The sequence below is a fragment of the Lissotriton vulgaris genome, chromosome 11 (assembly GCF_964263255.1).
Source record: "Lissotriton vulgaris chromosome 11, aLisVul1.2, whole genome shotgun sequence".
NCBI classification, from domain to species: domain Eukaryota; kingdom Metazoa; phylum Chordata; class Amphibia; order Caudata; family Salamandridae; genus Lissotriton; species Lissotriton vulgaris.
The window spans coordinates 450,553,942-450,626,030 of record NC_141699.1 but is presented as its reverse complement, the minus strand read 5'-3'; positions in this window follow the sequence as shown (position 1 = coordinate 450,626,030).

Genomic DNA, 72,089 nt, shown 5'->3' with positions numbered 1-72,089 from the left:
CCCCCGTTCTAGGTAGTTTGGCTAACTATAACTTGCGCACCCACATGCACTGCTGATGACGTCACATATTACATCACTCATAACACGGCCAGTGACATCACTCATGACATCACTGATGACATCTTAAATGACATCACTGATGACATTACTGATGAAATCATCCAGTAAATGTGTGTCTTTCTGAAAAATAAATATTTTTTATATATGTATATCTAAAGGTTGATGGAAGAATAAATGGATAAATAAGTGTCTAAATGTTTTGTTTGTAAAATTGATTGTATAACTGACTTATTAGCCCTGCTCCGTTCCGCTCTTTCCCTGAAAGTTTGGAGGTAATTCGTCAAGTGGGAGCCAAGAAAAAAGGGGTGTCCCAAAACGTGTTTTCCCCATGCAATTTTCCATAGGGCCCTGTAGCCAGGGCTACAGCCCAAACGGCTGAACGGAATTACACCAAATTTGGCAGAGAGGTAGAGTTCGGATGTAAATCCGTTCAGTAGTTCCTGAGAAAATCAAAAGTAAAACCCTAGTGATATCTAGAGACGAAGTACTGTACGTGTACAGAAATCCGTACAATTATGAGCAGGAGCCACATGCTGATTGGATGTCAACTGTCTGTCAACACTCCAAACCAGGAAGTGTTGGCAGCCATCTTGTGCCTGGGTAGAACCGAGTCACAAGAAAACAGTAAAATAAAGTTGAAAAATAAGGAAAGGGGGCAGGGTAGAAACATCCTGACCCTCTAGGCCTGCTCAGGGGGTCCTACATGGATCTTTAGGCCCAAATATTTATTTTTAAAAAAAAATTGTGGGGTACACGTATTGTATGCGTACGGGATGTAAAAGGAAAAAAAAACTAGAATTCCGTTTTATTCTTAATAAGCCCCCAGGGGAGCCAAATCCCGTGGGGCAATTTTTTTTCCATAATGAGGAGCATGTAAGGCCCTCCGAGACCCGGGGAACGCCACCACCCGGGGTTTTATTTTGAAGTATGCGGGGGGCTCACGGCCCCCCTGGAAACCCGGGGACCGACACCCGCTCGGGGGTTTAAAACAATGTAATTTTTTTAAAGTATGTTTTCAGCCCCCCCACACACCCCGGGGACCGCCACCTTCCTGGGGCAGTAATATTTAAAATAGGGGGGTCTGTGATGGCACGGACCCTCCCAGCCCTTGGGACCACCACCTCTCGGGGCTTTTTAATGTTGGAAGGGGGTCGCCCGGCCTCCCTCCTGGATGGCACCACCATCTCCCAGGGCCGGCTCCTGCAGTGTCCCGGGGTGCCTACCCCCAGGACACTACTGTTTGCTATGGTAGGGCGGGAGCGTCGCGGCGCCCACTTTAGCACAGCAAACCGCTTTCCTATTTGAAAGAGAGAGCAAGTTAATCTGCTCTCTCTTTCAAGTAGGAAAGCAGATTGCTTTTCTTTAGAGAGAGCAGCTTATATGCTGATCTCTCTGACAAAGCAATGCTGGCTCTCGAACGACACGGGGATCTGGCTGGGACCATGGTGGGAATTGGGATTCCCCCCACGGTCCCCAATGGTATTTTTTGAGACCCGTGGGATGGGATCCCTTTGCCGCTCCTTAAACATTTGTACATATAATTTCTGCAAAATATTTTTTTGAGTATTACCCCAGCGACTTTGTCATCCATGTATCTTTTTTATTTTTTTTATTTGAATTCTGTTTTATTTACAGTATCATTCTACCTCTCATCACAATGAGTTCCACAGCGTATTGTCCGTTGCAGTGTTCTTACCCTTTTTTTTCTTTTGCTGACTTACCAGTTTGTGTTCAAGATTCACCGTCTTATATGTGTAGCTTTCCTTTGTGTATCTTTTGTGCAGCCTTCTTTTGTGTATCTTCTTTTGTATCTGACTTTATTTATTCAGTGCTTGATCCAGTGTTCTGAACATAGCAGTACATCTGTAGACATGTAGTTTACTGCTTTCCTTTCCCTCCCTCCACCCTAATTGACAATGTAACGGGGGAGTCAAAGTAAGGCACTCCTGTCATCACTGTTTTAAGTTTGCAACACAGTAGGTAGGATACGGGTTAGGAAACCCAGCCTCTACCACCCTTGTACCCTCCTGGCCCTTGTTGCCACCTCGTTTGCTATGTCTTAAGTATTTAATCTTTGTACTTGACCATGGTCCTCCTACAGTGTATTCTCATCATAGTCCAAGCACATACAATCCATCATTTTATCTGTTCTTGCCCATTCTCTGTGATAGTATAGTCAGCACTTATTGCACAATATAGAATACCTTGAGTGTACCCGCCCTCAAAACGTCTCCACTGGCCATTGTACATGCAGACCTTTGACCACCCTTTTAATCCATTCTTGCATCCTGAGATGTAACCGCTTACCTCTGTTCTTCACCTCCTACTTTACCCTTTTAGATATTCAAATCTTCTTGGAAAGACATTACTAATCCTTATCATTGAAAAAGTAGCAAGTTTCTGAAATCATTTTATATGTGAGTTGTGTATGTTATTCTAATACCCAACATCGCAATGACATGCTTTGTACTATTTTGTAATGTGCTTTAGTTGCAGTGTTCTTTCTTGTTTTGGTTTGTTTGCCATTACAATCAAAGGTAACATATTCCTGTATATCCTAAATAAAGCACTTGACACAATGCATAGTGACACTGTATTTATTGTATTTATTTTTCAAATGTTTTCAAAATGATATACACTCAAGTACAAAATATTGTTGCTTCATTTCCAAGTTAAATATTTAATTTATTTTATGAGAATCATCACATATGCTGATATTACAGTAAGGATAAAATGAAGTTTTATGTTTTTATACAAGGACCTACAACATAAGAAATTCAGTATCAAAAAACAAAACAATTTGGAAGATGGTTTCGAAATTAGTAACAGTGTCATAGAAGAGCTGAACATACTTTTTTGTAAGTAGCGATAATGAAGAGGAAGAAATGAATGCTGCAGATATCAGTTGTGATTTCCTAGACAAAATCTTGGATGCTGATTTTGTGGAAGCATTAGATGACATCGAGTATGATCATATGACTTTTGAAATTGATAATCAGGAAAATGAAATACATGATGAAATTATTTTAGAAGCTCTATTAAATTATGAGATGTTACAAGAAAACATGTATTATTATATAATAATAATGGTTTGAGACACTCTTCTTGCAGAATTGTAATCATTCAGCTAGTACCGAAGTACTCATTATTGAAAGTGGGCCTTAGGGCATGGACTGCTTCAAACCCCTATAGACTATGTATGCACTCTTCCATGCACTGGCAAACTTGTGTTTTATACCTTCAATACCCCAGTCTGTATCGTTACACTTCCAGCAAACACTATCACACTTCTGTTTTAATATTGTAGTGAGTCACACAGCACATTTTCTGTTACCACCTCAAACACTCATATTACAGTAAAGAATGCTTTAGAATAGTTGCAATGTATCCAAAAATGTTTTATGAAAGCAGTTGAAACACTGATAATATAGTAAACAAGTTTTAAAAATTGTTTCAAGGTATCACAAAATATTTTATGTGAGCACCACAAACCTCGATATTACAGTAATGAAGTTGTGAAAATAGTTGCAGTGTAACTTAAAATATTGAACGGGAGGAGCAAAAAAACACTGTTACAACAAACAACAGTAAAGAAACTGTGAAAATAATTTCATTATATCACAAAAACTAATTTCACTTCACTGAGAACATGTTTCTTTTCTATTGACAGATCTTACATCTTACAGATGGAAAATGTCACTTACACAGTAAGCATTTCTTTTTGGCATGTAGTGCTGTAGATTTAGAAGCTTTTCATAGTCCTGCCATGTCGTGTTGTGTTTGGCCGAGGTAGTAGCTATAACAAAAAAGCTTGACAAAGGGCCTTGACTTTGAATCAGAATATGAAATTCAAGAATAATTGATAACCCCAGTCAAAAAAGGCAGCAAGTAGGTGTGTATTTGTGTGGATGATGTGTTGATTGAATAGAAGATGAAAAAGGTGAAAATTAAGAAAGGCAGCAAATGCTCAAACTACCCACTGCCTTGTAAAGGAAGTGTGTGTTTGGTTTTTCAGGCCATTATAGACTGTGAGTCATATTCCGTAGTGGGAGCCTGAGAAACTGGCACTACATCTAAGGAGGCAAGCAACTGTACAAAGTACATACACTGTGTAGTAGAAAGGACGCAAGAAAATGACACAAGTGTGCAAATTACCCACTGCCATTCACGGGTAGTAGTTACCAAGAAGGCTCATTAAAGGGTCTGCACTTTGAATTTGAATTACTTTTAGAATAATTGATAACCCCAGCCAAGAAAGGCAGCAAGTACGCAAATTTCCCACTGCCTTTGGCCAGGGTAGTAGCTACAACAAAAAGGCTCTATAAAGGGCCATGACTTTGAATCAGAATATAAAATTGAACAATAATTGATAACCCCTGCGAAGAAAGTCAGCAAGTGCGCAAATTTTCGACAGCCTTCTGCCGGGGTAGTATCTACATGAAAAAGGCTCGATAAATAGCCTTGACTTTGAATCAGAATATGAAATTGAAGAGTAATTGATAACCCCAGCCAAGAAAGGCAGCAAGTGAGTGTGTGTATGTGTGGATAATGTGTTCATTGAATGGAAGATGAATAAGGTAAAAAACAAGAAATGCTGCAGATGCGCAAAGTAACCACTGCCTTATCAGGGAAGTAGATCTTTGGATACCCAGCTCATTACACAGACTGTGCGTCGCAAGAAATTATGCAAGTGTGGAAAATACCCACTGCTATTCACGGGAAGTAGTTATCAAGAAGGCTGCATAAAGGGCTTGCACTTTGAATTTGTATTACAAGTAGAATAATTGATAACCCCAGCCAGGAACGGCAGCAAGAATGCAAATTTCCCTCTGCCTTCGGCCGGAGTAGTTGTTACAATAAAAAAGCTCGATATATGTCTAATGACAAATGTGGAGGATAGCGATGCTCCTGTTTCCTGTTTTTTATCAGGTCGATAGACTGTTCCACGTAACACTTTTGTGTTACGCAATAAATGCATAGAAATTTAAGTTTACCAAAATCAAGATCAATATGCGAGTATGGACTGCTTGCCGAAGATACTGTTGCAACAGTTGATGTGCTTGGTGCAGCACCAAGTGGGTTGTCCTGCAATCTCTGTGTTGCAGCTCAAGCAAAGTTGTTGGGGTGCAAGTTGTTTACGTGTTGTGCCATATTCGCTGTGCCAAATGAGTATTTTTTAAATTGATCATCTCTTGAAAGAGTTGTTTGGCAAATTTTACAGGTTACTAATGGTTGGTGTGTTTCAGTGAGTATGTGTCTGGACTTCCCTGGAATCTTCAAGGGACGCATTAGGGCTTGCATAATACAGAAATACTTTGTACTTAGTGACATCCAATTCTATTTTATGTAGAACGGTTGAATTCTACATCCGTCTCTAGGACTAGTGGGATGGTAGCATTTCAAAGTGTTTGACAGGTTACACTACATGTTTCATGCAGCCAAAAAAAACTTAGCATGCTTATGCATGGGCGCCCTCTCACACAAAACCCAGCACTGAGCATTCAGGATTGTAAAAGCTTGCCATAGGAGTGACTGATGAGTTTATATATTTCAGTGACAAAAGAAAAGAAAAACAAGTACGCCTGTTGTACATTACAGATGTACAGACCTGAAAGACTATTTTTTGAAGGTATGGAAGAAAGCAGGGAAAGACTGTTTAGAAGCAATACTGTCCAGCATAAAATGTGCATAATTGCTCTTTTTGGTGACTCTAAACACACCTTTTGGATTATGACCATGGAATAGTGGTGTAACTATATCATAGATTCTATTGTCAGACGTCTACCTTAGTGATAGTGGAATTACCAATACTTTTTAGACTACCATTGAACAATAATGTGTGGAGGAGCGGTATTGCTTGTTGACCTTCAACGAGGAGGAAGATTTCAATTTATATTTCAACACCTTAGCGAAATAGTTGCTCAATTTGAAAAAGAAAATTAAGTAGGAATGTTAGAGGAAGTCTGGCCCAACTCTAAAAGAATTGTGCAAATCGTGACAGTTGAAGTAAGTGTGTCTCAGTATTACTTCTTATGATAATCCGGACACAACACTAGATCGCAGGAGTATGCAAAACATCTAATTAGACATCTTGCATGCGATCACATCTTTACTTCAAGACATACATTTTGTACATTTGTAACCAGTAAAAGGTAACCAGGATGTTACATTTGGTTTGTACATTCAAGGTGGACCCATCTGCTGCATTCGAAACATTGAGCCTGTTGGGAAGATAGTGTAAAGTAACTTGTTATAAACATTGCATTGTTTAAAGGTCAATAGCTTTTTTAAATGAAAACTTTATTTGTATTTCCATAGCAAACATAGTGACCTCTCAACAGTGGTAATGAGTCCATAACTTGGAAGGGTGCATAGCCAGCTAAGCAAAATGGTGGACGGAACTCTGAAAAGACCCTTGCAAATGCCTCAGTTATCTGAGTCATACTAACATACAACCTGCATCAGACGAATGTGAACTGGACACGTAATGCCACCAATACAGCCCAAGGACTTATATCACTTAATTTTGATCTTCAGCATCTACAGTCAATGAGGGTACTTACCATTAAGTTTTGCATATAAATTGATGAAGTATCTTGGTTGCAGACACCACAATACTTTTCAACAGACTCTAAATGTAAAAAAATATGTACATTAGCACATCATAACAGCAATTCTAACAATTCAAAACTTATTTTGCATTATATCATGCATGATTCTAGGTTTTTTCAGATCCAGGAATAGAGACAGTCACAACTGTTGCAAACATATTCAAATGGCTTCACTACGAACATTATTGAAAATTCACAACTATAATGACAATATCTTACTATACTATGTTAACAATTATGATATGCCTTTATCTATCAAAGACCTTCTATGAAAAAAGAAAATACAGAATAATCCAATGTTCAGGACAACACTACAGTGTGACACCTTATAGATCATTGAAATGTTAAAGTCAAACCTGATGAAACCATTAGGTCCATTCAATTTTCAGTAGATAATTCCCTAGAAATATTACATTAGTAAAAATCTCGGCAACTTGCTGCTGAGTTAGGTAGCATTCTTCAAACTGAAAACATAATAGCCAATGTATATGTTGAGCAAAAGTCCAGCCTGAATGTTAATGTATATAAAAATATTTAATCACAAAAGTTTTGAGGTTGAAAAGCAATCATAGGTTTCAGTGCTCTAGATACATTACAAAATCATTTAGAAAAATTAACATTTAAAATATTTGAAAAATATTTCTTTGACAATTTGAACTATTGCAACCAGTCATTTTCCAACAAGAACTTTTAAAAATAGATTGATAAATGCACTTACCAAAAGTATCCAATGACGATCAGTATTTGCACCAGTAACACTGAAAAGGAGACGAGCGGCAGCGGGAGCAGCAGCACGATGGCTCCAAAACCTCCTACGCGCACGACCCGCACAACAGCTGCTAGCGGGAGAGCGATGACCCCCCTGCTGGTCTCAAATGCGGCCACAAATGAATTTACAACAAGTAAGAAACTCTCATGTGTTAAGAACGCGATGGACGCGATGGATGTAGCCTTAGATGCAGAACAATTGCACTTAGGTAAACTTGGGGAGAAAAACCCGACTCAAAAGAAAAGTTATGCAGTAGATAGCGCCGCTGATAAGACAGCAAAGAACTCATTAGTAATTGAGGGCACTCAAGTGAGAACAGAGGAGTCTGAGAATCCTATTCAGAGCAGTAGTGCCGCAGCACAGAACGAGGATACCTTAAATGATGTAACTATGCTATCTACAACAGACACTACTGAGCTGGCTGGCGCAGAGGAAGAGTTAACTAATCTGTCTAATACTCTAGCCAAAGAAGATACTGAACCGTCAGAACTGGTGAATAAAGTGACTAATTCTGATATTGATGCTGATACTAGTATGAGCACCCCTCACATTGAAATAACTAATACGACCAGCATGCCTGCAGACAAAGGGAGCGCTGAGGGCGTGGGAGAAAGTGAGGGTGCTGAAAATACTGACAATACCGATATCGCAGAGACAGATGAAGAATATGTGGATCTTAACGATATAGGAAGCAGCACGATGTTAAAAGCGACTAAAGACAAAAATAAAACACTCACCACAAAGAAATTAAAGGGCAAAAATAAGAATAAAGCTACTAAAATTACAAGCAAATCCAAAACAAATGTTATGAAAATGATTGCTGAGAACAGCCCAATTAGACAATGGGTACAGGCTAAGGGTGGTGTTAAATCTATGGCAATGAGATTATCTGGAAACAGCCCCAACGATCAAAACATTTTCCCCAAAGATCTAAACCAGATCACTGTACCACTCAGCCCTACTCAGACCATTATTTCTAATGTAGCAAGGGTGACAAAAGCAAAGACCGATAGTTTTGACAAATCTGGCTTGAATAAGGAATCAGCAGAGTCTTTGGGGGAAAGTTTATTGGATCAGCCACACCCTTCAGTACCTTCAGTACCCTCGGTACCTAATACGATACTTACGGAAGACAACTCCGCCTCTTTGTCAGAGAGCTGCAACAGTAACAATAGCAGGAATAACAGTAGTGGCAGTAGTGGCAGTATAACCCAAGACCTAACTCATGACTTGCCTAACACTCTAATTGGGCCTACAGGTGAGGCATTAATTACTCCGACAGAAGAGAATATACAAGAATTACATACGGAAAATATCGTTTCTTCTTTATCTAGCGGGCCAACAGAATGGGATCCACAAGGGGAGGTGTCTGCTTCTTTTCAGACAATCTTACAACTTCTTCATGAACAGAAACAAGAAGCTAAAGATCATTATCAGCAAATGAGGGAGGATAATAACAGAACTCAAACCTCTTTGCAAGAGATGGCGTGCAAATTGGGGTCAGTATCTCAAGATATAGAGGAACTACAGCAAAGAGTGGTGGTGACAGAGGAGAAGTCACAGCGCTCTGAAATAGCAGTGAATAAACATGCCTCTCAATTACTTCAGATGCAAAATAAACTGGAAGATTTAGAAAATAGACAGAGAAGACAGAATCTCTGTGTTTTTGGTATTGCTGAAGGAGCGGAGGGGGCGGACCCAAGAGCATATATTACCCAACTATTTCAAAAGGCATTTCCCGATCTTTCAGATTGGGATTGGGACTCTCAGATCCAGCGGGCTCATCGTTTACCCCTATTTCAAAAAGATAAGAGTGGTAAATTCCCACGACCGATTTTGATTTATATAGGCAACTATCTGCTCCGACAAGCTATTTCTCTAAAAGCACGGCCTAACACTCCAGTCACCATTGATTCTATTATCTTTTTTGTGAGATCTGATCTAAGCAAACTCACGCTAGAAAGACGATGGAAACTGAAGCAATTCATTGATCCGATTAAAGAACTTGGATATCAAGCTTATTTGCAGGAACCTGCAAAGCTGAAAGTGATCAAAAATGGCCGATCTTATTTCTTTGTGGAAGTAAATGAGGTTGAAAGTGCTATTGCTTCCTGGCGACAGGGGAAATGATTAAGCTAACAACTAAGTTAGTGTCTAATGCTCAGTGCATACGGTTTTTGTTGATTCTTCAGTTACATCTTGGTTAGTTATAAAAGTTTATATGGTAACTAAGCGATTGCTCCTACGAACATTGGGTAGCACAGGGTTTTTCCTTTTTCTTTTTGTGTTGCTGTTGTTTTGCTACGATTAGTGTTGAATGCCTGGACCCTAACAGTGTTTTATCCGCTCACCGACTGCCAAGGGAACGGCAGTCAACCGAATGGGGGGACCAGAAGGTAGCCACTGGGTGGGAAATGGGGGAGGGGAAAAAATAAAAAAAATGCATCATGAGTACAAATATATCTATGTTTTTTTGGCTAAGAGAAACTTATATGGTTTGCAAAAATGCTATGGTTTTTTTTTGGGTAGAAGTTTTGTCAGAATCTTTAATAACAATACCAATTAAATGTATCAATTAAAACTTCTAGTTTGGAATGTGGCTGGCCTAAACAATCGGACTAAGAGGAGACTAGTATATGAAGAACTCAGGATACATAACCCACAGATAGTAGTTATAACTGAGACTCATATTGCATATAAGGATAGACGGTTATTGAACCAGCTAGGCTATGATCTTTTGGTCTGCACAGACTTCAATGCCTTAATTCGAGGTGTGGCCATACTGAAGCATAAACAGCTTAAAATAGAAGTTAACAAAAAAATGACGGATAAAGCGGGCAGGTGGGCCATGGTACAAGTGACTTTGGAAGGTCTCCAATATACAATTTGTGGGGTTTATGCTTCAAATCAGGACGAACCAAGAATAATTGATCAGGTCAATATGGAGTTACTTACTTGGGAAGGGGAACGTATAGTGCTGGGTGATTTTAATTGTGTTATGGATTATAATATGGACACAACCAGAAAGGGTGCGATGCAAAGGATGCGTAAGACGAGGGCTGCCATCTTAGATTTGGCTAATATACATGCAATCAAAGATGCCTGGAGGTATCTTCACCCACACTTAGCAGGGTATACTTACTACTCAACCGCCCATAAGCTCTGTTCACGTATCGATATGGTTTTTGCCTCTAACTCTATATTGTCAACTAGTAAAATGTCAATATGCCCTAGGGTGACATCGGACCATAACCCGATTTCATTCATAATAGAAATTGAAACGGACAGGCATCCACCTAGGCCCTTCTCCTTTCCCCGTTATCTTTTCTCTGATGCTAAGTTTGTGAGTTTGCTGAAAGGACATATAAAAGATTTTATCGATATCAATGGGTCCTCTACATCTCCTCTGATGGTATGGGATGCATGTAAGGCTAGTATCCGTGGGTTTACACAACAGTTTGTTTGGCAGCAAAATAAAATCAACAGGGTTCACAATAAAAAATTACTAGATGATATATCTAATATCGAAGAGAGGCTATCTAAGATGCTAGTTAATTTCACCACTACAAGGGCAAAAGAAATCGAAGATTTAAATTTAAAACTGATGGAATCAAGATTAGTTTTGAAAAATATTTTTAGGGAGAAAAGCATTTCTAAATTAGCTAAATATAGGCTGAATCAATATGAAAGTGGGGAGAGGATAGGAAAAATTTTGGCATATAAAGTGGCGGAAGATCGAGCCCAAACGCTGATCAAGGAAATAAAAGGTGACGATGGACAATTATATCAAGATTCTAAATCAATTTTATATCAGTTTGCCACATACTATCAAGAGTTATATACGCCTGAAACAATTCCAACAGGAGATAATATAAAAGTCTATCTGACAGAAAATGTTGTACAGAATATAAAGGATGAGCAAGCCGATCACTTAGAGGCAGATATAACAGTAGGAGAAATACAGGCAGCTATCAATTCCTTAGCACTGGGAAAAGCTGCAGGCGAAGATTCAATCCCCATAGAACTTTATAAAAAATGCATGGAAGAATTAATTCCTCTTCTGATTATGGTTATCAAAGCTATTGGTAAAGGTGAACAAGCTCCAAAATCTTGGAATCGCACTCAAATTATATTTTTTCTTAAGAAGGGGAAACCCCCACAAGAGAGAGGGTCTTATAGACCTATATCATTAATCAATGCTGATGCAAAGATATTTGCAAAAATACTAGCAACAAGGCTTGCGTCACTAATGCCACAGATGGTTTCACCATTTCAACATGGGTTTATCCCCAAACGGGATACTACCGCTCACATTAATACTGCTATATCGGCATTTGATGTTGCTAGGATGTATCCCACCCCACTCGGAATGATCCTTTTAGATGCGGAGAAGGCTTTCGATCGCGTGGGGTGGGACTTCCTCTGGGCTGCTTTGGTTGCATTCGGCATAAAAGGTCAGTACCTAAAATGGGTTAAATCCCTATATGATCAACCAAGGGGTAAAGTATGCTATTCAGGACTATGCTCACCTATCTTTCCAATTGAACGCGGCACTCGACAAGGGTGCCCTCTGTCTCCTCTGTTATTTGCTTTAGCAATAGAACCCTTTTTGATTGCATTGCACAAACAAGAGATGATTGTACCGTTTAAAAATGGCCTTAATGCACTAAAAATAACTGCTTATGCAGATGATGTAGCGGTTTTCTCCACAAATGTCCCTGAAGCTATATCAGGTATAGGTATTGAAGCAGATAAATATGGTATGGCATCAGGGTATAGGTTAAATATCAGCAAAACACAAATAATTACAAATTTTACGTCACTAACACCAATAGATGGAATATGTAATGTGGCAACATATCTCGGGGTAAAAATATCTTCTAGTCTTGATTCAATAATTGCACTCAACTATGAACCTTTATTAAAAGAAACTTCTCTTCTTCTTAAGAAATGGCATAAACTTCCAATGGGGATCTTGGGGCGAATTAATTTAATTAAAATGAAGATCTTACCCAGATTTCTTTATCTTTTCCGGTCTATACCCTTAAGAGTATGTAACACTTACTTTAGCAGACTGGAGGGCATCATCAGCAGCTTCATATGGGGGTATAAGAAAGCACGGCGGGCAATATCTCTGCTTAAACTCCCCTATGACCAAGGGGGACTCGGGCTACCAGACTTTAAATTATATTATTGGGCTGCTTTTTTAACTCGCTTTCGTAGCCTACTTATTTCTGACAAATGTCTTTATTTTCACAAATTCACATTAGGGGATGATGCTACTATGTTTCTGTACAGACTCAATGATCCCAATTACTTTAAACGAGTACGGTTCAAGACGATTCGAGACACAGTGAATATCTGGCGATCTATCCTTGTTAGGAATAACATCTCCCTATTTCACGCCAAAACACCACTCTGGTATAATCCAGGGTTGCCAGGTGTTTTTCACGATCCAGCTACTTTTATGCTCTCGGATAATGGCATAAATAATTTGGGAGATTTGTATGACCATACGGGATTTTCTAATTTTGAAAAGTTAAAGATGATGTATAAAGTACCAGAAAGGGCTTGGTTTAAATATAATCAGATCAAGGATTATATTACTCGTAGAATAGGCCTTGATAGTATATCTGATTCCGAAATCTGGAGCTGTATGTATAGGGATTCTGACAAGGCACTGATCAGTTGTGGTTATAAGACTTTCTCTATCTTACATAAGGATGATATTAGTAAGGTGGCAGAAAAGTGGAGCACAAAGTTGGATGTGAATGTAACACCAAACTTAATAACCTCCTCACTAAATAGCCTAAATAATGCAGTTCAATCATCTAGTCTGAAATTACAGCTGTTTAAAACTTTGTTTCAACTGTATTACTCACCAGACAGGATACTAAAATGGGCTTCTAATAATGAATTGAACGATTCGAATGACCGTACAAAATGTCCTAAATGTGCACTCAAGGGGGCAAACATTGTTCATATGTTTTTTTCATGCCCCGAGCTATCCATTTTCTGGAAGGATGTAGTTGGTGTTATCTCGACTAAATTGGCTAGGCCCATTATACTCACGCCATTGGATATTTTGATCGGAGTTGTTGGGGTAAACAATAGATCTCGTGATCTGATGAATATACTTTTTACATGTGCCAGATTAACTATTGCCAGGGCCTGGATACAAAGTCATCCCCCCACGGTCATGGAATGGTGGCTACTGGTTAAAGACATTTATAATATGGAAAACTCTTTAGCGATGACTAAGGGACTGAGGCAAAAACGGAAGATACAGGAAATTTGGGGAGTAATTATGTCTTAACGATCTAACAGAAATATTGCTTTTTAGTATTGTTTTTGATTGATGCTTTATCTTATATGAGCTATCTGACCTTGTTTATATATGTAGTTGATGTTACTCATGATGCTAATAAAAAATAAAAAAATAAAAATAAATAAAAAAAAGAAAAGCAATCATAGGTTTCAGTGCTCTAGATACATTACAAAATCATTTAGAAAAATTAACATTTAAAATATTTGAAAAATATTTCTTTGACAATTTGAACTATTGCAACCAGTCATTTTCCAACAAGAACTTTTAAAAATAGATTGATAAATGCACTTACCAAAAGTATCCAATGACGATCAGTATTTGCACCAGTAACACTGAAAAGTCACATAACAGATATGAATATTTACCTGAAAAGTAGAAGAGTGATATTTGCCGAGGAAGATACAAGATGACACTGTTGCTGGTATTGCTAAATATTAAGGTTAAAATTAAAGGATTTCAGTACACAAATTGATTTGAAATTATTACTTAAAGATAGGTAACTGTATTAGGAATGGAAATATACATACAATTGGTCTTGACCAACATATTTGAGAGGAAGATATCGATTACCTGCAAAAATATATGAAAGCACATGAGCTTCTAAAGAGGAACCAACATGTACTTCATACGTTATTAGCCATAGTATACACAATTTACATGTAGCAGAAACTAACCTCATCAACTATCCAAAACAAGTAACATTTCTTAAAGAGGAAAACAGTTTAACAACCTACCACAAACCTTTCTCAAACACAAAAAGTTCATCAGAAATACCTTTCTTACATTAATGTAGTTTGTAAAATATGTTGTGTGCAGAAAGACATAATCACGTACTGTTCTTCAACCTATTAACTTTTCACCTGTATAGGAAAGAATCACACCAGTCAATAGAACATCATTAATCTAGACATTCAAATTATGTGCCAATACTGAAAAAAATATACTACCGTCAACAGAGAATTTTTTAGATAGTCTATGCAATCCATGCTTCTGGAATTTACTGAAACCATCAGGATACACATTACGGCTTATATAATCCAGAAGCTCTTGGTACTTAGTGGCATTCATTTCTATGGAAAATGAAGGTAAACTGGAGAATACGTTAGAAGAAAAGCATTATAGATGTAAAGAAAAAATTTTATATGCTCACATTCAAGTATAAAGACATAAATGACTATAAAGATGTCTGAAAATATAATTAGTAAAACAACTGTCACCCCGTCTTCACAGCTCAATATGACCACAAAGTTTAAGTGAAGGATACAGAGTACAGTCCATACAAAGGGACGGGCAAGGCCTGCCAAATGGATGCAGTTTGAAAACATGGCAGTTTTAGAAAGGGCGCTCAGGCACTGCAGTGCCAAGCCTGACTTTTTTTATTTAGGGTTATTTGTGTAGATGGCACAATTAATGTTGCAGGCCCACTAGTAGCATTTACATGAGCAGCCCTGGTATATATAGTATACTTTACTATCAAGAGTAACATAAATATGACACAGAAATTCATGCACGCACAATTTATTAAAAAAAGGTCCAGGAGGGCCCGTGACGCAGAACAAAATATTACTATCAACCATACATGATCAATAAGAATAGAGTCCTGGGAAGGCCACATGAGGTAGCAATAAACAATAAAAGTCATGGGAGGATTAGGAGGGAGCAAATACGATGAAGCACAATGCACGTGGTGCACAACAATAAAGCAAAACAGAGCTGGGAGGGCCATGTGACGGAGTAAAGAAATAATACTAATATGAACGCACAAATTGCAACAATAAAGGCTAAAGCACGTGACACGGTTCAAAAATAAAACACAGAAATTCATGCATGCACAATTTATTTAAAAAAGGCCTAGGAGGGCCCCGTGACGCAGAAGGAAATATTACGATCAACCATATACAATCAATAGGAATAGAGGCCTGGGAGGGCCACGTGAGGTAGCAATAAATATTAAAAGTCACGGGAGGATAGAAGGGAGCAAATACGATGAAGCATAAAGCATGTGGGGCACAAAAACTAAAGTAAAACAGAGCTTGGAGGGCCATGTGACGCAGTAGAAAAATACTATTATGAACATACAATTTATAACAATACAGGTTAAAGCACATGACACAGTTCAAAAATACTATTAAGCAAAAGAATACTAAGTTCCCCGGGGATGGATAAGGAAGTATGTGTAAAGATATGGAGATAGAACGAAAGCAGGGAACCAGGTGTTCCCTTATTGGAACTAGAAGACCTCACACACCCAGGAACCTAGGTGTCATGCTTCATCATTGGTCTCCTGCTCCTTGTCAGACTGGCGCTGCAATGTCTGACGGGCGCCGTAGGCGCTCTTTGTTGGAGATCTTTTGTTCCAGCCAATGGTTTGAGTGTGTGTAAGGGGTCTGGTGAAGGTGTAGTCGTGAGGGAATAGTGAAATTAAAAGAAGGTGAGTCAGTCCACAGGGGACTTTATTCACGTGGCTGACTCCCTTGGTTAAAATGGTGGGAGGGGAGACAGGAACTGCTTAATCTACAGTGGGCTAACTCAACCCTCTAAAAAGGTCGACATGTTTCTTGCCTGTCTGGCAATTCTTCAGGACCTCGGGTGTTAGGTACTACACAGTGAGAATTAGGTAAACATTAAAAATTAAGAAGAAAGATACAACCTCACTGGGTCAATCAGGGAGCAGGCCAATTGGTCCTGCTCTAGAGGAGATACCCTAAGAGTAACCCTACAGGGCCCCGCAGTCTGCTCCCGTGGGGCTGTTCGGAAAGGTAAGGTACCTAATACACGAGCAGCCAAGGTGAAGAACCTATCCCCAACGCGAGGCGCCCCAGTCGGTGGCGCGGAACAGCTGGTCTGGGAGGGCCACGTGAGGTAGCAATAAATATTAAAAGTCACGAGAGGATAGAAGGGAGCAAATACGATGAAGCATAAAGCATGTGGCGCACAAAAACTAAAGTAAAACAGAGCTTGGAGGGCCACGTGACGCAGTAGAAAAATACTATTATGAACATACAATTTATAACAATACAGATTAAAGCACATGACACAGTTCAAAAATACAACACAGAAATTCATGCACGCACACTTCATTTAAAAAAGACCTAGGAGTAGGAGGGCCCCGTGACGCAGAAGAAAATATTACGATCAACCATATACGATCAATAAGAATAGAGGCCTTGGAAGGCCACGTGAGGTAGCAATAAATATTAAAAGTCATGGGAGGATAAGGAGGGAGCAAATACGATGAAGCACAAAGCAAGTGGCGCACAACAATAAAGCAAAACAGAGTTTGGAGGGCCACGTGACGCAGTAAAAAAATACTATTGTGAACGCTCAATTTATAACAATACAGGCTAAAGCACGTGACACAGTTCTAAAGTACGACACAGAAATTCATGCACGCACAATTTATTTAAAAAAGGCCTAAGAGGGCCCCATGACGCAGTAGGAAATATTACGATCAACCATATACAATTAATAAGAATAGAGGCCTGGGAGGGCCACATGAGGTAGCAATAAATATTTAAAGTCACGGGAGGATAGAAGGGAGCAAATACGATGAAGCATAAAGTATGTGGCGCACAAAAATAAAGTAAAACAGAGCTTGGAGGGCCACGTGATGCAGTAAAAAAATACTATTATGAACATATAATTTATAACACTACAGGTTAAAGCACGTGACACAGTTGAAAAATACGACACAGAAATTCATACACGCACAATTTATTTAAAAAAGGCCTAGGAGGGCCCCGTGATACAGAAGGAAATATTACGATCAACCATATACGATCAATAAGAAAAGAGGCCTGGGAAGGCCACGTGAGGTAGCAATAAATATTAAAAGTCACGGAGGATTAGGAGGGAGCAAATACGATGAAGCACAAAGCACGTGGCGCACAACTTTAAAACAAAACAGAGCTTGGAGGGCCACGTGACACAGTAGAAAAATAATACTATTATGAACGCACAATTTATAACAATACAGGCTAAAGCACGTGACACTGTTCAAAAATAAGACACAAAAATTCATGCAAGCACAATTTATTTAAAAAAGGCCTGAGAGGGCCCCGTGACGCAGAAGGAAATATTACGGTCAGTCATATACGATCAATAAGAATAGAGGCCTGGGAAGGCCACCTAAGGTAGCAATAAATATTAAAAGTCACAGGAGGATTGGGAGGGAGCAAATACGATGAAGCACAAAGCATGTGGCGCACAAAAATAAAGCAAAACAGAGATGGGAGGGCCACGTGACACAGTAAAAAAAAATATTCTGATGCAGGTACAATTTACAGCGGCTTCTCCTACCTTTGCTTCTGTTGTCTCTTGTCTTGTCTTCAAAGGCTGGGGCTTGGGCTGGGCCTAGGGTGGGCTGGGCGCGGGCGTCGCCACCACTGCGCCTATGGTGGCCTGGCTGGGCAGCAGCAGCAGTGACACCACATCTAGTGTCACGAGCCCTCCTCCGCTCGAGCAAACAGTTCGTAGTAAAATCGACGACGACGACAGTCTGCCTGTTACCATAGCAAAGGCAGGAAAAAGAGAGTGTGCTCACGTCAGTGCCCGCATTATATGGAAACTGTGGGGGCTGACCAAACCAAGCCCAGGGCCGTCATTGGGAGCGTTTTCACGCTCTACAAGAATGATGCCCGTGGGGCACCTCCCATTGGCTAATGTATTGGCTTCCAGGCTTAGTAATAGCAAGAAAACTAGGTGGTGACATCTGGGGAATGTGGGCGGGCGTGCACCGCGCATGTGCAAGTGTGAGTGTGTGCACCAACAATTAACAACAGAGAGAGACGGGCGGGGTTATCATGTGTGCAGAGGCAGGCCCAGAATCTGATCTCCAATGAGTGACCACTTGTAACCATTCTCGTAGCACGCCCTGTGCTCTGATTTGACACTGAGAGGGTGATTGCACCATACTTTGTACTGCTAATCATACTCAGCGCGTACACGCACATACGCTATGAATATGCTTTGACCTTATGCATCCCATCAAATGTTTTTAAATGTTTAAAAACATACATTTATGTATTTAATGCACACACTAACAGAACACATTATCTAGGGTAACTTTTAAAAGCAATTACACAAATCACAGTGGAACGTCATGCGTACTCGCATCGTAAAAGCACCGTAAGCACACCGTAGAAGTACGCAAAGCCATGTGACTTTAAAAGAAGAGATTTGATTGGTTCATAACACTTCCTATTCCAACTGTTGAAAGGTCCGTCCCATTTTAATGATTCTACTTTGACTTTCTAAGAAGAAACATCTCTTCTGAGAATCCTGTCAAATGGAAGGAAGATCACTATAATAAGAGCAATGGACTCATCTTCCAGCCATTCTTCAGAGGGAGATTTCATTCCTGAAGAACGTCCAAAGAAGAGGAAAGAAGCTCTAATTTGGAAGTGTTTTACTTTTCCTGAAGGGCAAAAAAAGGTGAATGCTCCAAAAGTAACCTGTAAAATTTGCCAAACAACTCTTTCAAGGGGTGATCCATCTAAAAAGTACTCCTTTGGCACAGCAAACATGGTGCGACACGTGAAGAACTTGCACCCCAACAACTTTGCGCAAGTTGCAAAACGGAGGTTGCAGGACAACCCACCTGCTACTGCACCAAGCACATCAACTGCTGCAGCAGCATTTTCAGCAAGCAGTCCACATCCACAAATTGATCCTGATTTTGGTGAAGTTAAAATTCTATGCATTTATTGCGATAAACTTGTGTAATGGGGAACAGACTATTGACCTGATAAAATGCAGGAAGCAGGAGCATTGCTGTCCTCGACATTAATTATTATTTTTTCATTCTTTTGTTCCTGTTGGACACTTTTTGGGTTCCAGTTCCATTTTTTTGACACAAAAAAAATAGAAAACTAAAGAAACAAAAATAACCTATTCTTTTTAGAACTACCTTCACTGGTCAAAGAAATAACTATATTTCTATGTTAGTGTATAAAAGTTTCTCAGAATGAATGTGTAATTCATAAATGACCTAATTAATACATTACTAGTGTATGGTGCATGTGAAACTGCAGAACTATAAGGAACTGCTACAGCATAAATCTATAAGCAGTTTACCTATAGTGTACTGTATAACCTCTGAAGGACTTAAATGTAACATATGCACATAAATATGTTACAAGTCTATGCTTCAATTTGCACTGCTGGTGAAACTGCCTGAATGAATTTCTATGTGTCACGGGTGGATTTACAACCCCCTTGTGCCTCTTTTAACACCGCTGTTGCATCACTTTTGTGATGCACTGGTAGTGCAAAAGATGTGCCATGGTGTGTGGAAGGAGGTGATATCACAGTACACAATAACTGTCATATCTCCGAGGATGTACCACTTATTGTACATCTGTTGATTAGTGTTTTAATGTAGTGAATTAATTATTTTAAAATAGTGTATAGATAAGCACATAGTGCTGTATCGTCACTACAATACTAAACAGAAGTGTGATAGTGTTTACTGGAAGTGTAAGGATACAGATTGGGGAATTGAAGGTATAAAAGACAAGTTTGCCGGTGCATAGAAGACTACATGCATTATCTATAGGGGTTTTTGTCATGAACTATTGAACGGATTTACACCATTAAACAAAAAGCACAATATGTGCACTGAACTCTACCTCTCTGCCAAATTTGGTGTAATTCTGTTAGCATACGTGTACGGTACGGTTACCAAAAAAAACAATGATAAAGGAATTATATAGAATTCAATTTTAACATATTGGAGAAAAATATTAATAAAGAAAATGTTTTTCAATTTAGTTTTGTTATTATTTTACATTAAGAATATGAAATATAATTAAAAAAATAAAATAAATATAAATATTTATATTAAAAATTTAAGAAATTAGTATAAAAAGAAAAAATATAATAATTAATACATTCAATAACTATCATTTACAAAACCTTTGAAATTCACTGAAAAAAACATAGGTTTTACACACAAAGGTTTTACATACGTTATAGTTAGGAATTAGCATTTAAAAAACCTTGCAAATTCAGTGAAAAAAACATCGGTTTCAGCCACATTATAGTTTGGAATTAGCATTTAAAAAATCTTAGAAATTCCTTGAAAAAACCATAGGTTTCACACATGTTATAGTTAGGTGGACATTTCACTCATACAAAACCATTGAAATTCCCCCGTTATAATTTGTTCAGCTAACTATAACTCACGCGCCCACAATGCACTGCAGATGACGTCACATATTACATCACTCATGACATGGTCAGTGACATCACTCATGACATCACTGATGACATCTCATATGACATCACTGATGACATCATCCAGTGAATGTGTGTCTTTCTGAAAAATAATTTTTTTTATATATGTATATCAAAAGGTCGACGGAAGAATAAATGGGTAAATAAGTGTCTAAATGGTTGGTTTTTTGGTAAAATTGATCTTATAACTGACTTATTAAGTGTATCTTAGTGAATACATGTATTAACGAGTAATGTTTAAATATTTAAATATCTTTATCAGTGTCTCACTTTATGTATAAGTAGCTGCATGGGTTGGTGAGTAGCTACATGAGTGTGTATATGGGTTATTACTTTGTTTTTTGAGTATCAGTATGAGTGTCTCTGCCTGTAATGTAACTATGGCACTAGATGCCAGCCTATTCTTGTAATTCACACACTCAGCTTTACGTGCCACTTTAGACCATTTGAGGCCACGTGTATTATTGGTCATGTGGGCCTCTGCATAGTCGGAGCTAACTGCCAATCCCTCTGCATAAGTAGAATTAGAATAACAAAAAGAAAGTAGCAAAGGGTTGTGGTCACTTTCGGGACGGACATGTACCTCCATGTCCAGTAAGCTCGACCATAGCTCTTTACTAAGCAAAAAAAGTCTATGCGACTAGCACGTTGCCCACTAGTAAAGGTTGGCATCCCATATTTATCTGAGTAGGTACACCCATTTGCTGCTCTCACCTCGTGTTCCAGGCAGAAAACATTCAGTTGTAATGCTGCACTAGACCATTTTTTAATAACGGGGAGATCCAGTAGGGAGATGGACCAAGATTCATCCTCTTCTGCACTAACATATGTGTCATAGATATCCAGGGGTTCGAATATGCAGTTAAAGTCGCCAGCTATAAGAATCTTATCTTACCCTTGGTTATTAGATAAAAAAGAATCTAAAATAGCAACCATTTCCGAAGCCTTGCGACCTTGATTGCCCCTGGAATAGACATTAATGAGTAACATGCCCGGTAGACTTCCCTTGTGTAACTTAATAATAAGGATGTCCCTGCAGTCAATGTAAATGTCCTTGAGCTTAAACCGATGGCACTGCCTTACCCATGTAATCAGACCCCCTTTGGGTCTGCCACACATTCCCTGTTCAGCAACTTTGGAAAAGTTTAAATATCCTGGACGGAAAACCTTTTCCAAGGTCCAAATCTCCTGAAAAATAACAATGTCCTGTGCTTCAATAAATGTGGACCATTCACTGGAAACTGTTTTACTCACAAGTCCAGCTATATTCCAGGAGACCAATTTTGGGCCAGTGGTATCATTGTGGGAATCAGTATTGCTTATTTCAGGACTTTGGCCGCACCCAGGTACAGAATATTTAGTCACATTGCCGGGGCAAGACTCGGTCACGGCAACAGGAAGATGCCTCTATAGATCCGGAGGGTGATAAGTGTATACCCAGGGTTGGCGTTCTATGGGCATGTAACGGGGAAGCAGCAATTGGATTTAGACCTTGTAGTGCTACACCACTACCCAGATCTGCCAGTATAGGAGGGATCGTATGAATAAAGGGTGTACAACTCAGTCAATCTATGTCCTCCAGGCTTGCAAATAGCTTGAATCTATTGTGAAGGGGTACATTATAATCATAGCGATTCTGCGCCTGAGACCCGTTCCAATTACAGCCCCTTCTGGGAGTGTGCGAGATGGTATTACGATAGAAAAGCCCAAGTGGCATTATACAAATACCATCCCTGCTCAAGTGTCTTGGACCTATCCTTTCCAAAATCGTCTTTACCAGTTGCGAAGACCCGAAATTCAGGACCACACAATCACCACTGCATACTTTGGATGTAGTACCTATCCAGGAGGTTTTACGGATCATTTTAAGGTCCTGATAGAGATGTGTGTCCAGCCCAGTTCTGATGTTTATTAAATGAAGGGCCTTATTTTTGAGGGCTGACCAGTGTTCCTCAGAGCCTGTGTGGTGTGTTGGAACGTTAGTAAGTATGACAGTATACGGCGTGGATTCTGGCAGTTATTTTAGGGAATCCCTGGGGTATGACAATCCACCCCAGGGCATTCCTGATTCACTACCCTCAATAAACTCTGGCGGAATACCCGCCCTTGCTATTGTAGCTTGCATGTTTATCAGATTTACAGAAGGGGCAGACGCCGTTTTGCTAGTACAGGCTATGGCATCTAAAAAAGATGTTGGTATTGCATGCACTGTTAGTAGCCTAGGCTCCTTGGGGACACTAACTGTTTCATTACGTGCTTGGGATTTGGGAGGGAGAAGATGTTGCTTAATTTTTTTAAGCCTTGCTTCGATATCTGACAATTTAGTGAAAACAGGTTCAAGCATTACCACAATTTTTTCCCACAATTTGGCAAGCATACTGTCTTCAGGTTCGTTCACAGCCTGACATGGAGGGGCCTGTGCACAATTGCCTGATAAGCTAAGAGAGTTTCCTGATGTTGAAACTGAAACACTACTTATTTCCCCACGGGTCACCCCTCTCGTTTTTGCCATTATGTTAACTTGAAGTGTGGCTAAAGGCAGAGTACCTGCATTCCTTTTTTTGGATAAGGTGACACCGTCCCTTTCCTTCTCCTGCACTAAATGTTGCTTTCGAGTGTGATTCTGACTTGGGGGGAAGGGGTTGGGATTGAAGAGTTAGTATGGCTGAGATACCCGCCACCCCCTCTCAACACAATCCCCAAAGGAGGGAAACCGGAAACAGTTCTTGAAGTTTTTGGAAGTGGGAGGGAGTGACCCTCCCGGCCGTATTTATTAAAACAAAAAATTAAAACATTAAAACATTAATGTACAATTTCATACCACATTGCGATGTTTGGCTAACCTTAACAGATTCTCTAATACAGAGGTTCTCCTAGCCGATCTAACATCCTACAAAACATTTACTTGAAATATTGAAATTGTACATCCTAACGTTTAAGGGCCAACGGCAAGGTCGTAACCGGTGTCAAGATCCCTAACCAGACATACCCCCCCCACTTGGGAGGGGCGACAGCACTGAGGCGTACTCAAGTGCAACTACTACCAATTTCCCTTGACTTGACGGGGGCACTTATCAACTCGACGCCAGTTAAAGGTCGTTCGAAGACTCGTGTGAGGTATCTAGAAGGTATCGTAGACCTCCCCCCAACCCCACACAACTTACCGCATCTGCCGTCGCAGATGTCACTGGCCCCGGGAAATTCCCCAGGAGGGGGCTGTAACCCCTCCTACACAGGAAGGGGCCTTGACCGCCTTTCCTCTTCTTTCGGCGACCCATCCTTAGAAGGGACCGCCTCCCCGTTGAGGGGCCAAAGGCCACCTCCCCCGAGCGCTCCCATCCGTGTTGGGTGACGCCCACTCATAGGGATCTTCCAATTAGTGCTCACCGATCATGACCTTACCGCCCGACCAAAATAAATACGACAAATGCTAACTAAACGAAACTACATTGGCCACTATGACCGAAAAACATGTTTAAAAATGGACCTTAAATCCGAAGTTCTTTAATCACAAACTTGTACAATTAGACCAATCTTTATTACACATTCAACATCAACATAACACTAAAACAACCTGTAAACGAAATAGAATAATCGATCAATCTTTATTAAAACAACTGGCTGTCCTCAGGGGCTGGTGGGTGGGTCAAAATTGGCTCTTCGTTCCGTCTCGAGCTCACGTGCAGCGAGGAGGTGCAGCTTCAGAGCACAGGAACAAGAGGATGTCTTCTGGTCTTGCGTCCCTTTTTATCCATCTTCAGGGCGGGCGTAAACCCGCCCCTGCCTGCCCTGAGGGCGTGGCCGGCCGCGTCAGTGTCTAGGCCAGCCCACTCTAGGGCGGGAAAAAGCGCGCCCCGGCTACGCCGCTTCGGGCATACCAGCCGAGACGCGCCTCCCGCCCAAAATGGCTTCCCGGGGGGATCGAGGCACTCCGCCATACGTTCGGGGGGACCGAGTGGTCGCCCCTTTCCATATGGCTGAGATACCCGCCACCCCCTCTCAACACAATCCCCAAAGGAGGGAAACCGGAAACAGTTCTTGAAGTTTTTGGAAGTGGGAGGGAGTGACCCTCCCGGCCGTATTTATTAAAACAAAAAATTAAAACATTAAAACATTAATGTACAATTTCATACCACATTGCGATGTTTGGCTAACCTTAACAGATTCTCTAATACAGAGGTTCTCCTAGCCGATCTAACATCCTACAAAACATTTACTTGAAATATTGAAATTGTACATCCTAACGTTTAAGGGCCAACGGCAAGGTCGTAACCGGTGTCAAGATCCCTAACCAGACATACCCCCCCCACTTGGGAGGGGCGACAGCACTGAGGCGTACTCAAGTGCAACTACTACCAATTTCCCTTGACTTGACGGGGGCACTTATCAACTCGACGCCAGTTAAAGGTCGTTCGAAGACTCGTGTGAGGTATCTAGAAGGTATCGTAGACCTCCCCCCAACCCCACACAACTTACCGCATCTGCCGTCGCAGATGTCACTGGCCCCGGGAAATTCCCCAGGAGGGGGCTGTAACCCCTCCTACACAGGAAGGGGCCTTGACCGCCTTTCCTCTTCTTTCGGCGACCCATCCTTAGAAGGGACCGCCTCCCCGTTGAGGGGCCAAAGGCCACCTCCCCCGAGCGCTCCCATCCGTGTTGGGTGACGCCCACTCATAGGGATCTTCCAATTAGTGCTCACCGATCATGACCTTACCGCCACAGGCCGGATAGTTGACCGGCTATCCGGACCCCCCACAAAACTCCTACCTAAAGGTCATGTTTCAACGATTTTAACCATGCTAAGAAGTCTCCTAAGAGTAACTCATTCCCCACCCAAGACAAATGCACACCATCCCCCAAATACATACTGTCATCATTAATACAGTTATGAGAAATAGAATGCAATGTCCTGGAACGGAACAACCTACTCACTTTATTGTTAAGCTTTCTAACAGAATGGTTTAAAGCAGGAATAGAGATAGCCCCCCGCCACACCATTCGTGGAATCAAATGGGACCATGCAATCGTGCACCCCGGAACTCTCCTCGCCAACCAACTTACAGTGGAAAGCATTGCCTCCAGGAGTAGTCGTCTACCGATGGTGACCAAATCATTGCCCCCAACATGCACTATAACTATAGACGGCGGTGACCTTGTCCGCCCTAACAAACCCTCGAAAAATGATTGAAACTGGTCAATACAGAGACCGCCCCTTCCGTAGAAGGACATCCTGTACCCGTATTCCCCAGCTACGTGAATCATGTCACCTGCTTTGAATACGTCTGCGGCACGCCTCACGTATGAGTGGCCCACGACCCACACCTCCTTTTTCACAGCCGGTGATGTCTGACCGCTGGCCTGGTGTAGGGTCGACTGCATAGTCCGCCCCGCCTCGTAGGCTTGCGTAACTGAAAACCAAACAAAAACAAGAAGCGTGAGTACATTATTACAGCTTCACAACATGTGCAACCGCACGTATCTTTTATAACAATTGGAGGACCAACGCCCCACTCGTTTCACTTGCTCAACATTAAGACCCCTGGCTGTAGCTTCCGTAGCAGCCCCTATCCGAAAGGAATGGGTCCCAAATTCGCCCGGGTTCAAGCCCGCAGCGGCAATTGACATCGCAAGCACCCGCTGAAACTGAAATTTCGTCAGTGGGGTGGCGTCAGCGTGTCTTAACAAAGTCCCCCCCCATGATGCCACCCTTCGTGCTAGGTAATCCTCTAAACACTTTACCGGACATATGGAGGACCCAGGAATCCTGCGTATGATGACGCAGTCACCTATCCCATCTTGGTCAGTCTTGGACTTCACAAAGGAGACAGTCATTGTTTCTCCCCTGATCTGAACGTGTTCTTGGCACAAACCCCCTGCCACATCCAGTTTGTTCCTTGCAACCAGTTCGCTTACTCGCATTGCTCCGTGAAATGCTAGCGTAAAAGCGGCTCGGAACAGCACCGCCTCAAACTGAGATGAACATGTGGCCGGGAGTGTGGCCAACAACTGGGACAATCTATCCAAACCTATCGGGCGCCTTTCATCTACTCTGCGACCCTCAAGGCGTTGCCACCCACGCAGCGCTTTCTGTACAACGAAAGACGCTGTCGGGTCCTGGATAGCGTGCGCTCTGGCAACAAAGGAAATGGCAGCACGATGCCTCTGGGCCGTAGCCACCGATTTCCCAGCCCTACGTAAGGACATCAGGAAATTCACTACCCCTTCCTCGTGACCCCAAAGTCGCTCTCTATCACTCCCCAAAAAGGCTAAATAGGCCCGAAACGCCCCTTCGTATGCCTTCCTCGTCCTTGGTGCTAGACTCTCTCCCACGAGGTGACGAAGTTCGGGGCACCGAGAGACCAGAGAGCTTCGGGAAAGGGTGCCGGCTCTGGGTCCGCTGAGGGGAGGAAACCCGAAAAAGCCTGCATTTGAAAACGAGACAGTGCGTCAGCCGCCTGATTCATCACCCCTGGAACATGCTTTGCTCTGAATAGCACGTGTAATTGCATACACAGTAAAACAATTTCCTTAAGCAGTCTTAAAATCAGTTTACAACGTGCTGCCTGACTATTGATGCACTCGACCACGGTCATATTGTCAGACCAAAATATGACAGAGTGATCTTTGAACCCATCGGGCCATGTTCTCAAGGCCACCAAGATGGGAAACAGTTCCAGGAAAGCAATATTACTCGTCAGCCCATTCTCATGCCACCATGTCGGCCATCTTTGTGCCGACCATTTCGTGCCGAAGATGGCGCCAAAACCTATGCTTCCTGCCGAATCTGTCCATAGCCCCAGCTCTTCAGAAGACACGGCTGGTTCATTCCAGACGATTCTACCATTGAAATCCGCCAAGAATGCTAACCAAATACGCATGTCCTGGCGGATCTCGGCCGATAGTCTCGTGCGATGATGGCCCTCTTTAAGGCCAACCATCGCTTGGGCAATTGAACGGGAAAAGGGGCGGGCCATTGGTATTACCCTCAAGGCAAAATTCAACTGTCCCACCACCTGCTGTAATTGTTGCAACGTAACTTTTGATGCATTTATACACATTTGCAGCGCAGCCCTGAACTTCAACACTTTCTCGGCTGGCAAACGGAAACACCCCTCAATGGAGTCCAACTCGATCCCCAGAAACTCGAGGCAAGTCGTAGGACCCACTGTTTTACCCGGCGCCAATGGCACACCAAACTGTTTCATTAACACACAAAATTCGGCCAAGGCCCGGCCACATTCAAGACCCCCGGCTGCCCCAAGAAACAGAAAATCATCAAGGTAGTGCATTACATCTCGGAAACCTGTTTTCTTTGTGAAGACCCATTGTAGAAAACTACTGAATTTCTCGAAATAAGCACAGGATATAGAGCACCCCATTGGCATACACCTATCCATGTAATAACAACCCTGAAACATGAATCCTAGGAGACGCTGGTCGTCTGGATGTACCGGGAGCAAACGGAACGCTGACTCGATATCTGACTTCGCCATCAGCGCCCCGGGCACAAGGCGATTCAAAATGGCTACGGCCTCATCGAAGGATGCGTACCGCACCGAACACACTTCTGGATCAATTGCATCATTTACGGAAAGACCTCGTGGGGCTGATAAATTATGAATCAGTCGGAACTCACCGGGGTCTTTCTTGGGGACTACCCCTAAGGGAGAACAAACAAAATTCTGGACCGGAGGTACACTAAACGGGCCGGCGACCCGACCTCGAGTCACCTCTTTCCTGATCTTATCCTGTACTACGGTCGTATGCTGCAGGACGGAAAGTTGATTTTTACACCTATCCACACCCCGAAAGTCCCCTACCGGGATGCGGAAACCATACGAAAAACCGTTCCGCAGCACCCCAGCAGAAGTACGATCCGGGTAGTCACTGAGCCAAGGAATCATCGCCAGGGTATCAATCGGAGTGGGTAAAGGCGCCCCTCGGACTATATTAGACCTGTTTGGCGCCTCCTCTCCCCCCGTTATCACCCGTTCTGGCTCTGCACGAGGACTCAGGATGGGACGACCCACAACCACTACATTCATGTTTGAATTTACACGATCCCTGGGGTCTAGTACATCTACCTCTGTTGTAATTAAAGCAGAAACCCTTTTTTCCGGTACTGCCGGTAGGTTTCGGGTGATCGTCGGCACCCGTACCTGATCGAAAGGGCGTCCCCGCATATTGCCGGGAGGATTCGCCAACATTACTTCCCACCAACGGCATTTTCAACATTCCTGACTCCTTCATTTTATCCCAAGTCAAGGCATCATAACAATCCCAGGTTAAACTTTTATTATGCTCCTTTTCCTTTCTGAACAGATTATCGTAACAGAACCAATGATTACCCTGGTGCGATGTCGAGTACCCCATGATTCGTGATTGATATATTGGGAACTCGGAAAGCAACTCAGGTCTACGTTCCCCCAAGATTGATGTAAAGATTCCCCAAGCATTGCCCCAATTGCCGATATTCTCATTCACTTTAAAGGCGGCCATTTTTGCGCGCCAAACACTCGGATGCATGAGATCCTTCTGACTCTTTACATGCTCTACCTCATAATGATCAACAAGCAGTGAAAAAATGTTCACATACTCCCCCGCCCAAATCTTTTCCTTAATAGCCAAAGGTACATGTTGCCCCAACTTTTCTCTCCGAGAGGGTGTTGACTCATCCCTCGCGATCGGCAATGGCCGCTTACCTGCACCTGACGCTGCCTCTGTGGTCGCAATCGTCCCTGGTGTCTTGTCCCCTACTGCAGCCGGCACGGGCACCTTGGCTGCTTCCCGTTTCTCACGCAATTGCTTCATCAGCGCCTGCGCATCGACAGCTGTGGCGCCCTCGTTACCTTTCCCCAACCACGCTGCCAATTGTGCTGCCAGCTCGGGCGGCATATCATCCTCGGACACGGGGGTGACCACAACGGGAATCGGATTCCCCCCCTCCGGCACGGGAGTTGGAGCCTCGAGCGGGGCACTGGGACCCGGGATGTCATCACCCGCTGCCCCCCTCCTGGGCCTCTTGTTTTTCCCTCCCGGGGCTGCTCCCGCCAAAGGACGTTTTGGACCCCTTTCCTCATTCTTGTCCACCCGCTTCTTTAGCTCGGACATCTCCTTCATGAGAACACGCAACATCTGGTCGGTAGTCATGCGCTTTCCCACCTTCTTCGGCATTCTCCAACAAAGTAACTGCAAAACAAACAAGAACGATTAAAACGCTCAAAATTGGCTCTTCGTTCCGTCTCGAGCTCACGTGCAGCGAGGAGGTGCAGCTTCAGAGCACAGGAACAAGAGGATGTCTTCTGGTCTTGCGTCCCTTTTTATCCATCTTCAGGGCGGGCGTAAACCCGCCCCTGCCTGCCCTGAGGGCGTGGCCGGCCGCGTCAGTGTCTAGGCCAGCCCACTCTAGGGCGGGAAAAAGCGCGCCCCGGCTACGCCGCTTCGGGCATACCAGCCGAGACGCGCCTCCCGCCCAAAATGGCTTCCCGGGGGGATCGAGGCACTCCGCCATACGTTCGGGGGGACCGAGTGGTCGCCCCTTTCCAGAACATTAGCTACAGACAATGAGACTTCAGCTTGAACTTGTGATGACCTCAGGGGAGCTTGCAATATACAGTCTGAAGTTGGATCAATAGATAGCTGGGGATCAACTGGGGGGTCTTCAATCAGAGCAATTCGAGGTTCCATTGAAAGTCTCCTTTGGGTGAACTGTATTTCTTGATTGAGAACAGACTCAGCCCGCTGGAGAAATGCATTTAATGTGCCCACAACCCCTAGACTCTCTGTCCCCTTACGATTACCCTTGCTCGTAATGGGTTTTTATAAGATGGGATAGACAATCAAATATACACAATTATTTACTAATATCTTGAAAGTACAAAAAAAGTCCAATGTAACTGTTAAAGTTCTCACTAACCAAGTGCTTAGCAACTCTGGTTCACCGATGAAAGGGAGGTGGCCCTGCCATGCCTTCCCCTGGCTTCGACGCCCGCGTGCGTCCCGTGCTGCGGAAGCCCTTAATCGTTTTTAAGCACCCCCTGGCACTCTCCTAGTGACGCTTTGGCCTGGCGACACGCAAGGGACACTGGGCAATGTAGTTCCTGCCCCAGTGAATTGCGTGGACCACAATCAGGCAGTGCGGTGTGGCGTTGCAGTCCCCTGGACTGTATTGACCCTAGCGTTCACACAAGAACATAAAAACGTTCCCAGAGATCCGTAATGATGCTCCAGGCAGACTTCAAACATAAGTTGTTTGTTCACACTACATTGCAGACGCAGGTTTGGAGATGGCCAAGTGTCCGGGTCCAGCTTGTGGCTTGCGGAACCCTGCAAGATAGCGAACCCGACCTCAGAGAAACAACAACCTTGAGCGACATGACAGCGAAAGTTAATGTTTTACCCAAGTGGGTGCAGTTCAAAACACAGTCTTTTTCTTTTCAAAAGTAAAATCCAAGTGGACTGAGATGAAAGCGCCGGTTCGTTTTCATTTACCTCCCACTGCGCTTAAGGTCCGTGATTAACTTTCGCTGTCATGTAAACTACGGATCCCAGCATGCCTAGAAAAGATTTCACCTGCGCAAGTCATGTGATTATTCACCTGCGCAAGTCATGTGGTTATTACCAAAGCATGCAGGTAAAGGGGCCCTGAGCGAAGCAATCAGTTTAAATACAGACATCCTCTGACGAAGAAGCCCCAGTGCTTTGAAACGCGTAAGGAAAGGAACTTTTGCTCATGTAATGAAACTCGGCTGGTTTGGATAATTAAAGCTGTCAAGCACTTCTCTGCGTGGGTTTCCTTGCTGCAAGGCATTTTTGTGATGGAATATATATATATATATATATATATATATATATATATATACTCACCATTTAAAAAAAATAACGCAGCACTCTCGTTAGGTTTTTTTTTTCTTAATTATCACGTCATCTTACTCCAATGTAACTATATGAGAAGTTAGATAATGTTTTATCTGGTGATATTCTGGGAACAGAATGTTGACCCGTCGATATTTTGGATTTGATATTCCCAGCCCACACCTTGATATGTCAGAAAGGTCTAACAGCACTGTGTACATTTATCATCTTTTTTTCACTTTTTCATGTTGCATGTTAGGTACCTGGCTAGAGAAAAAACATAACCATAATAAGCCTTTATCAGCTCCTATCTCTTTCACCATGCTGCTTCTGAAATCGATTACGACTCCTACATGAGGCAGGTCACAGACTAGGTTTTAGGCAAAATCATGTAATTGTACTGAATAAAAAGTAGATCCAGGCCTATAGACTCAGTCACAGACGATGTTGTATACAGAATTATACAACTGTACTAACTAAAATGAAGTACCAGGTTTATTTAGTCCGTATTTTTGCAGGCAGGCCGTGGTCCTTGTTCCAGCATTTGAGATGTAGATACGACCTATTTATATGCAGCTCCCTGAGCAGAATTACATTCACCAGGATAGAACAACAAGGCATTTTCTTTATCCAATTTCATTGGGTAAATATTCAGGGTAGAAAAAAGATAGTGTATACATGAAAGATAAAAATACACAAATTGCTCTGTATGGAATGCACTGTTATCATCGGTTTGAAGGCAGCTAGTTGCCAAGCAAGAGAAATGAAGAAAAACAAGGTGCAGCAATCTGAAATGCTATTAACCTCCTTGGCAGGTGCACAGGGAAGGCAAGGCAAAGCATTGTGGCATTGCAGTTTAACAAGCCATATCTAGTCTAGGCTTTGTTCACAAGCATCCGACATCTGTAGTCTTCTGTTCTGTAAGAGAGTGGCAAAGCGAATGTACAACAGCTGAGCAGGCGGAGAGAGAGAGAGAAATAGAGGGGGCGTGTTTGGTGCGGACACAGCGAGCAATGTGTGTGTGGCTTTGGTCATGCACCATTACTAAGGCAACAGCCAACTCATCCTCAAGTTTTGTAATTGTAAAATCACATGCTTCCAATGACTCATCCGACATTTAATATTTTTATAAGTGAGTTAGTGGCAGACTGTTTTGGATGTAGCAACTGGGTCTTCTTTGATGTCTATAGGAGCTGGACCCAGTACCTGGTTGTAACTCTCCTAGACATAAAGTAGCATACGTACAAGCCCCTATCGCCAGGGGAACATCACTTTTTATGACGTTCTTGTGGCGATAGGGGCCTTGCCTTATGTACAAGGCAGCGTTAAGCCACTTATCATGGCTTAACATTGCCTTGTACATAAGGCCCCCTTTCACGCTATGTTTAGCGTGAAAGGGGCGTATACTGGGTGTTGCGGTGGGCATTTCACCGCAACGCCCATTGTATTTGATGCTGCCCCCTATGTACAGGGGTGTTGTACAAAGGAGGCAAAGCCAAAATTAAGACCAGGAAAATCCTGGTCTTAAATTGTCAAAACAAGGAGAAATGCCATGGTTTGTTTATGAACAGGAAGCATGAAGCAGCACACATGAAATTTACAAAATGGCATTTAAGGATTGTTTATGTGCTGGAAGGGACACCTTCCTACACATAACCAATCCTCCCCTGTACGCAGGCACCCTTGCACTCTGGTGAAAGGGTACCTGTGTTGGCCCTAAATTGTTAAACTTTGCGCCATCACAGGGGGAAATGCATGGCAGCACCACATTCTTGTAAATATGGAGCAGCCTTGCGTTTCTGAATTGGCGGAGCATGTTGTTAAGCCCAGGAGGCTAACGTCACGCTCCGCCACTTCATTGTACATATCCCCCAAAGTGTTTTGCCTGCATTATTAAATGGGAATGAAATAAGGTTTTAACTTGACACCCCTCAGATTTTGAGGTCCAGGCTTAATGGGTCTCCAGACGCCTAATTGTCTCTTTTGACATCGTTTTATAAAGTAGTAGCAGAAGTTGCAGAAACAAGCATTTATTCTAAAACACCTGTTGATTCGGCAGAGGTTGGGGCTGGTAGATCAGAAACAACAATCTGTTGCAGCCCCTGATCCTCAGGTGCCGAAGTCAGGCTCTTTACTGTCAACCACACCAAGCCAAACACATCACTACACATTCAGCCCCTCTGGGTTGGCAGAAGCGAGTTACCAGAAGTGTGGGTTAACCATAAGCACCATTGTTCCCTCACAAGAAATCTAAAGAAAACTACCTTACAATTAAGTCTATTTACATAGCTGTAAACTGTATGGAATATTAAAATACATTTTTGGTGCGAAAGCAATAGTTTTCTACCCAATTTCTTAAAAATGTCACCAGGTATGTTTTGTTTGCGCTTAGCACGGTTTTCTAAACAATCACCTTTATCATGCAACATATTGTTTATCACATTTTAATTATTACAGTAAGGTTCAAAGATTGAATACCATATATTCATTGATTCTAATATTACTTTACCTGTTTCAGCTGCAGGTTAGGTAGAGACGGTTGTATGAAGGTATAACTCCCTAAAATGCAGGAACCAGCTGCAATTCCCATTTTCTCAAAAGATATCCCTACTTCCTCTCTTTCCCACCCCATTTTAGAGACTGTCTGAGTGAAACATTCTGTCTTTATATCCCTCAATTACTTTTCTGAATATCAAGCAATGTAGTATGCTGTCAGGTTAAATCCTCACTTATTCAGTAGGCCCCTCTGTGTTTCATTTCAGACATGTCCACACATTTAATTTACAGTGCTTAATTTGTAAACAAATAAGTTTCAGTGCCCTCGTCTGGAGGCCGCTACAGCTTGCATCTATTGTTCCTGCCAGCACTGCCAATAACAGTACTAATGCCCCTACTAACCGTTACACTCCTACAATTTGTACAAATTCATATGATTCCAGGCCCCCAAAGCTATAAGAATGATGTGGATGGCAGAATTACTGATTTGTAATGTATATTGAATAATTCAACACTTGTTGTGTTCATCTCTATGTCAGACAGTCAGTGTCACAGACTGTCATAAGTGCCAGTGTTGACAATTAAGTGTCAGTGCTGTGCATTGGAAACCCCCTGCTCAAATTAAACACTGCATTTAAATTTAGAGTTAAGGAATGGCTCTGTTGGAACACAAAGTTCTTGGATTTCCTTCCTTGCATTGCTTAACATTAGCTATTTCAATCTGCTATTTAAGTCTAATTGTTTCAATAGATACAAACTGATTGCACAGCTCCAGGACTGCATTAGGCTGTTGAAAAGAGCTCTAGAACTAAAAATAGTGGTCTTAGTGACTATTGGAAACTCTGTTCCTCTACTTACAGATTTGCAAATCACTCACACCATTATGAAGCCATATCAGAAAGCTCAGGGTATAAGTGCTGGATTATAGAAATACAAATCACAGATTGGGCTAATAAGACTAAACAGGAATAGCCATCCTAAATACATAGTGTAGTGTTCTCCCCAGCCTGGTTCCCGCTAATGACTATGCCACAAACAGAGCTTATTATAGCACATCTTTATTCTTCTGCGTGCAACCACAAATCCAATACTCTAAGCCTGCATTCAATTTACTACTCTTAAAGGCTTACATCACAGTGCTACGGAGCCCATCAGGTGCAACAAGGGTTCCGTTATTGCTAACTATTGCAACACTACACCTAGGTTCAGTAGGCTTAGTAGGACACATGCATTTTTAAAGCACTTCTAAAAATCAGGTTTTCAGGTTCCATTCACTTTGGAAGTGAAAGAATGGACCATAGATTTGATCTCTTTGTTTGTAGAAATCTTCAAGTAAAGATCTTGCATTTCATTTTATAGAAGGCCAGACAGTTTAGGGACTGTGGGGCATATTATCAAGGACAGGCGATACATTATCGCCGCTTTTATCGGCAGGAAACTCCCGATAAAGCGGCGATAATGGCCTTGATAATATGCTCTATGAATTCCAATCGAAGCCCATGTTAAATGTGAACACATCTAACATGGGCTTCGATTGGAATTCATAGAGCATATTATCAAGGCCATTATCGCCGCTTTATCGGGAGTTTCCTGCCGATAAAAGCGGCGATAATGTATCGCCTGTCCTTGATAATATGCCCCTGTGTCTTTTAGCATCTGCTAATGTTTGAATACCTTAGTGATGTAGTCAGGTGCCCCACCGATGAATAAACATGAAGTCTTTAAAGCCAGCTTGTTTATCAGTGAGGAGTTATTGTAGAAATGATGAAGCTTCTGTACTGTACCTGTACTACTTCAGACAAAAGGCCAACCTTCTCCCAAAATTTACCAAGATTTACCGAACATCACATAGAGCTGCATTGTGTTAAAAACTTTGTTTTGCACTGCATAACTTTTTGACATGGGCTGCTCCATATTTATGATGTGTCATGCAGTGGTGCAGACCTCTGCATCATAGCTCAATGCTCTATAATGCAACTCGTCATTGAGTGAAACAAATTGTACTTGTGTTTCACAGCTCAACATAGCGTCATGCAAGACATCAATGTGATGCAAATATAAAGCTATAATTATGGATGGGAAAACAAAGATTAAGGCAAGCTGGGGAGTGGTAACAGCCAGGAAGTCAAACAGAAAGAAAGAGGTGTGAGGCCCAGGAGTGTTGCCCAAAAAGAATGATGAACTTTACTCGAGAAACGAAATTTTCATTTCTGAGGTGAGAAAACAAGATAAATATCTGTTTTTCACCATAAAATTACCATTATACAGAGGGCAATAGTGCACGAAGCTAATTCAAAAACACCAACATGCAGGACAGTGAAGGATCACAAGTACAGGACTAGGTAAAAGCTGGACAAGGAACCTGAGAGCAGCACTGACAAGTGGTGGAGGTCCAGAAAACCATGAGGACTTGACACCAATGGAGGAGCATGTGGCAGAAGTCATACGACCTGCAATGTTTGGTAGCATTAGAGGCACCAACGCTGCTGACCTAGAAGACAACCACATCTCTGGGTAAATTCATAAAAACAAGTACCTCAGATATGTTCATGTGTGTTCATTTTATTAATAATGTGTAGATTTTTTAATATTGTGTTACAATTATTATATTCATCTTCACATCGTTTGTAATAATGTTAGTATGACAACCATATTTTGCCACTAAATTTCCAGTCCATGTCTTAAAAATAGCATAAATGTATGTGTTGTCTATCTTGCTAATTGACTGTGAACATTCTAACCATAACAACTGGATTTGTGTGTTTTTATGAAGTAAATATCACAAGTTTGATTGTAACTGTCATTATTTTTCCTATTTAAATATGTTTTTATGTAGGTCATTTTTATTTGGATATTTTGTCTGGAAGTCATAATTCTTTTTTCAGTTTTAATTGATTTTTTAACACTGATAACACATTTAGAATATTGATGTTGATTTTTATTAATGCAGGTTAAATATCAGCCTAAGTATAAATTTAAACCCTTCCCTGCTTATGACGGAACCACACCGTCATGAGTCACGGGCGGCGTGAGCTCATGACGGGCTGGTTCCGTCATGTTGCGGCCGCTACGCACACGCGGCACTGATTCCCCGCCTGTGCAGGCAAATTAGTGAGTGAGCGAAGTCGTGACAGAACCATGCCGTCATGAGCACAGCTTGCCCGTGACTCATGACAGCGTGGTTCCATCACGAGCATGGCGGCGCCGCGCTGACCCCCATCCCCCCAGCGCCGCAGCAGAATTACTGCCGCGGCCAAGGGGTTAAGAAGCATGTATATGTGTTTAGATGAGTGTGACCAGTGAAAGTGCATATGAAAGATGTGTAACATTTAAAGATCAACCTACTTCTCTGTCTCATTTGACCAATAATAATGATTGCTTGGCTGCATACAAGGAAATCTGCCAACTAAGCTCTTTATTAACACATTTTTGGTTGCTATGTGTAGCAGCTCTGCCTTTTCGTCATAGTCATCCCACATTTTTTACAATTTTTCCGGACCCTATTTTTGCTGATTTAGAACTTTGTGCACTTTGGTCTGCATAGCAGGAGTAAAGCCATTGTGCTTCTCCTTTAAACAGGGTTAAATTAGCTTATTCCTCTTTGACACATTTACCCTGCCTATAGGCCCCTAGTATACAGTGCTGAAAATGCACCTGGGACTTAGATGGTATATACCACGCATGGACTGCAGCACATATTGTGCCAGCCACAAAAGTGGGCGTACAAAACATGACTTCAGGCCTACCATTGCAGCCTGACTGCTGCAATGTAAAACAAGCAATGGGACTTGCCAAGATAACCTTTTGACAGGCAAAGACCTCCCTTTTAAAAATTAATGGAACCCCTATGTAGGCCCCTTACAGCCCAGAAGACATGTATTAAAATACAGACAGTAGAGATATCTGGGCCTAAATCCATCATCTGACCATGTCATTCCAGTTTGGACCCAGCCATATAGAAATCAGTCTTGATCCCGTGCCCACTGGGAACAGTCTAGCCCGAACTGCCAGGCCAGGTCCTCCCTGGACCGGAGCAAAAAGAACAAATGATGGATTAAAACCAGATCAGTTGACTGGGAGTTATTTGGGTAGGAGCCAGGTTTTGGGACTCAGGGTGGTGATTTGGGATAGTATTAAGGGCTCATGTGGTGTTGGGTAGTTCCCACAAATCTGTATAGGATTTGACAACATAAACTAAGGGATTGGTGTCCAGACTGATTCCAGACACCCCCAAAGGATATGTTCGTCTGTAGACCAGCTAGCTCACAGTGCCACTACAAGTCCCCCAACCTACCAAGGAGTGAATATTTTCTGGCAACTCTGTAACATGACAACCCTAAACCCTCAGGGATCATGGAAACAGTACAGTATTTTTCGCTCAGTCACTTGTGCACCCTTTGTCTCAGAGAGATAAACAAAATAAATGGTGGGGAAGTTTTCAGTAGGTATATATTGAACCAGCATCATTCTAGTATAAAATACATGTGTTGCAATAACCATAAGACGAAAACAGGTATAGATGATAACCAGTACCAATAGAGTAAATAAAAGGTAGAATTCTACCATGGTGCTATAACAATGAATATATGTAGCCATATTGATACATGACAATAATATTGCATACTCCTATGATGCAAACTCTAACTAGATGTACCTAAGTGTACCTAGCATGTATGTAGTGTATAGCCAAGTATCCCTCTAGGAAAGAGCCAACCCATTACCTAATGAAAGAGCAAAGTACCCCGTCTTGGTCTTGAGTTGGACATCCCGTGAGGAATGTCAGACCACTGCAAGCTGGAGTGGCTACATGCAGGGACTTCAGCATCTTGTGTCAATGTGTCAGCATGGAAGGCTCTCTCGCCTCTGGTTTGCCCAGTGAAGATGTGGTGCTCATATACCCAAAATGTACTCTCAGGGGTTCTACCTAGATGTGTCATGGTACATGGGAATGTCTGCCATTGTTGACAATAGAGGTGACCCTGATACAGAGTTATTATGCAGTAGATGTTAATCCTGCTGATCACTAGCAGATATTTTAATATTTGTATGTTATATCGCTGATTACTAGCGTTTTAACAATTATTGTGCATTTATTGATTTTACTGTGTACCTCTGGCTCTATTTCTTTAACTGAAGCGGAAAGCCGGGTGACTTCTTGGTCGTTTGCTTTCTCTATCACGATTTTTTCTTTACCCTTCTGTCGTCAGGCAGTTGCGCCGCACAGCACTTTCTTTCATCGTCCCCTACCCTCACAGCCGCTTTGGAGCCGCAGGGTATTCTGGGACCAGTAGGCCTTTCACCTTGGAAGCGGCCATCTTGGGGGGAGGCAGGCCCGCTGGTCGGCTGACTATTGGTGCGGTGTCTCTCCGGCGACGCCATAAATTTGAGCTGAGGGGCTGCCCTGGTTAGATCTCCTACCCCTCCCACTAAGCCTGTGGTGGACGCTGGGTGCGGGCGAGTGGGTGCTTAGTTTGCTGACTGTCTGCTGATCACTAGCAGATATTTTAATTTTTGTGTGTTATATCGCTGATTACTAGCGTTTTAACAATTATTGTGCATTTATTGATTTTACTGTTTACCTCTTGCTCTATTTCGTTACCTGAGGCGGAAAGCCGGGTGACTTCTTGGTCGTTTGCTTTCTCTATCATGATTTTTATCTTTACCCTTCTGTCTTCAGGCAGTTGCGCCGTGCAGCACTTTCTTTCATCGTCCCCTACCCTCACGGCCGATTTGGAGCCGCCGGGTATTCTGGGACCAGTAGGCCTTTCACCTTGGTAGCGGCCATCTTGGGGGGAGGCAGGCCCACTGGTCGGCTGAGTAGTGGTGCGGTCTCTCGCCGGCGACGCCATAAATTCAGAGGCCCTCTGCTCCGCACAGCAGACACGAGCCTCTGGCGCGCCGAAGGAGCGCCTAAGGAAAGCCCGTCTGTGCCCGTCAGCGTTCTGGATGCAGACGGGTGCAGGAGGGGCTGGGTCTTTGCTCCATTTTTGCTGGCAACATGCTGAAATACACTGCGGATGAACTCACTATCCTCAGGGTTAAGGCTGCTAATTGTTGTACTGTTTTCCCCAGTCGGCCCAAGGGCAGGAGTCGTTGCACCGGCTGCGGTTGGCGACCGGGCAATGTCCCCGTTTCCATCCCCAATAACCTGCATAATAAGAGCATTTGTTTACTTCTGAATACTAGATCTTTGAGTAAACATGCTTTAGATCTTTATAACCAATTGTCCGAAATCAATCCCATCTGTCTCTTTCTTACCGAGATGTGGCTGGGTGACTGCTCGGGCCCAGACATAGCCACGGCACTCCCTCCCAACTATGTTATTTTTAGAAAGGACAGGTTTAACGGCAGGGGTCGTGGTGTAGCAATAGTGGTGGACAAGGGTTTCACCTGTTCCATCCTTCAAACCGACGACATTCAAGGGAGCGAGGCTCTGGGTTTCTCTATATCCTTGTCCCCGCAACAATCCTGTTCGGGGCTACTGATTTACAGACCCCCTGGTCCCATCGGCTCCTTTCATGAAGAGCTCCACTCGGTGGTTTCAGCACTTTGTCTAAAATCTGATCATTGTCTACTTCTGGGGGATTTTAACATTCACATGGACACGATGGATGATGCAGACACCATTAAGATCCTGGATACTACCTTTCCACTGGGCCTCTTTCCTTATCTTTCAGTTCCCACGCACAACAAAGGCCACACTCTCGACCAAATTTTTTCCACTGTTCCGATTGGCGTGTCCACCCCAGTACCTGTGCTGTGGTCGGACCATTATTTAGTGAATTTTCAGATCTTGCACTCAGACAAACTTTTCGCAAGTAAGCATGGCCGCCAACCTCAGACTTCATGAGCCTTTCACCGCATTTCCCCTGACATGCTGGTGCAAGCTTTATTATCCCACCCTTGCCAGCTGTCAGGTAGTCTAGAGGCCGACCTTGACATCTTGTAAACATGGTTTGTGGAGCGACTAGACGAACTAGCCCCTGCTTTGATTACCCATAAAGCCGCTTGTCGGGCCTCTGCCCCCTGGTTCACTGCTGCTTTGACTGAGAAGCTGCTGCAGTGTAAGAAAGCGAAAAGGGTTTGGCATTGCCATTATGATCTCATAGCTAAGATGGCTTACAGGGAATCCATTAAATCGTGCCATAGTGACATTTCTTTGGAAAAGAAAGTCTATTTTGCCAGATGAATCGAGGCAGCTACCAACACCAGCAAAGAAATATTTTCAATTGTTAAAGAATTGACTTCTCACACCATGAGCACTTTGTTGTAACTTTAGTTATGTTTTCTCCCTTTCCCCTGTTCCCTGCTTTCCCCCCCTCCTTATGGTTCCGCATTGGTACATTCCCCTTTACAGCCAGGCGCTCACTGTGGAATGTTGACACAGTGAGCAGGGCCAATAGGTTGACAAGCTGACGGCAGTCTGTTGTAATTTACTTGACAATAAATTGTACTTTTACGAGCACCAAGTGTCGTCCTTCACTACATTTCCTGGCGACGAGGAGGAGGAAACTGGGACAGGGACAGTGACTGCCGTTTCCCTGGTATTTATTGAATGCTTGTCAACGAGGAAGAAATGGAGCCGGAGTGAAAAGCACAGAAAGGAGTGAATCACCTATGGGCTGTCATGAAAGCTGAAGAAACAAAAAAGTAAGGTGATACGGCGTCATCGGCTTACCCGATCCACAGACTAATTTAGAATACACTCTGGTGTGGTTTACGACCTGCTCGGGTGCCTGGTCGGGCATCGCGTGATCTGTTTTGACTGAGATACGAGTGCAGGAGCGGAGTCAAAGCTGCAGGGGTCGGTGTGTCATTTCTCATACTCGGGTGCCGGGTCGGGCATCGCATCATCTACATTGACTGGTATTCAAATTAGAAATGAGAAACGGAGTCTAGCCGATAAGATCAAGCATACTATGATCTGAGGGAGAAATGTGTTACATTACAGTCAGCGCGATCAGGGCGGCTCGTTTCAACTAACTTTGGCAAAGTACAAAAGGCAGTCAGCGCATCTGATCTCACCGCTTTCCTGCTGAGAGGCGCATTTAGTTAAGCAGTAATCACTCACCCAGCTTGAAGCCCTAGCGCGTTCAGTCACCGGCGCTCTGCAATCGTCGAGACTGTACCAGATCCTGAGCTCCATGCGCGCTCAACCAACGGCGTTTTGACAGAATTTCCTTTCAAAACAGCGCGCTCACCGTCGTCTATCCTGAAGGGATTTTCGAATACTCTGTGGTTGGTGTCTGCTTCTTGCTCCGGTGGGGGGCTCCAGCTGAACAGTATATCAGCGCGGGAAGAGGTTTATTTCATCGAAGTGCATGTCTCTGCTCCGCCTGAAGTCGACATTGTCCTGACAGGATCTGCTTTGAGGGAAAGTTTCACCACAGGAAGTTCCCGCCTGTCTGGGGGTAAAGCAAGCAGTTCTATTCGATCCTAAAAACTCAACCTGTAGAAGCAGAAAGGGGACTGCATGTACTTTGGGTCAATGTTATTGTTCTAGAATTACAATTTCTAGTGAAAAAAAAAGTAGAAAAGTGAAGTTTTTTTTTCTGTATTTACTAGTGCAATCCTCCAGCTTTTAACCACGGCAGTTAGGGGCAGAGAGTTAGTTTGCTTTTGATGACATTCTTGGCATATATAAGTTAATAGATATAACAATAGGGATCTTTGGAGTTTTATGGCAATGGCAGGGGCAGGAATGAGCCAACCTCCTCCTTTCCTCAATGAGTTAGGAGAACCAGTGATTTCCTGGAGAAGGTGGGAAGGTATCTTCAAATCTTATTTAATAGCCATAGGGGGTAGCAACTACACTAATATACGCAAACAACATATATTGCTACACAATTTAGGCACACATGGGAGGAAAATATATGGAGATGTTACAGGGAGATTGATTGAGGATGAGTATGAGGTGGTAGAGGAAGGTGTCAATGTTTATGAAAGCACGCTGAGGGAATTAGCGGCTCACTTTAAGGAGAAAATAAATGTGGTGATGGAAAGGCATAAGTTCTTCAAGAGAGTGCAGAAGAGGGAGGAGAAAGTGAGCAATTATATAGCAGTGTTGAGAGGTTTGTCAGCCACGTGTGAGTTTGGTCAACTCACAGACTCTTTAATAAGAGACCAACTAGTGAGGTGCACCAATGACACAAATACACAAGAGGAATTACTTACCAAGAACCCAAATCTTGAGGAAGCAATAAACATAGCAAAGGGACTAGAACACACGGCACGTTGTATGAGGGAAATGAAAGCACCAGAGGGGACAAACAGAGAGAGCTGAAGGTAAATCTAGTACAGAGAGTGAAACAGTTTGTAAAGTAGGTGACAAGAGTAAAGAGGTCAATCGCAGCAAGCCTAGTTCCTCTGTGTGTTATAAATGTGGTAGTCCCAATCACTTGGCCAATAACTGGAAATGTCCTGCAAGGAATGTACAGTGTAGAAAGTGCAACAGGTGGGGGCATTATTCCAAGGTGTGTAAGGCCCCGGGAAAGGCAGTACATGTTATTGAGGAGACACACCAGGAAGAGGAAAGGGGAAAGTCCTACGTTTTTCAAGTGGGGGATGGGGAAGATAACAGTGATGATGTATACCCCAAATGTGATGTCTTACTAGATGGTGTCAGGTTTAGCATGTATGCAGATTCATGATCCCCATATACTTTAGTGGACAAGAAAGTGTTTGATGACAAGTTTGCCAAACATCCTGTAAAATTGTTGCCGCCAGACATCAGTCCCAAGGGTTACAATGAAGGGAAAATCCCCCTTGAGGGCATGGTGACCATGAGAATCTCATTTAAGGATAGACACACAGTAGGAAAGGTGTATGTGTCCACGAGAGGATCGACTCTATTGAGCTGGAAACATCAGAAGCAGTTGGGGATCACTCTTGATCCAAACAACAAAGAGCAGGTGTTGTTAATTGAACCAGAAGGAATTTCAGAGGATCTCACCAAAGAGTTCAAAGAAGTGTTCAGTGATAGATTAGGTGTATTCAAGAACTACATGCACAAGATAGTGTTGAAGGAGGGAGCTGTGCCAGTAGTGCACAAGACTAGGTCCATACCCTTGCGCATGAGGGAGCCCCTCCAGCAGGAACTTCAGAGACTAGTCAAGGAGGGGGTCATTACAGAAATTGAGAGTTCAGCAGGGCTAGCCCCGATTGTCATCATGGCCAAAGATAAAGGGAACAGCATAAGACTCTGTGTGGACCTGAGGGACCTGAATGTGAATATCCTTGTGGACAGGTTTCCTCTTCCCAGAATAGGGGAGATGCTAAGCACCATAAGGGGGGCCAAGTATTTCAGTGTGCTGGACCTATCTTCAGCCTATTATCAAATCAAGCTCCATCCGGATTCCCAACTACTGACAGCGTTCACAACCCCATTTGGAAATTTCAAGTTTCAGAGAATGCCATTTGGCTTGGCATCAGCAGCTGCTGCTTTCCAAAGGGTCATGCAACATGTGTTAAAAGACTGCAGGAACACCATCTGTTTTCAAGATGATATACTCATCTTTGGAGGTTGCGAAGAAGAACACAACGAAATGGCTAGAAGGGTCCTGGAAAAGTTGAAAGAGGTAGGCTTCACCACGAAACCCTCCAAATGCAAACTAGGAGTAAGTTCGGTGGACTACCTGGGACACACCCTATCTGAAGACGGCATCAAGCCAAAACATGACTTAGTGAAGGCAGTGGAGGATACTCCCGCTCCCAAGAGTAAAGAGGACATACTGTCTTTCTTAGGTCTGGCGGAATATATGGCCAAATTTATCAAGGATTTTGCGATGGTGTCGCAGCCGCTAAGAGACTTGATAAAGAAGGACAGTGTTTTTGATTGGGGAATGGAACAAGAAACGTCAATGAAGTGTATAAAGAAGGCAATCATTGAGGCTCCATTCATAGGGAAGTTTGATCCTAACGGTGAAACCATCATCTCCACGGATGCAAGCAACAAAGGCATTGGTGCAACACTGGCGCAGAGAGAAGGCAGTAAGATAAACGTGATAGCCTTCGCATCAAGAACACTCACGTTGTCTGAGAAAAATTACTCGACCATAGAGAAGGAGGCACTAGCAGTCTATTGGGCCATTTGCCACTACAAATTCTTCATTTGGGGAATCCCGTTTGAAGTACAGATGGATCACAAACCTTTGGTTTCCCTGTTCACCAAGAAGGACATGGAAAGCATGACGCCAAGGATAGCGAAATGGGCAGTGGGTCTGCAAGCCTACAACTTCAGAGTATCCTACATACCTGGGCAACAAAATAGAGTTGCAGACTTCTTATCGAGAGCGCCCGCAGAAGGAGAAGAGGAAGAAGAGGTGAAGGGTAGCTCAATCCTAGAGGTGCGTCTAGCAGCAGTGGAAAAGGCGTCATGGGAAACACAGATGGAACTAGACGAAGTATTGAAGAAGGTGAGGAGATATATTTTATCCGGATGGCCCAAGAAATGCAAGGACATGGAGACAGAGATCCAGCCATATTGGAATGTGAGAGAGGAGCTATCGGTAGAAGGGGATTTCATACTGAAGTCAGGGAAATTAGTCCCTCCAGAAGCCGTAAGAAACAAAGTAGTGGAACTGGCGCATGAAGGACATCTAGGAAGAAGCTTGTGCAAAGCCAGACTTCGTGCAGACTACTGGTTTCCTACAATGGACAGAGAAATGGAGGACAAGGTACGTGATTGTTACGCGTGCGCTCTGAGTGACAAAACTAAGATCACAAGAAGAGCACCGCTGTCACCGGTTGAAGTACCGGAGGAGCCGTGGAGCAAGTTAGGATTTGATATAGCAGGTCCCATCCATGGCAAAGGACCCCAAGACTGGTACTTATTGGTCCTAGTGGACTACTTCTCAAGCTGGATAACCTGCAAGACCGTCCACAGCGTGAGCACCAAGGTGATAGTAGATTTCCTGAAAGAGGTGTTCACACTAGAAGGTATACCCTCTAAACTGGTGACCGACAATGGCGTGCAACTGGTCTCGGAAGAGATGAAGGATTTCCTTAAAGACTGTTCAGTGACCCACATTCGCACACCACTGTATTGTCCTAAAGCAAACGGAAAGGTGGAGAGAGTCAACCGAATGCTGAAGGAGTGCATACAGTTGGCCAACCGGGCAGGGGAGAACATAGAGGAAGCCATAAGGGACATGTTGTGGGCATACCACACCACGCCTAAGTCTACCACTGGATGCACGCCCTTTGAGTTACTGAGGGGAAGAAAAGCGGGCACCAAACTCACACCAGGTTGGATGGGGAGAAAACAAACAACGGAGATCGAGCACAAAGAGGTCAAGAGGAGAATTGAAGACAGTCAACAGAAATACAAGGAATGGTATGACAAGAAGTGGGGAGTGAAGGAAAGAGAATTTCAGGAAGGACAAGGAGTCCATGTAAAGAAACCCGAGAGACTATGGAGAGGCGGCAACAAGTTCTATGCCTCCAAGACCATCCAGCGGCCAAATAGAAACTCCATGGTCGTGGAAGATGGGAGACTATGGAGTCATGATCGAGTGGTTCCAGCAGAAGGGAGAGATCATAGGACAGTAGTGAGAAGAGCAGGAGGTAATGACAGCAGAGAAACCATCAGACAAGACAGAAGGAGTGACAGATTTAGAACCTCTCCTCAGTGGCACAAACAGTATATAATGAGATAGACACCCACACTACAGTCATATTATACTAATTCTTCTTAGGCTAGTTATCTGGCTTGCTGCCTGTTCTTTCCTTAAGGGGGATGATGTGTTGTAACTTTAGTTATGCTTTCTCCCTTTCCCCTGTTCCCTGCTTTCCCCCCCTCCTTATGGTTCCGCATTGGTACATTCCCCTTTACAGCCAGGTGCTCACTGTGGAATGTTGACACAGTGAGCAGGGCCAATAGGTTGACAAGCTGACGGCAGTCTGTTGTAATTTACTTGACAATAAATTGTACTTTTACGAGCACCAAGTGTCGTCCTTCACTACACACTTCCACATATTCTCACTCCGAATCTTGGGTCATCCAACTAGCCAATTTCCTCGCTAACAAAAGTAAGTCCATTCAGGACTCTTTTCCATCCTTCGGTGCTGGGGCAGCCTCTTGTAATATTGGCCCCCCTTCTTTGTCCCTGAGTGTGGTGGGCCCCACTCTCTCAAGTTTCCCTTGTCTATCTCTCTCGGCCTCTTTGAACCTTTTCACCAAATTAAAATCAGGCTCTCCACTGGATCCCTGTCCGGCAAAGTTTCTTGCCAAAACAGTGCACGCGATCAATCCCCTAATTAATCCGTGCTCAATATATCGCTCAGCACGGGAGTGGTGCCCCCGGCATGGAAGCAGGCCCTTATCCTGCCACTCTTGAAAACGCCAAATCTGGATCCTTTGGTACATGACAATTACAGGCCCATCTCTCTCCTTCCAGCTTTCGCCAAGATTGTGGAGAAGCATATCCACTCTTCCCTCTCCACTTTTCTTGAAACAAACAATATCCTGCATTGCACTCAGTCTGGCTTCCGTACAAATATGAGCACAGAGACAGCGCTGTTGGAAGTAACTGAGGCAATCAAGGAGGTTCTGGATTCGTGTGGTAAGGCGATGCTGGTGGTGCTGGACTTATCGGCGGTCTCCTTTCAAGACTCAACGAGATTGGTCTGCGGGGGGCGGTGTTTAGCTGGTACGAGTCCTTTCTTGCGGACCACCGTCAAATGGTCTGGGGCCCCCCTTTCTCTGCCGCGGTGCCGTCATTGGAGGTAGGAGTCCCTCAGGGCTTAATTTTGAGCTCTACTCTTTTTAACATCTTCATGGCCCCTTTGGCTGCACTGGTGGAGTCGTATGGTGCCCAGATCGTTTCGTACGCTGATGACACCCAGCTCCTCTTCTACTGTGAGCAACATTCTGACTTCAATGGAGAGAGCATCAGAAGTTGCCGTGGGGCAGTGTTTGATTGGTTCCAGCTTAACAGCCTTAAGTGCAACTCAGACAAATCCGAAGTGCTCTTTTTCGGCTGCCCTCCCGATCCTAGGTGGCAGTCGTGGTGGCCCGAGGCCATGTTTCCTCCCTCCGGCGCATCCTCTATGGCCAAGAATCTGGGATTGAAGATAGACAACAGCCTCCCCTTGAAGCCCCAGATCCTCGGCCTAGTCGGTAAATGCTTCGGCCTCCTTAAAAGGCTTAGGAAATTTCTTCCTTTGCTTTCTCACGCTCACAGAAAAATCGCTGTGCAGGCACTAATAGGCTCTCGTCTCGACTACGCCAACGTGCTCTATCTCGGACTTCCGGAATATCTTTTATCACGTCTGCAAATTGTTCAGAATTCTGCTGCGCGAGCTATCTTTGGCTTCCATCGGAGAGCCAGTGCAAGGGTTCTTTTGAAATCCCTTCATTGGCTTCCTATTCGGAAACGCATTGTTTTCAAGGTGCTCACGCTGGCTTTCAAAGCTCTTCACGGCATTGGCGCTGAATATATCAGGAAACGGTTGGTGTCCTACCAGCCAGTTAGAGTGCTTAGGTCAGCTTCGGTGGCCTTGGCCGCGGTTCCTGCTATTAGGCGAGCCCGTGTTGGAGGTCGTTCTTTCAGACGCCTGGCGCCACAATTGTGGAATGCCTTACCGATCTCTCTGAGGAAGAAAGTCAACCTGTTAGCCTTTAGGAAAGAGCTTAAGTCCTGGCTTTTTGTTCAGTAGAGTCAGTTATCCTCTGCCTGCCTGGTACCGCCTAGGGTTTGTAGCGCCGGGACACTCTTCGGAGTAGCTGAGCGCTACAGAAAACACACAATAACATAACATAACATAATAGCACCCTCATGCATAATAAATGAGGCACGTTTTCCAAGAAAAACACATGACATTTATGCAGGATCTAACTAGGTATAAGGTCAACGCCAGAACAGTTATGTAGAGCAAGTTAGGACAAATGTAGGTAAAAGGTTGTGCAACTACCTAAGCCTACATTGGGGTACATTGGGGTTCATAACAGTGGGCTGGATTGCAGGGCAGGGGTATCAGGTGTTAGGGCCGGGGGCTGGGGTGTGCACTTTACCATGCATATCCCTTTACCAATCATGTCTTTACAATACATTTTGTTGTAAAGGCATGTGTAGAAAAGGCATGTGTGGTAAAGATGTGGTTCAGATATTGTTGTTTAGGCATACGTGGTTTAAGCATGCATGGTTGTATCATACAACAATTAGAGCACAAGATGGTCTTCTTCCTCATCATAATGAGTGCTCTAAATCAAAATATTTTCGCTGTTTTAGCAACAGAAAAAACCCCATGACAGAGATTTTAGTGCTGCATTTACTAGATACATTGATGTTTAGCGGGCTTTCTGCCAACAAAATATTTCTATAATATCTCCTCATTCCACACTACTACACTGGTTTCCGTTTCTTCAAAACCCCACAATGAGCCTGTGGAGCCATTAGAGGATGAAGATTTTGGTATAACTATTTGTGCCGCAATGTCAGTAAATAGGCATCAATTAGTATATGTTTCTCAGCTTTTACCTTATGTAATCTTATGAGGCATTCCCATTACATTTCTGTGGTCGTGTCACTGATGTTCTGCTTTGCCAGTTTGTTACTTACATGAAGCTGGCTTTTTGGATAAAAATATTTTGTTTATTTTTAGTTATGTTCTTTGTTTATTATTGTTTTTACATAGTTCTCTTGGGAAAAGTTAATTTTTCTTGAACCAATATTTAGTCTACAATGTGAAAAATGTGTTGTAAAATCTTGTTTAAAAATATATTTAATAAATTAAAGAATATTTTATTGAAAAGTATTAAAATGAATTAGAAAAATGTCAACTTTATTGCAATTAGAGTTGACCTAGAGAAGTACATTCTCAAAAAGGTATCAATTTGATTTGCCAGTTCTTTGCATTAATATTTCAGCATGTTTACTTGATGCACAGTCATCATGTAAAATTATAGAAAAAGTACATATTATTGTTTAATTGATCAGCATACTATATTCATCAGATCTAGAAGATTTAAAACATACACTAACAGTTACACCGCCGATTATGCCATAATGTTTTCTATGAGAAAATTAAAAACAGAATTTGTGTCATGCATCAACAACTTCATCACTAGCATGACAAGTAATGCAGCTGACCGTTGGTTATTTAATGTTCTTCCTTTGCATTTTCCACAGAAGAAAAAAGGACTCTGAATACAGAGGCGCACAAATGGAAAATGCATGCTGCATAAACAGGCTACAAACTTGTCCTATCATGTATAATATTGTAAATGCAGGTTTACACATTATTTTACAATTGACCTTCAAAACATTTTTTGTTCAATTAAAAAGCATGCTCATTCTTACATTTCTCTCTCAATTAAATATATGGTTGTATTTCTGCTATTCCCTCAAAATGCTCTTTGCACATATATCCACAATGTGCTTGTTCAATTTCTGGATGTCTGACTCTGTTATTATTTGATAGTCTTTGTCACAAATGCCTGACCTTAAAATGGACGCTCAGTCAGGACAGCTCTGAAGAAAATTCTTGGCTGTAGGCAATTTGGTGAGACCCTGCAGCGGGCACTCGAGAGCCTCAACCTACCTTGATCTCCAGGGACCGCTTCCAGCACCTGGACACCATGAAGATCCTTATGTGGAAACGGAGCCCGAGCTATTCTTATGCTTCGTAACTCCTGACCTTAAAATGGACGCTCAGTCAGGACAGCTCTGAAGAAAACTCTTGGCTGCAGGCAATTTGGTAACACCCTGAAGCGGGCACACAAGAGCACCGACCTGCCTTGATCTCCACAGACCGCTTCCTGCACCTGGGCACCACAAAGATCCTTATGTGGAAATGGAGCACAAGCTGTTCCTATGCTCCATAATGCCTGACCCTAAAATGAACGCTCAGTCAGCACTGCTCTGAAGAAAACTCTTGGCTGCAGGCAAATTGGTGACACTCTGCAGCAGACACATGAGAGCCTCGACTCACCTAGATCTCCACGGACCGCTTCCCGCACCTGGATACCACGAAGATCCTAATGTGGAAACAGAGTGTGAGCTGTTCCTATGCTCCGTAACGCCTGACCCAAAAATGGCCGCATAGTTAGGACAGTTCTAAAAAAAAAAAGAAAACTCTGCTAACGGGCTGCAGGCAATTTAGTGACACCCTACTGCGGGCCCAAGAGTGCCACAACCTGCCTGAATCTCCAATCTGGAACAATGGGGCCCTCAGGCAACTGTATTTGACCTACTGCATAGCTCTGCAGAGCCTGTCCAAAAAATGGCCTCCTCCGTGACACAGGAGAAATTACGGCTCACTGTTTAAGGGCACCCTCTCAGACCTGTGAGAGTCCAGAGAGCCCTGGACTCGGACCGCTCCCCTCACCTTGGACAACAGTGAGGAGCTGAATAGGAGCCCAAACTGCTCCCGAGCTCCGCAACACTTGACCTTAAAATGGCTGCACAGTTAGGTCCCTAATTGAAAAAAAACAGGAAACGGACTGCAAGCAATTTATTGACACCTTGCAGGGGGCCCATGAGATCCTCAACCCTTATTGACCCTCAATCCAACACCATGGGGTCCTCAGGGAACTTTCTTTGAGCTACTGCTGAGTTCTACAATGCCTGTCCATAAAATGGCTGCCCTGTTGGCACAACGAGAACATGACCCACTTAACAGACGGTTCACAGCTTAAGGGCACCCCGCAGAGGTCCCAAGTGAGCCCTGACAGCCAAGGCCACCAAAGGCCACCAAGCTGATACCAAGGAAACCTGAAAAGTGCACTACAAACTACATTGAGCTCCACAACGTCCAGAATGCTGCGGTGAGTCCCCTTCACCCTGATTGCCACCTATACACCCTGGTCATGGGGACTTACTCCACTTTAATGCAAATCTGACCCCCGCCTATGCGATACTTCTTTCCACTCAGATACCGTAGCTCTACTCTTTCTTCTTAACCCCACTGACGAGGCACTGACCAACCCATAATAATGGTCTGATTCACCCAATTCTGTGGTAAGGCTCATTAATCTCTTATTCAGCGTTAGCCCGCCACATTCCTTCCCTGCAGCACCCATCTATTCACTCAGCCTGACCACCTGGGGGCTATCCCCTTATACTCTGGTGGGTCACATAACTCATAATTTCAACACAACTCCAAATTACCCAAACCACCAATACTCCCCATAGCTGCAACTATCATTCTCTATCTCTAAAAGCTTGTCGTGTTGTGGGAACACCTCTGTGACCATCTACTTCAACGGTACAGTCCTGATTCAAGCTATCAATGCCAACCTTGAATCTTTTGATCTCCTCTTCCCCTCTCTGTGGACTAACAACAGTCTCACACAGCCCCCCCTCCAAATGCTCCCCGTCTACCCGGACAACCAATACCCCCAAATGAACACCCTCCTCATTCTTGCCCTGGCTATCACAAACACCTGCGCTCTACCTCGAATCACCTCTAACACCACTACCACCAAGAACAAGGCACCCCCTCCTGCACTGGTCCATCCCCTTGAACAGCCCCCTGTGCATAACCCCCTTCAAGCAATACTGGTCGACCTCACTACTCACTCTAAGCTTCCCAATCACCTTCGTATACCCACCTGCAAAAGAAAACAAGTACCACAACCTGACCCTCCTCACCCAGCGCCAAATCCCATAACCCCAACTGACAACACAACAACTACCAGAAGACAGCACAACATTGTCAGATTTTCTCCCCTCCGAGAAGACCCCACCCAGAATCAACCTACCCCTCAAGAAGAGACGGGGCACAGGCTCTCCATTATTGAAAGCCAAGTGGCTACTATAATACAGGGCCTGAACGACATGCTAAGCAACCTCGCTACATTCCATAAGCCCCCCTTAATCCCTCACTTTACTCCGATCTTGTTAAACCACACACATCATAGGCTCCCCAAGGCTCCGCGACCCTGCTGGACCTCATCCCCCTCTCACACCATACTCCGAGACCGAATAGAACTATGGAAGCCATGTCCTCTGAAGAAGCAACCGAGCTGGCCTCCTCATACACCACCCCCTCTACTCACACCCCCAATCCTCGATTCAGGTAATCACTGGATTCAGAAGTGATCACTCCATTCCGAAACCCCCTAGACTCCCAGCCTCTCTCATCAACATCCCTACTGCTCCACTAACAACAGAACCAAAATGCTCATAACTGTAACGCAGCCACTAAACATGCCACAGAGCTAGCTGAATCCATCCTCACCCATGACATAGATATAGCCTTCATCACTGAGACCTGGCTACATGACACCTCTCCTCCAATCATGGATATGCTCATACCCCGGGTTTCTCTATCATCAACAATGATAGAAAAGGCCAAAAAGGTGGGGGTTTAGCAATCATTCACAACAGCAATCTGTCTGTGACTGAAGTTGATATCTTCAACCACAACTCCTTTGAATGCCTAACCAACATTAACACCAGCAACAGTAAACTTCTACACTGCCATCTCCTATACCATCCCCCAGGCAACACCGTCACGTTCACGGAACACCTTTCATACCTAGACCCTCACTGCTCTCTCCGAGATAGCAACAACCTAATTCTGGGCGACCTCAACCTAAACTGGAATGATAGAAACAGCGCACCAATACAAAACTTGAATGAGCTATTACATTCCAACAACCTTACCCAGTACTGCTTAAAAGAAACTCATAACAAGGGTGCCATCATAACCCAACCCAATAATTGTTTGTGATAAATGCTTTGTATTGTGAAAAAAAAGCACTCATTTATATTTTTCTATTATGTTCATTGTGAATAAGATTACAGTATATGTAAATATATGTTCTGTGCACGACAACGTAACCTCAGACTTTGTTTCAAATTTTTTTTTAGAAAAAATGTGCTGAAATTTGTAACTACTTGAAAGTTAAAACATCCAAGGATTAATTACCTTAGGGTGTGATTCTGCGCAAAATAAAATAGCAGAACAAAACAGTGACCGGGTCCTTCTTATCCTTAAGCATTTCATGTTGTCCTACCCGGCCACATCATAGGACACAACCCCAATCTTTGATACATAATTAGAGCGGCAAATTAGCCGCGTGGGTTAGCATCTAAATCAGCGCAATAACCAACATAGTACGAGATTCCCGTATTTAGATAGGCTGGTTATAGCCTATCAGAATATGTCTGAGGAAGAAACGTTGTCTTTCACAGAAGCATACACAAAAAATTTAATTGCAGGACCTTCACCTTTTGCGTCACTCAAACTAAGCGCAAACGCCCAACAACAGAATGAAAGTGATAAGTTGATGCGTTTAAGTAAAAAACATGTTCGAACAGAACGACACGGTCACTTTTTGTTCCAGCATTTAAAATCAGGAACCATACCGTGGGGACTACAAGTTAAAAACGTTCCAGTGGTCTTTACTGAGGACCCAGCCTATAAGAAAAGGTTCAGTTACATAGCCACCAAATGTAGCCGGGACCAAATGGTCCACACAGTAGAAACAGCGCAAAGAATTTGTGCGAAAGAACAAGAGGAAATAGATGCTTTAACAAAGGCCATTAATGACAACCACAGTACACTTGAGGCCAAAGATTTATTGGAGAAAATTGAGAAAGACCTCCAAACGTTCAAAGACAATACAATAAACTACAGAATAAATAAATTTGAAAAAGACATCAAAGCATTCAACATTGAAACTGTATATCCATATTTGAGGGAAGATTATTACACCCAGCAGGAATCCCGTCGCGCTCTCTCTCAATATCAAGGTAGATCCAAAAATCGTTTTCTTACCTTTTCAGAGAGTTCATCCTCTGACGCATCTGGAGATTCAGACCCCAGAGAAGGTACCTCTAAACGTCCAAATTCTTTTTTAGAGAAAGGCGAAGGCAGGGGCCGCGTAAGGTTCAAACCCCAACCACAAGCATGGGATATGAGAACAAGAACTATTACAAATTGTAAAAGACTCTTCCATCATTAATCTTTCTACAAAAAAACTCACTATTCATGAACAATCGGTCCTTGAATTTGGGATCAAATTTGTCACCAGCACCAAAACTGACATAGTCAACTTAAAAATAGAGGCCCTAGATCTGTTCAGAAAAATCAGACTAAAAGCCTTTTTTCATAATAAGGAAAATAATAAGATACCTGAGCCGTCTAACCTATCAAATAAATCAACTTTCACTCCAACAACACAAATGGTGCCTAAACAGATTTTGGCATTTGAACAGGCCGTTCTTTCCTCACTCACGCAGTTAGGTAGACAGAAAAACTTCTCCAAAAGGAATATCACTAAAGATCAACAGACCGCACTTCAACAACTAGGCAAAGACACTTCAATAGTGGTGAAGCTGGGCGACAAAGGGAGTGCCCTGGTGGTGTGGCAGAAAGACAAATATGTAGAGGAAGCCAATAGTCAAATTGGCAGTATCGAATGGTATAGGAAATTAACAGAAGATCCCACCAGCAAGATACAAAATGAGATACAGATCAAATTAAAGGAAGGATTGGATGAAGGCATACTAGGCCCCAAGGAATTCGATTACTTGAACAAAAAGAACCCAAGGGTTCCAGTAATCTATTTCCTACCAAAGGTGCACAAAGATCTACAGAACCCGCCCGGAAGACCCATAGTCTCCGGATGCGAGTCCATCCTAGAGCCACTGGCCAAATACGTGGATATATTCCTAAAACCCTTTATGAGTGAAGTCAAGTCGTACATAAAGGATACGGCTGACTTCATCAACAAAATTGAAAACCTACCATTCAATGACAACAATGAGCTGATGGTGGCATTTGACGTTAATTCGTTATACACCCAAATCCCCCAAGATGAGGGACTGGAAGCCATTGAGTTTTTCCTAGACACAAGGCCCAAACCCCAAAGAGTTCCAACTAACTTTATAATCGAGTTGGCCAGCCTAGCACTCAAACGGAACTTTTTCAGATTCATGGATACCTTCTACATGCAGGTGAAGGGGACCGCCATGGGGTGTCCTTATGCACAAGAGATGGCGGTCCTCTACATGGCCCTGTAAGAGGAACGGTTTATCTATCAAAACAACCCATATAGCGAACACATCGTAAGATGGTATCGCTATATCGACGATGTCTGGTGCCAGTGGAAAGGCACAAAGCTACAACTGACTGAATTCCACCAATAGTTAAACAACAGGCATCCGGACATAAAATTCAGTATGACGTGTAGTGATTCACGACTAACATTCCTTGATGTTGAGGTCTTCCATCGAAATAATGAACTGATAACCACTTTACACCGAAAACAAACAGACAAAAATACCATCCTCCACTACCGGAGTTTTCACCCACAAAGCCTCAAAGAAAATTTACCCTACAGTCAGCTGTTGCGTATCAGACGCAACTGCTCCAGAAAAGAGGACTATTTGATACATGCTGAAACATTGTGCGAACAACTGAAAGAAAGAGGGTACCCCAAGAAAATGTTAAAACACGCCACCAAGCGTGCGTGGTTTACACCCAGAGAAGAACTACTAACCTAGAAAGACAAGAAACCACTGGAACAACTGGTGTGCGTTTCGACTTATGGATCACTCACAAACAAGTTCAAATCAGTGGTGTTAAAAAACTGGCATCTGTTATCTAACCTCGAAATTCCGTTTGCTAAACCTATGTTCGCCTTGAAAAAGAACAAGAACATAGGTCAACAAATAATTCGAGCAGACTTGGGTACCTCAAAAGCCAAAAGTGACTTACGCACCTTATGGAATTTAGATCCGGTGAAGGGCCACCATAAATGTGGTACCTGCATATCGTGCGCCAGCACCATTGAAGGCACTACTTTCGAACACAATACCATCAAGTGGACCCATAATGAGTTCACAAATTGTAAAAGTAAGAACGTCGTTTATGTAATAGTTTGTCCTTGCGACAAACTTTACATTGGAAAAACTAACCAGCAAGTTAGTCAAAGACTGGCCCAACACCGTTCAAGAATCAAGCAAAAAGTGCTGACCGCACCCATGGTCCAGCATTTTATTGATCTTGAGCACACTGAAAAAGACCTAAAATGGTACGTTCTGTCAGGAATAAAGGCACCTCCACGTGGAGGTAATGTGGAGACATTACTGTTAAAAAGAGAAGCATATCTGATCGCAAAGTATGACTGCGTGAGTGTAGGTTTGAACGAATATGGAGAATGCTAAAACTGATCAAAAGGGTCCTTTGTAATATGACCACTGTTAAAAAATGCCCCCAATGAGTGATGACGCGATTCGCAAACACCTTGCGCTTTTGGAATAAATTATTGGACTACAAGTCCCACAACCACCAGCACACGTGTCCCATTATAAACCAGGTCATGTGACCACCAACAAACACTCCGGTGGATGGCTACCCGACTAGACGTTAAGAACAACACAAAAACATTGCAGGTAAACCGGTCAACGATTAGAAAATAACGAGAGCAGTGTGAGACAAACAACTGTTTTTAAATATTTGCACCATCCCTTAGAATCCACAGCGCCCGCAGGAAGCATCAATCAAAAAAACGAAAGAGGCAGCGACCCCCTTGATAATAGGATGAAGTCCAGATAATTCATAAAAGCACGATGTAAGTAAAAACAAACCTCGTATAATGTTTAGATAAAAACGTGTAGAGCGCCTGTCTGAAACCGCCCTGTTTAAATGTTGCAGCAACCGGCGGCCGTGGGAAAAACAAGAACCAAACTATAGAGGCAGTGCCCCTGATAAAATGATGGTGTCCCGTTAAGTAAAGCAAAGCCAGCAGTAAGTAAAGCTGTTGAATCCTTAAAATGCTTTAGACGCTAAACACTGTTAGCTCTTTAACTAAAACCACGCTGTTGTAACATTACAGCACTCGATGAGCTTCTCAACATTTTAAACCTGCACTGGATCAGCCCACAGGACATGCGGTGGCAAAAACAAGAGTCTTCGAAAAAATGTAAGTTATCATGATCACTTTGGGCAATCAAACAGAAGCAGTACCATAGTGTCCCCCACACTAAAGAGTTACATCCCTTGTCTTTCATTTTGCAGAGTAAAATTTAAACGCCAGCCAAGGGTCTCAGACAAAAACAATAGACTCGACCATACAAGAAGGTAATAAGCACATGTTAAAGAACCATCTTGTAGGTGACAATATATGTGAAGGTCCGACGATAAAGTATGTCCTTCTCTTACTTCAAAACAGGTACCCAGCTATTAAGCCCTGAAGAAAAGTTCGATAAATGAATGACGGACTTGGAAACGCGTCGGCTTTGAGACATTCGCAATAAAAACGAATGTGTTTTTCGCAAAAGGCTTTGTCAAACATTTCCATGAGTTCAATGGCACAAAAAGCCTTTGTGTTACCAGGTTTATACTAAATTAAAAAAGTTTCATTTTCAAAACCTGGTGAAATTGAGTAGGGTACAACCTTGAAGTCAGAAATAATTGTTTGTGATAAATGCTTTGTATTGTGAAAAAAAAGCACTCATTTATATTTTTCTATTATGTTTATTGTGAATAAGATTACAGTATATGTAAATATATGTTCTGTGCACGACAACGTAACCTCAGACTTTGTTTCAAATTTTTTTTTAGAAAAAATTTGCTGAAATTTGTAACTACTTGAAAGTTAAAACATCCAAGGATTAATTTCCTTAGGGTGTGATTCTGCGCAAAATAAAATAGCAGAACAAAACAGTGACCGGGTCCTTCTTATCCTTAAGCATTTCATGTTGTCCTACCCGGCCACATCATAGGACACAACCCCAATCTTTGATACATCATAACCCAACATGACACAATCACAATACACCACATCCTACCGGTCGACTGGTCAGACAACCACTTAATCCTATTCCACATTTCCCAACCGATCATGTGCCAACCTCCCACCCAAGACCCCCTACCTGGACAAGAAACCTAACACAGATCAACACAGTCGACTATATTATAAAAAGCACCCTCCTGCCCATCTCCCCTGATGGTCTATCAACAACAGAACTCACATCCCACTAGTCAAGTCAAGTCAAGTCAGAAATTTATATAGCGCGCTACATACCCATAGGGTCTCAAGGCGCTTGAGGAGGGGAGGAAATTACTTGTCGAATATCCAGGTTTTAAGTTGCTTTCTAAATGCTAGGTGGTTTTGAGTAAGGCGAAGGTGAGTGGGAAGAGAGTTCCAGGTTTTGGCTGCCAGGTAGGAGAAGGATCTACCTCCCATGGTGGCTTTGTTGATGCGAGGAACAGTGGCAAGGGCTTGGTTGGAGGATCGTAGCTGACGGGAGGGGGTGTAGAAGGACAGTCGTGTGTTGAGGCATTCGGGTCCAAGTTCGTAAAGTGCTTTGTGTGCGTGGGTTAAGAGGCGGAAGGTAATCCTCTTATTTATGGGGAGCCAGTGGAGGTTTTTCAGGTGACCAGAGATGTGTTCTTTACGCGGTATGTCTAGTATGAGTCTGGCTGATGCGTTCTGGATGCGTTGGAGTTTTTTTTGAAGTTTTGCGGTGGTACCGGCGTATAGGGTGTTTCCGTAGTCCAGGCGACTCGTAACCAGTGCATGAGTGACCGTTTTTCTAGTTTCGGTGGGGATCCAGCGAAATGTTTTTTTGAGCATGCGAAGAATGTTGAAGCAGGATGATGAGACAGCGTTGACTTGTCTGGTCATTGAGAGTGAGGAGTCCAGGATGACGCCCAGGTTCCGTGCGTGGTCCGTCGGGATGGGTGCTTTTCCAAGGGCCTCTGGCCACCAAGAGTCGTCCCAAGCGGAGGGGGAGGTACCTAAGATTAGGACTTCTGTTTTGTCTGAATTCAGTTTCAGACGGCTGTGCTTCATCCACTCGGCTACTTCTTTCATTCCTTCGTGTAAGTTGTTTTTGGCGGTGTTGGGGTTCTTGGTGAGTGAGAGGATCAGTTGGGTGTCGTCAGCGTAGGAGATGATGTTGAGATTGTGTTGGCGAACAATGGCCGCGAGGGGGCTCATGTACACGTTGAAGAGGGTGGGGCTGAGTGACAATCCTTGCGGCACGCCGCAGATGACTTCAGAGGCCTCTGATTTGAATGGAGGGAGCCGGACTCTCTGAGTTCTTCCGGTGAGGAACGAGGTGATCCATTCCAGTGCTTTTCCTTGGACTCCGATGTTACTGAGGCGCTGTAATAGGGTGCTATGGCAGACTGTGTCGAAGGCTGCGGAGAGGACAAGGAGGATGAGGGCGACTGTTTCTCCATTGTCCAGTAAGGTTCGAATGTCATCTGTTGCTGCGATGAGTGCGGTCTCAGTACTGGGTTTGGCTCGGAATCCGGACTGTGAGGGGTCGAGGGATTTGTTGCTTTCGCGAAAGGCGGCAAGCTGGTTGTTGACAGCTTTCTCGATGACTTTGGCCGGGAAAGGAAGAAGCGAGATGGGGCGGTAGTTTTTGAGTTCGGTGGGGTCAGCTGTGGGTTTTTTCCGAAGGGCGCTGAGTTCTGCGTGTTTCCAGCTTTCCGAGAAGGTGGCGGAGTTGAGGGAGCAGTTGATGACGTCTCGGAGGCGTGGTGCTATGGTGGAGTCTGCTTTGTTGAAGATGTGGTGAGGGCATGGGTCAGTTGGGGATCCTGAGTGGATGGAGTTCATCAGGCGGATGGTGTCCTCAGTGGATATTGGGTTCCAGTCGTTAAGGATGTTTAAGGGGGGAGAAGGTCCTGCAGAAGGTTGGGTGGGGAGGTCTTAGGGTTGGTTGTCGAAGCTGTTGTGGATGTCTGCAATTTTGTTGTGGAAGAAGGAGGCTAGGGAGTCGTAGAGGGCTTGAGAGGGGGTGATGTCGTTGGAGTTGGCAGGTGGGTTGGTAAATTCTTTGACGATGTTGAATAACTCCTTGCTGTTGTGGGCATTGTTATCTAGTCAGTCTTTGAAGGTGGCTTTCTTGGCAGATCGGATTAGTTGGTGGTGTATACGGGTGGCGTTTTTGAAGGCGTCTCTGGTGTTGGAGTTTGGGTCTTTTTTCCATGCTTTCTCGAGGGAGCGACAGAGTTTCTTGGATTTCTTAAGATCATCGTTGAACCAGGAGGCCTTCTTGCTGCTTAGTTTGTTTTGATGTTTTTTCCATGGTGCTAGGATGTCGGCGCTTTTGGATAGCCAATGGGTGAAGTTAATGGCTGCTTGGTCGGGGTTTGAGGAGTGGACAGGAGGGATTTGGAGGAGCGATGAGGAGATCTGGTCGATGGTGAGTTTGTTCCAATTTCTACGCAGGGTGGGTTGAGGGTGGTAGTGGATTGTGGGCTTATTGTAGAAAAAGTGAACGCAGCTGTGGTCCGTCCAAAGAAGAGCTGTGGTGTGGCTGAATGAGACATATTTGCTGGAGGTGAAGATAGGGTTGAGTGTGTGACCTGCAAAGTGGGTGGGGGAAGTGACAAGTTGTTTGAGTCCGGTAATGAAAACTCTGAACCGCACCCTTGACCTGTTACCTATTAATTCCAGGCGTACCATGACGCAAGCACTGATAACGTCCCGTATTGATTACGGAAACGTGCTGCTCATGGGTACATCCGAGAAAAATATTAAAAAGCTTCAGGTGTTACAGAATTCGGCAGCTCGCCTGGTCTTAAGGCTCCCTCGGCGAGCACCATCTCGCCCCTCTCTTGTAGCCCTCCACTGGCTGCCCATCAGGAAGAGGATTGATTTTAAAGCTATGCTGTGGTGCCATAAAATAATTCATCACAGAGCACCGGCCTACATGTCGGATTTGGCTACTGTCTATGAACCGAGCAGGTCGCTTAGATCTAAAGGTATGGGTCTGCTCAGAACCACACGCCCCAAAAAAGCCAGAATGGGAGGCAGATGCTTCCGGACTTTGGCGGCCAGGAAATGGAACCTTCTTCCTGCGGATATCAGGATGGAGAATAATGAAATCCTGTTTAGGAAGAAACTAAAAACCTGCCTCTTTACTTGGTGATGGGTTTCCTCTACTCCTTCTCACACTCTCTCCACAGCGCGGGGACACGCCGGGAGGCGTCACCAGGCGCTCTACAAGCTCCTTTAAATTAAATTAAAGTTGTCCAGAAGGATGGTGGCGCTGTTGTCATTGCTCTTTTCCAGGTGAAAATTGAGGTCTCCCAATAGGATGTAGTCCTCGGAGGGGAGGGCGTGTGGGGTGATGAAGTCAGCGATGTCGTCATTGAATTGCGCCCGGGGGCCGGTAGAGAAGGGTGCCTCTGAGTGTGGTTTTGGGGTCGGTGTGGATCTGGAAGTGAAGGTGCTCGGCGCTGGTAAGGTTGTCATCTGAGCTGGTTGAGATGCGGATGGAATTCTTATGGACGATGGCGATGCCTCCTCCAGTATGCTTGACGCGGTCCTTACGGATGATCTTGTATCCTTCTGGGATGGCAATGGTGATGTCTGGGGCTGATGAGGCGTTCATCCATGTTTCTGTTAGGAAGGCGACGTCCGGTGAGATGGTGTCTAGTAGATTCCAGAGGTCGATGGCATGTCTGTGGACTGAGCGGGTGTTGAGCAGGATGCATTTTAGGTGGGTGGAGTTGGGACTCTGTGTCGCGTTGGTGGATGAGGAGTAGGTTTTGGTGCCGTCGAACTTGCAGGAGTTGCATGAGAAGGGTCCATGGGTGTGTCCAGGAGCGGCTTGGGCGCAGTTGGGGGAGCGGCCGGGGTTAAGGGCTAGGAGGGAGGTGGCATCGTATGTGATGCAGGGTGGGTGGGTGGCGCGAGGGGCAGGGGGTCTGGCACTGGGCACGGTCCAGGTGCGGACGGGCGTAGACGGGCTTACCTTTGGCGCACCTTCGGCGCAACTGGGGCGCGGCCGCTGCGCGTGAACGCTGTGTGTGAACGCTGCGCGTGGGGGCAATGGTCATAAATGGATGGTGGAGGGAGCGGAGCGTGGGAGGGGCAGCAGCTGGGAGGCGGTAGCGGGGAGGAGGGGCAGCCCAGGGAGAACCAACACAAACAAAATGGAGGGTCAAAGTGAAAGTGAGGCAGGGGCAGCAAATGGAATCAAAGCGCCTACAGTAAACCAAAGCGTTGCAATGCGGAGCGGAGCAAGCAGCGCCAAAGGCTAATCCAGGTCAGTTGAAATCTCTCCAAAACGAGTTACAGTCTGATGCAAACACAGCGCTCTCACAGATAACACACAGCGCTATACAGAGCGAGCAGCAATGAACACACCCAGCGCTATACAAAACGAGCTAGGATGAAATGCACACACAGCGCTATAACAGAACACACACAGCGCTAGCAACGATACCCAAATGCGATCAGTAGCAGTTTCAAAGTGTGGGACCAGGGAGTGGGGGAGGGAGCAACCGTTCTGGAGCAAGTCCGGGCGGTCACAGTTGGTCAGAAGAGGTGGAGAGCCCTCTATTCGTGTGTGGGAGGGGCAGCAGCTGGGAGGCGGTAGCGGGGAGGAGGGGCGGCCCAGGGAGCACCAACACAAACAAAATGGAGGGTCAAAGTGAAAGTGAGGCAGGGGCAGCAAATGGAATCAAAGCGCCTACAGTAAACCAAAGTGTTGCAATGCGGAGCGGAGTGAGCAGCGCCAAAGGCTAATCCAGGTCAGTTGAAATCTCTCCAAAACGAGTTACAGTGTGATGCAAACACAGCGCTCTCACAGATAACACACAGCGCTATACAGAGCGAGCAGCAATGAACACACCCAGCGCTATACAAAACGAGCTAGGATGAAATGCACACACATCGCTATAACAGAACACACACAGCGCTAGCAACGATACCCAAATGCGGTCAGTAGCAGTTTCAAAGCGTGGGACCAGGGAGTGGGGGAGGGAGCGACCGTTCTGGAGCAAGTCTGGGCGGTCACAGTTGGTCAAAATAGGTGGAGAGCCCTCTATTCGTGTGTGGGAGGGGCAGCAGCTGGGAGGCGGTAGCGGGGAGGAGGGGCGGCCCAGGGAGCACCAACACAAACAAAATGGAGGGTAAAAGTGAAAGTGAGGCAGGGGCAGCAAATGGAATCAAAGCGCCTACAGTAAACCAAAGCGTTGCAATGCGGAGCGGAGCGAGCAGCGCCAAAGGCTAATCCAGGTCAGTTGAAATCTCTCCAAAACGAGTTACAGTGTGATGCAAACAGAGTGCTCTCACAGATAACACACAGCGCTATACAGAGCGAGCAGCAATGAACACACCCAGCGCTATACAAAATGAGCTAGGATGAAATGCACACACAGCGCTATAACAGAACACACACAGCGCTAGCAACGATACCCAAATGCGGTCAGTAGCAGTTTCAAAGCGTGGGACCAGGGAGTGGGGGAGGGATCGACCCAACCATGTCCTCCATCTTAGACCAACTAGCCCCACTAAAACTGAAAAAATCCAGGAGCATCCCCTCCAGATCCTGGATCAAGCAACAAACTTCCAACCCCATACCTGAAGCTGAGATTCTCAAATGTATCTCCTCCTCCAAGCCCTCATCCCTCATCCTCGACCCTGTACCCACCCAAATGGCAAAAAAGCTGAAACTTTCCCTTGCACCACTCTGGTGCGAAATCATAAATGGCTCCTTAAAAACCGGCATCATACCAGATTGCCTCAAAGTCGGACAAGTCACACCACTACTGAAAAAGCCAGGCCTAGACACCAACGACCTGAACAACTGCAGACCTGTTTCCAATCTCCCCTTCTTAGCCATAATCCTCGAAAAATGCGTTCTCCATCAACTGAACCAACACATTGACAATATCAACCTGATAGACCACCACCAATCGGGCTTCAGAAATGGCTGTAGCATCGAAACTCCAATCCTTAACATCGTGGATGAGTGGAAATCATCCACGATGTTAGGACCTTTCGACAGCCTTTGACACAGTGGACCAAAATCTTCTTAAGGCTCTTAAAGACAGAGTAGGTGCAGACGAGGTGGTCCTTCAATGGTTTTCCTCCTTCTTTCACAATTGCTCACAAAGGATAAAAATCAAACCCTTTATGTCCGACCTACTCCCTGTCAACAGAGGTATCCCCCAAGGATCAGTACTCTCCCCTGAACTGTTCGACATATACATGGAACCCCTCACCACCATTCTGAAAAAGCTAACATACCCTTCCACCTATAGACAGACAACACCCAGATCTAATAGGAAACCTCCTCTATTAACGACATTCTAAGACTCAACAACACTCTCACAGAAGTTCAACAATGGCTATCAACAACCACCTTAAACTCATTCAAGAAAAGACAGAAATCCTCCTCATCTCCAACAAAGAAGAAAACCCGCAAATTGTAGAGTGGCTGAAAGCAATCAATGCTGTCAATGGTAATCTCACCCTGGCAAACTCGGTTAAATCACTAGGAATCACCCTTGACCAAAAACTAACCATGACCAACCACATTAAAAACTCTGAGAAGAGGGCCTTCCTCAATCTGAAGCTTCTCCACAAAAATAAACCCTTCATCCCGCCCGTGGACCTTAAACGAGCCACCCAATCACTGGTGCTGTCTGGGCTATGGGAATGCAGTTCTCTCCGGTACAGCTCCCTCCCACTTAGCGCCACTCAAAACAACTCTCAATGAGGCTGCCAGAATGCTCACCGGAGTCAAACAATATGACCATTTATCTCCCGCACTCAGAGAACTAAAATGGCTCCCAATGGAAATGCGTGCCAGCTTTAGAACTGCCTGGCTCGCGCACAAAGCCCTGCACACAGGGAAAACGGAATACCTGGCCTCCAAACTTAAGAAAGCGGGCCAGTCAAGAAACCACAGGAGCTCCAACACCCTCTTACTCATCCCCTTGTAAACACACAAACAAAATACTGCAGCAAGCTCCTTCACAGGAAACGGTCCCAAAATCTGGAACTCCATCCCTGTTGATATCAGAACTACCCCCTCCTTTGTAAAATTCAAAAGACTCCTAAAAGACCACTACCTCAACCGTGCCTTCCCAAACTGAAATCCCTAACACCCTACTTGTGCACTGCCGCTTGGAGGAAGATTTAGCCCAAGACTTTGTCCACGCATTAAGACTACCTCTGGACCTCTCTACCTCAATGGCTCACCTCGGAAGCTCAGCACACTGGATCTTTTGAACACTTATGTTCACTTTTGTCTCTTTTATGTGATTTCTCTCCTATCTGCTGTAAAGCACTCTGATACCTTCGGGACTGGCCATCGGTATATAAAACCTCTTAAATAAACAAATATGTGTGTTCCACTCTTTATTAAAAGAAAACAAACATTTCAAAAGGTGTACCAATTCCAAAGCCTCCAGATGGAAACATCATTCTTTTACACTGAAATGTATGGTGAAGTGCTTTGTCCAGTCCATGGGTATAGGTGATTTGCAGTACATTCTTGCTGATGTTAAAAAGACAAGCTTGAGGATGTGGCTGTTGTGGATTGTTGATTGTATGATATGCTGTGACAAATTAAGTATGTTGAGAAGGTTGACGGGAGAGAGTCTCTCATTTTGTGAGACTTTCATTTTCTTGGGGGTGAATTCACCCAACAGGTCTCTGTGGCATGTTGAATGGAGGATGATACGAGGAGATATGAAAACGTATCTATGATTTTCCTGTTCTGCAAATCATCAATGTTTCTGTGAAGAAGAGGGCCTCGAGCTTGTGACAAAGATGTGCATTGTCTTGTGCTTGGAATACTGCAAAGCAAGCATTAATAAGCTAGACTTGTACGACCTATAAGATTAACCAATCTACCTACCCCACAATGATCAAACACTTCATGAAGAAAATCACATCCATGGAAATTTCAGTGATCCCTTACTGGATCTCACAGCAATATCCCAACCACCAGTAAAGGACAAATAAGATTACAGTCCACTTAGCTGATGTGGACATTCAGTCCCTGCTACTTTCCTATAACGCCACACATATTGACACTTCTTCCTCAACATTCAATATCCAAACTATTCCCTTCAATCCGTTTAGAGAATTCATTGTCAATCCTAGATCCTTGAACAAAGAAAACTTGCTAACTGTCCACACATCACACCGTGAAAGTGTAGTGACCAAATCTCACAACAAATTGATGCTCATTAACTGCAGATCAGTGGTAAGACATGCAGTGGATATTGCCAATCTCATACTATTGAAGAATTAGACCTCCTGATATTAACTGAAACTTGGCTCAATGGCTCCTCTACACCAGTCCTAGAAGTTCCCCCCAAATACAGCATTATTAGACTTGATGGACCAGTTTAAATCGGGGGCAGCATCTCTTGCATTCCTCAGACCAGTCTCTCCTTGAGACATGCACAATCAACCCTTATGTCCTCCTGCAAATACCTGGAAATGGAAATCCTAAACAACAAAAAGATATTATGCATACTTCACATGATCTACCACACGCCTGGAGACAATCTTCTGTTCATTGAACAAATAATGGAGATCGTATCAGTTAACTATGACCAATTCTCCAACCATTTCTTTCTTGGGGCCTTCAATTTACACTGGAACAACAATAATGACCCTTTACTATGCACTTTCAAGGCTTTCCTCTGTGACCTCCACCTCACATAGTCATATAACAGACCTACACATAACATGGGTGCCACCTTAGATCTGATTGCACTGTCTAGACAAGGACAACCTTGTAAGGTCAAACAAAGGTGCTGAGATCTGAGCAGAATCAATGTAAAGGATCTTACCTGCATGAGCATCAATCTTCTACCTCCCCCGCCAATATGATGAATCTGGATAAACTCACTGATCTCTACATTCATTCCATGAGGAATATTTTCGACATGCTGGTGTCTTTGCATCCCAAAAGGATGCCTAGCAAACATTCAAAACCTTGGTTTAATGGATTCCTTAAGGAGGAACCAGGTAAACTAAGGCCTGCAGAAGATCTTGGAGAAAGTCCCCTTCTATAACTAACCTCAAGCATTTAAGGATGAAAAGAAATGTCAATAATAAACATATCTGTAGCGCCATAATGTACCACTTTAAAGATCAGCTTGATAAGGCCAAAAACAGACCAGAAATATGTTTCAAAATTATAAAACAACAAGCGAACCACTCTCCCAATCAACTCTCGGCACTCAAGTACTCACTCCCAAGTGGTGATGAGTTCTCTGCATACTTTATGGAAAAAACAAGAAAAATAGAACTAGAACTGTAACTCTCTTTTCCTGACACACAGAATCTGACCCAATCCTCTCCCTCTCTAACATCTTTTTGGGCAATCTCTCTTCTTGCAGGATTGGTGGATTATACTCCACACACTGATGCATCATGGAATGCCATCATACTACTGGATGATGGGGAGATGCTCAAGATCATAACTTCATTAAAGTCTTTAAGTCATCCTTTGCCTACCAATTTCTTCAGAAGCTTACCTCTTCCATGTTCCCTCTCTTGTCTAAGATTATGCATGAATCTCTTGTGCAAGGCTTAGTTTCTGATTGCCTCAAGATCCGTCAAAGAAGCCAATTTCGAATATTATGACTTTAGCCAAACTCTTTGAGAAGTGTGTATATACATAGCTCTGCCATCACATTGAACAGTTTCAGCTCCTTGACCAATATCAATCGGGCATCCTACCTGGACATAGTACTGAATCTGCTCTAACACGCATTATTAATGATACCCTTAAACTTCTTGACTAGAACGAACCTTGCCTACTTATACTGCTTGATCTTTCCTCGGCGTTTGACATGGTCAAGCATGACAACTTGATTGACATTCTTGAAAAAAGGATGGGCATATCAGGCTCAGTCTTAACTTGGTTTTCTTTGTTCTTTCAAATTAGAATGCAAATAATCAAAGTCAACCACATTCTTTCTAACAGTATGCTGGTCTCAATTGGAGTACTGCAAGTATCCACACTTTAACCCACACTATTAAATTTGTACATGGACCCTCACACTGAAAATCTGAAATGCACAAAGATACACTATCACATGTAGGCCAATGATACCCAATTGTATTTGAGCATTTCTTCACCATACAACATCAATACTCACAACTCTACTATTATGAAAACTCAACAGTGGCTACCTCACAACTACCTTATGGTAAATACTCTCAAGATAGAATTCCTCATGCTTGCACCCCACAATCATCTTGCACCTATCAAAGATTGGCTCAAACAACTAACAGCTCTCCATTGCACCCCACATATTGTTAACTCAACTAGATAATTTTTCCTAACCGTGGACAAATTCATGAATATGCAAGACCACATCAGTGTAACAACTAGAGGAGCCAGCACCAACTCAACACTTGAAGGAAAATCAAACCATTCTAGCCACCTGCGGACATGCAACTTGCAGTCCAATCCCTATTTATCCTGTTTAGACTGCAGAATCGTGGCCCTAACCAGTCTACCCAAAGCTAAACTGGACCCTTTAAGGGCCACTCTTAAGTCTGCTGCCATGCTTATCACAGGTTCATGAAAACGTGGTCACATCACACCAGATCTAATCCAACTCAACTGGCTTTCTCTAAATGCAAGGATCAGGTACATGATAACCTGCTTGATGCACAAAGCCCTGCATCAGAACACTCCTTCTTACTTTGTAGTGTAGTTCCTATATTCCCAACAGGCTCTGCGCATTGGAATAATATATATTGTAGTTTAGACGTAGGACTGAGGTCTACTAGGTCTCTACCGAATATATTAAACTTAATAGTGAGTGCCAGCTAGCTCAGAGGTCACTAGAAACTTTCTCGAATTCCCATGAAGGGATTAGTTTCTGACAACCGCATAAACATAACAACTTTGTTTCCCAAGAATAAGAAATCAAATCTTTAGAGTCGCGGAAACAATAGATAACTATTTTACTCAGTCAATCGTGCATGCTTCGTTTCACCAGAGATGCAGAGAAATAGAGAGACCGGCGTTTTTAATAAAAGTATTTTTTGAACAGTCTTCTTTCTCAAGAATTGGAAATGAACTGCTACATTCATAATACTGGGTATAAAGTACAATGCATATAATACGAACAGTATTATAAAGTAGTACTGTAAAAGCATGATATGGTTTCTAAGCCATAAAAGTGCATAAAATGTATAAAATACATATAGTTATAAATAATTACTAAAAGTACTCAACTGGTGCTCCTAAAATACGCCTACCCCGGGGTACCTAACCTGAGTCTAGTACTAGGGAGGAAGTAAGTGAGGAATAGCCTAAGTTTAGTAGTTCTTTGCCAGGACACTATTCCAAAAATTCTCTAGTAGGTCTAATCAGCTCCATACCTTGGTTTTAGAATGAAGGAGGTCGTGTATCTCTCTCTCAGAACTCGATTTCCCAGATACCCACACGGGTAAGCCGGAATCACTGGATCTAGATTTCTCGGCAAGAGAAAAGACAGCGTCTCTCTCAGTGCGTCAGCTGGAGGGTTCGGCTTCCTACGGCACTTGCTGCTGCAGGGCGTCGGGCAAGTAGATAGTCGATCTGCTCCAAACCACCGTGTGTTTGACTGGGCAAACCTGTGCATATTTATAGTTTGAAGGTGCCGAGTTTGACGCATATTTGGACTTAATATCTTCACTCAAGGCTAAATTCTTGGAAAACGCCATGAGTTCTTGGAGAACTTAATATTCAAGCTGAGGAAAGTTCCTAGCTGCTGAAGGCGGGTTTTTCCAAGAAATCGTTGTTAATTCTCGGAACCTGGTGGAAGTAGCCATGCCGTATTTGGGCTGTATGGCTTAGACCAAATAGGGTAGTGATTTCTATGCCTACATAAGGATATGATAAAGTATACCGATATAAGGGCATGAATCGGGAAAATGCACCAGGGGCCTAGATTTGATTACAACAACTTGGCAAATAAACTTGAACTGTCTTGTGGGGAATGAGCCCTAAGAAGCTCAAACACTCTTTTGTAAAATCACAAAAGTTCAAAAAGAAGAGAACCTACTACCGCACATTCTCTGGTCTTGCTCCGAGAATATGGAACGCTCTCCCTCCTCAAACCAGAACAAACCCCTCAATCTCTGCATTAATAAATTAGTCAAAGGATTGCTCCTGAATAGCCACCTTGACAATAGACCTTAAACCATACAAACGATCTTTAACCGCCTCACATTATTGGCCATACTTATCTACCATGCATTGTGCATCTGGTATAATCGCATTCATATCTATTATTATCTGCAATGACCATTTGATGCAATCACCTTCTTATCAATGATTTTCTCCTTTACCAGTGTTACTTTTTGGGCCTCAATGTACTGTTTCTAATACCCTGACAGGTCTGGTTTGCAAAAATAAAGAAGAAATGTGGGGTATTTATCTAGAAAGTATGTGGTAGTTAAGTAATGTGGTTGAGTTTGGGTATTTGTGATGTGTCAGTACGATGTGAGTATGTAGTTTATCTTGGTCTGGTTGTCAATGTGGGGATTGAGAGTACCAGTTGCTAGGTGAAGCATATGTCAGTTCAGTGAATCAGGGATTGTGTCCCAGATGTTACCCTTTTATGCTTTCTACCTTTGGCTCAGATAGCCCAGGCGATGGGATGTCATGAAGAGTTTTTTGGACATAAGCAGAAGTGAGGAAGTGATGTCAACGTCTGTGAGGATGGATGCTGTGAGTAATTTGTTTTCGCTGGATGCTTGAAGGCCAGTCATGTATGACTGTTAGAAATTGGGTTTCTGGTTGGCTAGGTTATGTACCTAATACAGAAAGAACCCGCCACTCAAGTAAGAATAAGGGAGTTACACACCCAAGATAACCCCTGCCCTCCCCCTTGGTAGCTTGGCAGAGCAGAGAGGCTTATCCCAGACCGACTGTGTACACACACCCACAGACACACAAATATACACACACACCAGTTGACCTACAAATACACCACAAAAGAGACTCAACATAAGATTATAGTAAAATATCTCATATATTGTATATCACACATAGAC